The sequence below is a fragment of the Nicotiana tabacum genome, chromosome 6 (genome assembly GCF_000715075.1).
Source record: "Nicotiana tabacum cultivar K326 chromosome 6, ASM71507v2, whole genome shotgun sequence".
NCBI lineage: Eukaryota > Viridiplantae > Streptophyta > Magnoliopsida > Solanales > Solanaceae > Nicotiana > Nicotiana tabacum.
The window spans coordinates 174,242,106-174,314,194 of record NC_134085.1 but is presented as its reverse complement, the minus strand read 5'-3'; the positions used below and the strand labels follow the sequence as shown (position 1 = coordinate 174,314,194).

The window sequence follows — 72,089 nt, the reverse complement described above, 5'->3', positions numbered from 1 at the left end:
GCTTTAGGCGCGTATTTAATAATGTTATCTCCCTAAACTCGGGTGCACATTTATGTGACCCAAATCCAAATCTCAACGAAATCGAAATGTGTCTCTAATCACGGGTATATTGATTGTGGCGTGGTTTGAGATGCATTTCCATGACGTTGCAAATTCCTTTTAAAAATAATGAATGAGACGAGCCTCGACAAACAAAAATGCACAAGCTGCGGGGCCCTCCGAATGTATATATTAAAATACTTAGAATTCGGGACATGCCGTTTAGCGAATTTTGCGGCCTTCCCCAAAATAACACTACGTTAGTTGCTTTAGGCGCGTCTTAATAATTTATTTTTCTTAATTCGGGTGCACATTTATGTGACCCAAATCCAAATCTCAACCGAGTCGAGATATGTCAATAACCACGGGTGCATTGATGTAACGTGGTTCGAGATATATTTTCACGACGTTGCAATTCTCGTAAAAAATAATAATAAAAGCGGCCAAGAGTTAAAATTAGCACATAAGTTCATATTTGTATAAAATCAGATAATCAAGCCGAATATAACAGTTGAGCGACCGTGCTAGAACCACGGAACTCGAGAATGCCTAACACCTTCTCCCGGGTTAACAGAATTCCTTATCCGGATTTCTGGTACGCAGACTGTAATATGGAGTCATCCTTTTCCTCGATTCGGGATTAAAATTGGTGACTTGGGACACCCTAAAATCTCCCAAGTGGCGACTCTGAAATAAATAAACAAATCCCGTTTCGATTGTCCTTTAATTGAAAAAAACTCCCTTGTAGCCTCGCGGGTGCGTAAAAAGGAGGTGTGACACATGTTATTTGTCCCTATATCAAGAGATTAATTAGTTACTGTTTGTATCAAAACTCTTTCTGCATTTATCTTTGGGATAGTAATATACAGATAAATTAATGTTAACCAAAAACGACGCTACAACATACAAAAAAGATGTTCTGATGATGAACAGATACTCCAAGTTTTACATCAAATCACCTATACACAAAAATAGTTATGTAAAACCTTTTAACTTACTGTGGCTATTAAGTCTACCGTTATTATGAACTTGCATCCGTAATCTGTGCAGGATCAATCACAATTCCATGAATTTGTTTTCGTCTTCGTAAAAAGCCTCTACCAGAAGTGGCTGCAGGAGGATCTCTTAGTTGAACATGAGCTGGTATTGGCATGTCTTGTGAATGACCAGAAACGCAGAGTGAACCAGAATCATCTTGTTCCCAGTACACTTCTACCATAGTACCTATAGGATTCTCAGCAGATTCTGTTCCTGGGACTTTCACAAATCTTGCTCCTATAGGTATCTGAATAGTCACATCCACAAATGAAAAACTGGTGTCACTCATTTCACAGTGAGTTGAATTATGGATGCAATTTTATCATGAAAATTATGGAACGAAGAATCTGATAATCAACTTACTTGAAGTGAGAGCCCGGAATTTAAAGTAAGAGTCGCGAAGCTTCCTTCAGCAACATCTTCCAGTTCTGCCTGTCTAGCAATGTTTAGAAAAACTTCTTCAAGAGTTGTAAGACCAAGCTGGATATCTGTAATGCCAAATTCCTTCTCTCTATCTTGAAGCTCAGCAAAGAAGTCCTGGTTGAGAGTAAAAGTCAATGATCAACAAATGAGCTAACATTCCAAAACTAGTCTACTTTTAATTCCACAATAAAGTTGCAAGACTATTAAATGATGTTAAACTAATCTAATCTCATAGTTGCTTTAAAGATATTACCGTCAACAACTTCTCCTTGTCATGGGGAATAATAAAGGTTAAGAAGGACTTGTTTTCCTCTTTAGGTACCACGTCCAAGCGCTGTGTACATAATTTGCAAATCAAAACCAGTTCCTTTAATAGTTTCAGAAAAGAATGGGAAAAAGAAAAGGCATCTTTGACATACACTTTTAAAGAACTGTTTCACAGCTTCAGGTTGAGATGTACTCAAAGTATCTCCTGTTTCAGGAGTCCCGTTTGTCCCACCAGAAAAGCTTACATTAGCAATGAAACCAGTTCCAAACCTTGATTTCAATCTTATTGAAGTTCCAATGCAACGAAGTCTACCCTTTGCCATGATACCAACACGGTCACTTAAGATGTCAGCTTCTTCCATTGAATGAGTGGTCAGTATAATAGCACGCCCTTTTTTTGCATCCTCAATTATATCCCAGACATGTCTTCTAGTTATTGGATCCATACCAGTAGTCTATGAGGGTTTTCATGTTTTAGAGAAGAGAATGTCATGATAAATTTCTATTTGGCATAATTCTGATAAACATCAGGAGAAGACATATTTTCCAAAACCTACCGGTTCATCCAAAATGAGCAATTTCGGTTCACCAATAAGTGCTATAGCAACACTGAGGCGTCGTTTCATTCCTCCACTGTAACTACCAGCTCTCATTCTGGCTGCGTCTGTGAGTTTTACCTCGGCTAGTGACTTCTCTACGACCTGTGATTTGAACGAAATATTGGTTAAGCAGGATTTATAATCGGCTCAATTAGTCGGTGGTTTGGCCTGTTCATCATATCTTTAGATAGGTACAAAAGGCTAGACAAAGATTAGGTTTATATGCTCTCACCTCTTTTACTAAAGCAGTGGGTAGACCTTTAATGCTGGCAAAAAGATGCAGGTGTTCTTGACCGGACAATGCATCCCAAAGAATATCAAACTATAAAATGACAAATATGAATGGATTTTTTTAAAGCAAACACATATTGCTAGGATAGAGTACTAGTTAGATCCATGAAAGATTTGCAAATAGAAACATATAAAGATAATAATAGTCACCTGGGGACAAACCCCTATCATCCTTCGAATGTTTGACATGCCCGTAGAGCTTCTTATAGACTGACCATATACTAGTGCTGTTAAAAGCAACTTCTTGTTAGACACAAGCAATTTGCAAGGAACATAAAATTTCTTTTTGTGAAACTGAAAACAATATTACCATCTCCTGCAGTAACAGGTGTAATCCCAGTCAAACAATTAATAGCAGTAGTTTTTCCAGCTCCGTTCGGCCCAAGAAGACAAAATAGCTGATCCTTTGCAAGATTCACCCATAAGCCCTGCAATATTGACTCCAAAAAATGAGATGCAGATGCAGCTAGGGTAAAGGTGTAGGATCTACGGAGTATTATTAAATAAAGATGCTAGTTTCTTCTAACTTTTTTTTTTCTTTTGAAATGTGGACTTCTCATTTCCCATAGGAAACTCTTACATATGTAAACGCGTACTAATGCAGACTTCACAGGAATGTTGATTTGAATAAATTGCCGAGGAAATCAGAAGAAGTTGCAAGAGAAATAAAACCAAATGTTGAGGTAAGTGTCAATGAGCTAGATCCAGTGCTCGACTCCTATCTAAACACAGAAACTGTCTTCTTCTTCTTTTTTTCTACTGATGACTTACGTTTGCACAGGGAAAGCAGCTACTGTTATTTTCTCCTAGACCAATAGATAAATACCTTGAGGGCATGATAAGGAGATTTCCTTTGGCACTTACAGCAGCCCATCTTTGCTGTTCCTGGAAATATCTTTACAAGGCCATGTAGTTGAACTGCAATATCAGAATCAACTTCACCTTGCGTAGCTTGGCGTTTAACAATGTTCTCTTCTTCAAGAACATCTTCATCATCTGGTATAATACTATCCAGGGACGGCACTGAACCTGTGCAGCTACAAATACCCCCCTCTGAACACAAAAACAACACCCTTAAAGTTTTGTCACAGCATGATCGTTATTAAGGTACTAATGAAATTTTGCTTTACCTTTCACCTTATTTCCACCTTTGCCTGTCCAGTATCCAGGATTCAAGAAGTAGAACATTGATTTTCTCACACCAGAAACATTCGGAATTATGTTGTCCAAGTAAATAGCAAGAACAAACCACAGAAAGAATGTTGACACGAGCCATACGTAAATCTCATTCTGTTAACAGAACAACAAATAATGGGCCCATGTAAGATGCGAGATGACTGTATGCTACTGAAAGCAGTATTGCACTAAGAAAGAATTAACAAAGACCCAGAGTCTCTCCTTCGTCCCTCCATAACTCATTCGCTCCACTCTCATTCAAACTCACGGAGCTGTAGCAGTGATGAGAAGTGAACACGAAGTAGCTACTGAAATCATTTACGAGCAAACAAATACTTCTCTCTAAATACTGCACCTCCTCCCCAACATCAAGAGAACTGCAAACTAAAAGAGAAAGCCCTAGTGTTGTAGTAGGTGTCTTACCATAGTTATTACACACTCGGTATCATTAAAAGCACATTTTGTCCTACCACTCCAGCTGACACCAGGATCTTCAGGAGTGGCAGTTGCATCAGCAAGTAACTGAAGACCTTGAGCAAGAAGATCTGGTGGGAACAATGACCAAATGATCCTATAAGATTTGGAATATTTTTTGCTGTAGGGAAATCCAAATGCTGTGACAAGCTGAAAAACAATGGAAGATGAGAAATACGTTATCCACTGAGTCAGTAATGGATAGTAATCAATTCAAAGAAAAGCACTTGCCTGAGTCATGAAACCGACAATAAATGTGAAGAAACCCACAGTTGTTGTTGAAGATGACTTGCTAATAAAAGCAGACAGCATGAATGCAAAACCAATCTGGCAACAGGTGCAGAAATTCTATATCAGTGGACTTGAATATTGAAGTAGTTTGCCTCATTAGAAGTTGCAAATGAATGCAGATTGTATTTGGTGAAATTGTTAAATTGAACGGTGGAACGCACCATATTAAGCTGGAAAAGGAAAAAAAGGAGAAACACGACGGCAAAACTGTTGTTCAAGAAAAACTCAAATTGAAACATCATCCCAAAGAGAACTATGAGAAGAGAGGAGATAAGTGTGATGAATCCCTCCCATGTGAACCATGACAACCAGTAGGCAGTATCATAGAGACCCATCATAGTCATTGCCTGTAAGACAAAATGCGACATTCAGAAAACGAAACATCTCCCATGAAGTAGAAGAATGATATTATCTCTTACAAAAATGCAAGAGAGCTGATACCTGCCGAAGTTTGAGTTCCTTTTCAATGATCAAAACATTGATTTGGAAGACAAAGCCAAACATAGCAACAGCCAAGAAAAAGGTAGGCCCAACAGCACCCAAGGCTGAGAAAACTTCAAAAGCAGGATGTGCAAATTCTTTGAAACTGACAACCCAACTGAAGTTTGGATCTGAAAATGTACATAATCATAAGACAATGGTGGCCTAGGAAAATGAGAACTTGATTTAAACCATCACAATCCATTTACCGGATCATAGCCAGTAGTAAATGTCATACTTATATACCTCCAATCAGAGATCTTGCAATTTCACGTTCTGCTGCCAGTTGAAGTGGGATTTGGAATTTAAAAGTTGGATCTTCAAAGACTCCTCGTTTGACAACAGGAGTGGAGTTTGTCTGTATGCCATAACTGATTATGCTAGCATTCCTTTCAACAAAGTGCAGAGCTCCAGGACAACGCATAGGGTTTTTGAAAAGCCATTCATCCACTTCATCTCGTGTTCTAAATGACAGAACCTACAGAAAAGAAGGCATAGTATGATAAGTCAATGTTCCAACAAAGACTTTGATTTGACATACTAAACTAAAGAATGAACCAAATTAAAGGAACCATTCATGATATACAGTGGTAAACAGGACACTGCCAAACTCAAAAGAGGACAGCAAGATCTATCTTTATTGAGATAAAATGGTGATTGGCACACTCAAAGGAAGACAGCAAGATGTATCTCCTATGGAGTTAAAAATGGTGCATAAATTCAGGATTTATCAATGCAATTCTTAGACTAGATTTTGTACTTGTTGTTAATATGTTGAAAGGAGTCGCACCACCTCCATGACGATAGAGAAAGCTGATAGTGAACACTAGACAGATTCATGGGCAAGGAAACATAAAAATGGTTCATTTTAGGGAGTCAAATTGTGAGGCGGATGATTTGGCAAAATGGGTGACTGCATTACCAGATTCAACCATGTTTTTCTAGATAAAAGATCTGCCAACAGAAGTTAGCGACTGTTCAAGTTGGACAAGATACAGATGGGTAACTTCAGACTTAGGCCAGACAAAGCAAACAACTTCAAATTTTGATAAGGAAGTTCCAGCTGCATTAACCTTATCAACTTGAAAAGGACAGGAGTCCTCGTCTTCCTTTATTTTAGCGTAGGCAATCTTTTTGTTAAGCATATGTAAAAGACCGGGAATAGCGGACCTTATGTCCACTATTCCCTGGACCCCGCGCACAACGGGAGTTTAGTGCACCGGGCTGCCCTTTATGTAAAAGACCGGGAATGTCCACTCTTTTCAAGGGGAATCCCCTTTGCATACTCTCATGCAGTAAAAGCACATTACCAATATTATTCATGCACACCATGTGGCAGGTAAGGAAATGGAAAAGTCCACTTCTCGTATAGGCGGTAAGATCATGTCTCCCTACTTCATACATTTAGTCAATGCCAAATCATCCGCTACCACATGACGAATTAACATGAAAAAAACATATGTAAAGAACAAGTTGAATTGTTATTTCCATGGTGTACCAGACTTATTACATGGAGAGAACAGCAGCATTTAGGGCAAGCAGGAAATATTTGTAAATTTATTTTCTGAAAGTACGAATAGGGGAAAGCGGATTTATTGCTATCAAGCAAACTGTACTCATATTATCGGAAATTTTAAGTTACAAGATGACAAAAGTAACTTCATTTGGGCTGATGATTATCAGAATTTCTTCCCTCACAAGAATTTTCAAATAAAGTAACAACAACAACAACAACAACAACCCAGTATAATCCCACTTAGTGGGGTCTGGGGAGGGTAGTGTGTACGCAGACCTTACCCCTACCCTAGGGTAGAGAGACTGTTTCCAAATAGACCCCCGGCATCCTTCCCTCCAAGAACTTCCCACCTTGATCTTGGGGAGACTCGAACTCACAACCTCTCGGTTGGAAGTGGGGGTTGCTTACCATCTGAGCAACCCCTCTAATAAAGTAAGAAGCATAGAAATCAGACAAGGGAAAACACAAGGAAGACACAAACCGCAGAAGGTATGTGTTATGCTTAGTAACAAAGAAAATCACATTAGAAAAAGTAGACAACAAGTAGCAACCATACAGGATAATTGTAAAAGTTCTCATTGGCAAGCAAAAAAATTTTAGGCAAGCAAAATTTTTTCTTTTTTAAAATATTTGAAAAGGTTTTCAATGAGGTGGGTAAGAACAATGAGATTTCAGGATCAAATCCCATCAGAGACAAAAAAACACTACTCCCTCCGTTTCAATTTATGTGAACCTATTTCTTTTTTGATCCGTTCCGAAAAAAATGACTCATTTCTAAATTTGAAAACAATTTAGCTTAAAACTTCCAATTCTACCTTTAATAAGAAGCTTTTATAGCCACACAAAGACTCTGGACTCCTTTTTGACTTGTTTAGGACCACAAATTACAAAAGTCTTTATTTTTTCTTAAACTTTGTGCCCAGTCAAACAGGTTCACATAAATTGAAACGGAGGAGTAGGTGATTTGTTCCGATCTGTCCAAGCGTAGATGGACAGAGTTACCTGATACCTGTTGTTGGTGGGAGGTAACAGTATCTGGTGGAATTAGTCGAGGTGCGCGCAAGGTGGCCCGGACACCATGATTATCAAAAAAAATTGAAAAAAGGTAGTTTCTCCATTGCGGTGATTTAAGTGTTTTTTTGAATAAGTTCAACAGCTCTAACAACACATTGTATCCAACTCCAATTTATACACGGTTATTAGTAACAACTAATATAAGATTCACACGATAATAAAAAGAAACATTGAAACAAAAACTCGAACTCAAACTTAAACTCAGTCATTCCCAATGACAACTATTTTGCAAAACATATGTCAGTTCAATATCAAAATGTAAAGGTAAATAGCAAGTCAAGTAGGAGTAATATATACCTTAGAGGTAGGAATAGACCGGCCAGGATTATTAGCCATAATTCTGCTCGCAATCTGCCCGATTTTTGGACTCTGAGAACCACTCCAAACAAAATCATAGCAGGGGAGACGGATGAAGTTCTTTTGTTCACAGGGCGGGATTGGCGGCGACACTAACGGTTGTGGGTCCCGCACGTTCTCGTAAGAGGAGGAAGAAGAAAAGCGAGCTTCTATTGCTTTTTGGATTATAAAAAGAAGGAATATCAAGAAGAGGGATGAGAATAACTGAAGGAATGTGGCTCTCTTGTTCCTCCATGCCACTATAAAATTCTTCTTTAATAAAGCTTTGTACTGCTGTTTTAGCAATGGAAATCCCCTCTCCAATTCCATGGCTTTAACCAAAAGTTTCTGTATTGGAAGAGTAAGGAAGTTAGTTGATTCACTTTATATGTAAGGGGAAAAGAATGAAGGCGCGTCTTTTCCAGGTAATTTTTGTGTTATTACTTTTTGCCCCTTGGTTTTTTGTTAATTGACTAGACATGCCACTGAATCTAAATCCAAAGGTTGCAAAGTCAAATACGGATTAGGGTGTTGAGGACTTTTCCTTGTTGTTTGCGGAGAAAATTTTTAACAATAAGTTTTGGGAAAGCAACTAACAGCTTGTTTGGATGGTTGTCACCAGTTGTATCGTATCGTATTCTTACTTTAAATATAATGTTTGTTTTGATTGTTACTTAAATTTTATTGTATCGTATCGTTAAATCTGTCGTTACGTAACGATGAAATGTGTCACTTTATGTAACGATCGATTTGATGTGGTCGCATCGTTTTCTTGTGTTTTTCTCTCAATCTCACCCTTCATTATCGTTAAATAATTTTATTTTATCATTTACCCTACCTTTTTATGTATCATCTCATAATTTTTCTTTATAATATTGCAAGTTTATTCATCATATTACTGGTGCATGATACCATGAAACGATGACAAAACGACACAATCCATCCAAACATTGTACTCATCAAACGATACAGTACAATACAATACAATACGATACGATACATTATGAAACGATATGTAACAACCATCCAAACAAGCTGTAAGTGCATACTTTTAGTTGTCACAGTATTAGGTACTTGTCCTCTACGATATTCATGGTTCGGTTTGGATCGATTTTTCCCTAAAAACAAACCAAATCAAATAAATCGGTTTTTCAAATATTAGAATCAAATCAAACCAATTAAGTCGGTTTTTTCTCGATTCGGTTTATGTCGGTTTTTCGGTTATTTGTCAGTTTTTTCTTAAATATAAGACATATACTACCAAACACATATTTCGGCGACCACATTTTCAACGTAACACTATCAAATCAATTATCCTTTGAGAAATCTATTATTTACCAAGATATATTGATGATAATTGAATCAAATAGTGATGAATAATTTAAGGACTCAATTAAAAATATATTATTTTTAACATGAAATAGATTCTTACACTTAACAAAAGAAAACTACCAATCAAACTAGAATGTAAAGGTAAAGACCTGTACTAAAAGTGCAAACGATTAACATTTACTATAAAAATTTTGAAACTTTGTATAAAAGTATATATATGTGTGTGTGTGTGTGTGTGTAATTCTAAATTTAAAATAGCTACTCCTATATTCGGTTTGGTTCGATTTTTTTTTATTAAAACCAAAACCAAACCAAATTTGATCGGTTTTTAAATTTCAAAACCAAAACCAAACCAAACCAAAAAGTATCGATTTTTTTGGTCGGTTTGGTTTGGTTTTCGGTTTGGTTCGATTTTTCGGATTTTTATGAACACCCCTTATTGTCCTTTTCAGTTCATTATTTATAGGTTATAATTACAACCTAAGATGTTTTTTATTTATTTCATCAATGTTTACCCTTTCAAACTTTAAGTTGATGATAGTTGAATGAACTAACTCTTAAATTATTATTTTAATATTTTAAAATTTATCATTAATTTTGTAGCCCGTTACAAATTTGTATTTAGTTTTATTACCTTTTTTTTTTTACACAAGAGAGATTTGCTTTTATACATGAGAAATATATCTTTTATACGTAAGAGATTTAAAAAATATATTTTCTTAAATTCAACATTGTAAAAAGTCATGAAGGTCTAAAACTCATTTTAATACTGTCAAATATAATAAAGTGCACGGTGATTTTAGGTTGGTATTTAAAATTTTGGCATGGTTTCATGGAACACTAAATGACTTAAAAGACAAAATAGTCTATTAATTAGTATATTATTCCTCTGCGTTGCTTGTCAAAATCTTGATCACAATTACTATTATTATATTTTTGGACGATAGCAGTTTCTTATTTTCTAATTGGAAGAAAGAACACATTGATCCCGCAATACAATCCCCCATATACAGTGAACCAACCATTCACGTCAAACCAAAATATATCGTGATCTTCACGTCGATCTTAGGATTTTGTGATAATTATGTAGTACAATTACTTTTGTTCGCATGGAGCCAGGGAGGGACAACATAGTCATTTACTATTATGACGTGGAGGGCACTTTGGGGGGTTTTGTACATATCATTTAGGGTCATTAGTCAGATATAAATAATTTCTGGCGCGAGCTAAAAGTAATAATATCCCGAATTACCCCGTGTTAGTAATCATCCTCACATGTACTCCTATCAGTCATTCTAAATTGAATTGAAAGCATAATTTAACTATCTGTCAAACGCTTGTCACTTAAAACGGACAAAAGAAAATGGATTGATCTAGACGGGTCAGGAGATAAAAGAAAAACTCAACGGGTTTCCTAATTGGTAGAGGAAGTTCGTTGAGAATTTTCTGTTACGTGGGTAGCAAGCCAACCTTTTGAAAGCATCTTTGATTTTATTTTTATTTTTTTGCATAAGTAGCATATTCTGTTACGCAGAAAATGTAAAAATCAACTGGCGATATTAGACCACATTTCCGAACTGTAAAATGAACTCGTGATTTTGGTGGGATTGTGGCACATGGAATTAATGTTCTTGAAAAGAAAAACATCAGCCAAATTAGTCGTTTTTGTTCTTTAATTAGCAGTTTAACATTGTTAGTTAATTCATGAGACCATTACTATAAGGAATTATTTGCTTATAAAAATGGAATTAATAAGTTAAAAAAAGATTAATTATTTATTACAATGTTAAATAATTCCATGATTTACATGAGCGTAACTTAATTACTAAGGACCTGACATTAAACTTAATTAAGTAAGTGATTTGTATGTATTAGTTGAATAAATTCTAGCGAAATGTGTTGCTGGTGGTTATTCAACTGAAGAAGCTAAAGTCAGTAGTTTAAGCTGTGCTCCAAAATAAATAAATAAAATTTGTTTTCATCTAACCATTTTAAATTTACACTATAATAAAATTGAATATAGCTTATTATTACAGTAAAAACGCTTAATATTAGAAGTCTTATTTTGGCTAGTACTATATGTTTGCTTATGCTGGTCAAAGTCTACAGTATACCCCGGTACTATTTATTCAACAGAACGTCTTATTCATTTGAATTTATGTACATTAAGGTTTCATGAATTTTCATGTTTTCTTCTCAGTTAAGAAAATGAAACTACGTCGAAGATGAAATATTAAGCATAACGTAAATCAAACTCGTATTAAACAGCAGATGTATTTGTTGAATCCCTGTTAATGAGTTAATTAATCAGTTAATTGTGACTTGCTTTAATCGTTAGACTTTGAATAAAAGATTTTGTTAAATAACTCATGACGACTTCAATTCGCTGTGGCTTCAGCAGGACAATGACTTCTTGATTTTTTTTTTTCGTTGAGACATCTGACTTTTTCTTTTTCAGATTCAAAGAACTTTGGACGCTAAAAATAGAGAAGTTTTATTATGTGTCTCACGTATGGGTATTAATCGGGCCGGGCTGACCTGTTTTCAGCCCGGTTCAATCCGTTACTGTTCATGTTGGGACGGGTTGGACAGTGTACGTTCACGTTTAGACTAACGGTGCCCCGAACCCGTTAAATTCGAATTTCCTTAACGGGCTGAACACGGGCTGCAGCCCGTTAGCAGCCCGGTTTCCGTTTGAATTTTTTTTTTTAAATTAAATTGGACCGTTCCCAACGATCAAATTCAGAAATGACCGTTGGGGAACGGCCAAAAATTGCAGAAATGGCCAATTTCGGCCCCCCATTAATAATATAGCCCTCCCACCCCAAAATCTTTAAATAGCCCCTCTTCTTCTTCATTTTTCTCACAAATTCACTCTCTTACTACTCTAATTCTCTCTCAAGTATCAAACTCTCAATTCTCTCTTGATATTATAGTTCTTAAATTCTCAAATCTCAAATTCTCAATTATTTATTATTTCAAGTTTCATCAATTATTTAGTTTAGCCATTACAAAATTATTATTATCAAATATCAATTATTCAAGTGAAGTGTGGTATCAATTATCAAGTATTCAAGTATTATCAACTATCAAGTTTCGGTTTATCAATTGAAGTTTGAATTTTGATATCAAAAATTCAAAATTAGTGCTGCATAAGGAATTCCGGTACACTCGTTCCATCTCTTTCTCTTATTTGGTGTACACTTATTTTATTAATTAGTTTCTTAATTTAGTTTCTTACTTGAATTTCTTAATTTAATTTCTTACTTTAATTTCTTACTTTAATTTATATAATGAATTTACTTAGAGCGGCCAAAAAAGCGTGCACTAGAGGTGGTAGTAAGAAAACTTCAAAAAGAACAAGAGGTGGTGTTGGTTCTTCTAGTAGCTTTACACATATTTCTGAAAGTTCACCTGAAAATTTAAATGTAGATTATGAGCGAATGCAAGAAAATTATGGTGTAGATGATGATTTAGATGCTTTGTTAGATGATATTCAATCACCCGATAATCTTGACTCACCACCACCTACACCTGGTAATGCTAGTCAAACTCAAAATGTTAGGGGGGCAGGTGCAACAAGTAGGCCTCCTCTCCCTATTAAGCAGAATCGACGATTAAGAAGTAAGTGTTGGATGTTTTTTGAAAGACTAGAAGATCAAAAAAAATATGTAAAATGTAAAATTTATAGTGAACATTATAAACATGAACCCGGTAAAGGAGGGGGAACGGGTCAACTTCGTAGGCATATGGAAGAGAAACACCCTCTTGAATGGGGAGTAGATGAGTTATCTGGGCAACAAAGACTTAACCCGAGTACTGGTGGGTTATTTGGGAAATACGATATTAAGAAAGATCGGGAAGAATTAGCTAAAATGATTGTTTTAGGTTGTTTACCTTTTAGTTTTGCTTCTTCACCGTATCTTGTTACTTATATTCAAAGAATTTATAACCCTATGTTTAAAGGTATTCCTAGAAGTACTTGAGAGCCGATATCTTTAGGCTTTTTGGACAATATCAGACATATATACGTTATTTGTTCGCAAGTCTTCCTTGTAAAGTTTCTCTTACTTCTGATATTGGCCGTGCTGTGAATGGAAATGATTATCTGACTGTTACATGCCATTGGATAGATGATAATTTTTGTATGCAAAAACGTATTATTGCTTTTAAATATGATGAAGATCAAAGTCATACTGGTGCATTGATAAGTAATACTATACATGAAGTTGTTATATTTTATAATCTTGCAGAAAAAGTTTTGTGTATGTCATTGATAATGCTTCTAACAATACTGCTGCTATTACAATATTAAAATTGCATCTACACCCACCAATTCCTGAAATATTTCATGTTAGATGTGCATGTCATATTTATAACTTGATTGTGAAGAGTGGCCTTGAATTATTTAGAGATGAAATTACTTTAATTAGGAGAGTTGTTGGTGTAATTCAAGGAAATAATAGAAGTGCTAGATTAAATGCATTTAAGGAAAAATGTGTACACTATGGACTAAAACCAAGACTCATGCCTGAAGAAATAGTTACTAGGTGGAATTATACTTATTTGTTCTTAAGATGTTGTTATAAATATAGAATGTCTATAACTGAAGTTGCTAATTCTCATTGTACCGATCCTAACCGTTTGTTAACATCTAGAACTTGGGAAGTCATTCATGATGTTATACAATTTTTACAAAAATTTTATGTGGCTACACTTGAGTTTTCTAGAGCTTATTATCCGACCATTTCAAATGGTTTAGTTCATATTGCTGAAATTTCTCTTTTACTACATAATTTGAAGCAGAAAGAAGGATATGCTACTGTTGTTGAATCTATGCTAGATAAGTTTAAAAAGTATTTCTACCCAATTCCCTATATTTACCTAATTGGTGCTATTTTAAACCCTACTGTCAAAATGATAAAGTTCGCCAATTAATTAGAGCTTTATATACTTATATGGATATTGGCCCAACTGAAACTCCTGATATTGACACTTGTATTTCTGAGCTACACACACATTTACAAACTTTATATAATTATTATGCTAACATTGTTGATGCTTCTTCGGTTGTAGATGCAAATATTCCTTCAACTAATCCTTCAACATCTGGAACAACTATGGATGATGATGATTGTGTTCAAGATTATCAGATTTGGTCTACACTAGGAAAGCATCAACAAACCAGTAGCAGGAATATTGATGAACTACAATTCTACTTGCAAAAGTCACCAGAGCCCCTCACAAAGGATTTTCTACCGCTGAGTTGGTGGAGGAGCAACTCAAATCAATTTCCTGTTCTTTTGGCCATGGCTCGAGACGTGCTAAATGTGCCGATTTCAACAATCGCATCAGAGAGCGCATTTAGCCAAGCAAGGCAGCAGCTAGAAGATACCCGTCATTCATTGGGCAATAACGCTTTGGAAATTCTAGTGTGCTTCAGAGATTGGATAAGACCAGAACGGCGAAATCAAAGGAGTGACGAGGTAGATGAAGAGGAGGACCAAGAAATTGGAGTATAATGGTTTATGGTTCCGATTCAACCAATCCCGGAAATCAAGAACCTCATGTTGACATGGAAGAACTTACAAAAATGATGCAAAGCATGTGATGTACTATTTCTTTTTTTTTTTTTTTTATAATTATTGTAAACTTTTAAGTTTTAATTTGCAAGTTCAAAAATAAAATAAAAATAAAAAAAGAACTTGCAAATTAATTTGAATATTAAAAATATAAATGAAAGCCTTCGGAGTTTGTTCCTTACATTTGCCTATTGGTCTTATACTCTTATTAAATAATTTTTTGTAGCCACTTACTTTCCAATTTCAATTTTATAATTATAAAATACAAATTTCAAATTTAAAACTTTAAACTTCAAAATTTAATTCTAACCCTTAAAAGTTTGCAAATACTTAACTATCAATAACATTGAATAAGAAAAATAAAATTTAAATTAAAAAAAAAAAGAAAAAAATTTGAGCCTGGCCCGCCCGAGCCCGTGTGAGCCCTAACCCATACGGGCCCACGAAAACCCGAAAAATCCCAGCCCTATAACAACCCGTTATCCCCAGCCCGCTAACAGCCCGCCCGCTAACCGAACGAGCTGGGGGTTTTCCCGTTCAGCCCGTCCCAGCCCGCTTGATAAACACCCATAGTCTCACACAACTTACATTAGTTGTGTGAGACTCCTTTTTGGCGTAAAAATAGCATGGTATAGCTAGTTTTCGGACTGGTCATTAAAAAATAGCCAGTGTTTACGAAGTCAATGAAAAATAGCCACTGTTTTGCTGCAACAGAGACTGGTCCAACATAATATACTGGAGTTCGGTGCACCTATGTATGAACTCCAACATATTATGTTGTACCAGTATACTTTGCTGACTTCAGTATAATATACTAGAGACTGGAGCATCGGTGCTCCAAACTCCAATACTGGACAATTATACTTGCTGGAACTCCAGTATATTATGCTGGAGTTCCAAGATAAGTATGCTAGAACTCCATCATATTATGCTGGAGCTCCAACAAACTTATCCTGAAACTCCGGTATAATATGCTGGAGTTCAAGCATACTTATGCTGGAACTCCAGTATAATATACTGATGTATTTTCCGGGCTTTGAATAGTATTTTCGCTCAGATTTATCTTTTTATGAAAAGTGGCTAAATTTCGATTACTTTTGAAACTGGGCTATTTTTGAACGACCAGTTGTAAATCTGGCTATTTTTAATTTCTCTGTCTCACAAATTTGTGGACCCTAGTCTTGCACTTCCGGGTCCACAAAACTGTGAGACAAAAAGGTGTCTCATACAACTAGTGTCAATTGTATGAGACACAAAATAAAATTTTCCCTAAAAATAGGAAACAAATAAATTGTCCGATCAAAGAACTAATGAAATATTCTTTCCGGTACATAGTAAATGACTTTTTGGTCTTTTAATTTTGATCCAAAATAAGTGTCATTTTACAAAGAAATTTTTACCTCCTACAGCAAAGGTTGATACCTTATTTATTTTAAATAAATACCTTTTTAAAAAATTATATTCCATAGATACCTTTTGATTTTTATAGCCAAATATCTATTTATGGTTACCTCCTACTCTTAAGCCATAAAATACGCTTTGTATTATTTTTCTCTCTCATTCTTTCAGATTTTTCTCCACCCTTTCTCTCACTCTCTCAACGTCAGTCTTTCTCCATGAATACAACCACAATTCACCACTGATTCATCTCCATTGTCTCGAAATTTTTTATTTGAGTGATCATCGACGGCGGAGAATGACAGAGAGGGGCAAAACCACCCATTGAATTCATTGTTCCTCTTCCTTCCTCAATTCGTCATTGAAGGCTTGAAGGCTTTAAATGATATAAGTTTATGTGATATCCTTAATTCGTCTTTATCAATCAATTCGTCATTTAAGGATATAAGTTTCTATGATTTCTACATCTTCTGAGATATGACATTGAAGGCTTTGACGTTGTTTTTTGCTATTGAAGGCACCATCGCCGGACCAAGGCGGGACGTTTTCACTACCGGCTTCCGGTGAACGGCGGATTCGCAGGAAATTAGGGTTTGTTCTTGAACAAAGACGACGAAGTTTGGGGCTGAGCAATTTGATTTTCTGTTAATATATTTCAATGTATTTTCATGTATTTCATTGTATTCATTGTCTTTTTTTAATTGTAATTCAATGCATTTCGTTGTATTCCATGTATTTCATTGTATTTACTATCTTTTTTTCATTGTATTTCAATGTATCCCGTTGTATTCTATGTATTTCACTGTATTCATTGTCTCAGTATATGCCAATCCATATATTTTTTTTAATTAATATAATTTATATATTCGGATGTATTATATAATTTCTCTGAAGATTGCTATATTTTTTGTGTATTTTTCGATTGAGAATCTTTTTTATAACAGAAAATACAAAATTTGTGTGTTATAATTGAGTTTGTTGAGTTATATTAGGAGTCTATTATGTTAATTGATTCACTTTCCGTTTTAAAAACAGTGTTATCCCCTATTTCACATCGTGAATACAGTCGAATACAATAATCTATTCAGCTGTAATCCCACGTTTCACTCCATGAATACAGTCGAATACACTCGAATACAACAACTGATTAGCTGGACTTCCCTGATTCACGCCTATTTTTGCTACTGTATTCATTAATACAATAGCTTAAATACATCAAATACGTCTTATAACCACAGAAAAGGTACCTATAATCCGTAATATAACAAATGGTATTTGTAGATGTCTAATTACTACTAAAAGATAGTGCTTTATGAAAATTTCCCTTTTACATAATTAAGAAGGAACATGGGCTTTCCTTTCTTTCATTAGTTATAGAGGTAAGGTCCATGTCCCCCTCTATTTTGTACTCTTTTGTTTATATATAGACATGGTAGGGGTCTTGCCTAACCCCTCACACCAAAGGCTCTAGCTTGAAGGTGATGGTTTCAAATAAAAATAAAAAAAGAAATTAATTTTATTTTTCTAAAATTTGCCCTTATTTATATATCCCAAGTGTCAAGCAAACAATTAATTAAGGGTAATTTAGTTAATATATCTTTTTCTCTCTATGAGTTTGTATTTTTCTTAAGGGTGTGTCAAAGGCTAAAAAGTCACTTATTATGGACCAGAGGGAGTATATATCACGAAAATGATGTGAAAACTGTTTGGCAGCAATGGTAGAAGAAATTATATTCAATTTCTAGAGTGTGTTTGGTATGAAGGAAATATTTTCCTAGAAAATGAGTGGTTTTATCACTTATTTCCCTTGTTTGGTTGGCGAGTAGAAAAAAAATTTCGAAAAATATTTTTTAGTGTATGGTTAAATGGTTAGATAGTAGAAAATATTTTTCTATGGTACTCTCTTCCCCCCCCCTCTCCCAAGTCCATATATTTTCTTGCTCCCCCACCCCTCCCCCAAATACCCAACGTTTTAAGGACGCTATTTTCTTCAAGAATTTAATTATTCCTCTAAAAATTCAAACAAACTCAAAGGAATTAGTGTGATACTTTATTTTTATGCAAAAACAACATTGAAATTTGTGTTTCATAGCTAAAAAGAAAATACTCTTTTTTTTATTGAAAAAAAGTACTTTTTCTACAACATGAAAATAAATTACTCATTTTATTGAAATAAAAGAAAATATTTTTTCTACATCATGAAAAGAAAATACTTATTTGTTGAAATGGAAAAAAAATGATGTTGTTTTTGCGGTAGATGGGCCGAAGACCGAGCATACCTAACCGTGGTTGAGGAGAGAACGGAAATGAAAGAGCGAGTAGGCCTAGACGCGGTCGTAGGGGGGATAGACACCGAAGAGGAGGTAGCTTTCCTCTTACGGAATGTATGAGGGGGAGCTTTCGACCTCCTCGAAGATCCTCGGGCTGGAAAAGAAAGAATCAAAAAAGGTTATCACTACCGGCAAAAGCAAACTATAAAAAAATAGGCGAATAAGAAGCCAAAACAAAACAAGCAAAAAAATAGACAAGCTCATCGGTCAAAGAAGGAGCAGGACCAAACTTCTTTAAAAAGTCCGGCCACTCAAAAATTCCAACGACAAGGGGGAAAACCCGGTCAACCCATTCAGAAATGTCCCCGACCAAAGAAGGAGACGTAGTCTTGGCTGCATAAGAAGGGAACAAGAGTTCAAAACCCACGACTAAAACACACAAATCAAATGTTTCAATGAAGTAAGGTTAGACGCTTACGAGTATAATTCCAAGTCTTAGGGAAGCTGTCCGCGTTGGCCACCACATCTTTGGTTATACAAAGAAAAAGTTGTGCCAGAACTAACGGTTCGCTTTGTCGTCCATCTTCACAATCAGACATTTGCCCCCTAGATGGCGAAGGTTAAACATTGTCCCCTGTAGAAACTAGGGGCGAAGAGATGCATCAGATGCCAGAGTGTGATCTCGACTCCGAGTAAGCATCCCAATGAGCTTGTAGATATATGGGGCTAGTTGAGCCGGGCAGACGCCATTGTAACGGCAGAATTACTCTGCCAATTGGAGAAGGGGAAGAGCGTAGCCATCATAGAAGGGGTATGCGTAAAACACGCAATACCCGAGACGGTGGATTTGTACTACATCCCGCAATGCAGGGACCAAATCGATACGGGCGCAAATGTTGGATTTAGACCTAAGCTCTGCTAGATCGACCTCTTTCATCGCCGACCCAGAGACCTCAGGCTCAGCTTCAGGCGCCATTGAGAAGTTAGATCTAACTTTCTCGCCACGAGGAATTATTTCCTCCACCATAGGAAAGTTCTCATCCTCAATAGCAACAGAGATGCCCTCAACATGAGAAGGCAAAATTATTGCCAAAGGGATCGGGTTATTTCCCTCACCAAGACCAGATGACACATTAGCCATAGTTTTGACGAAAGAAAGGATATTCAAGTACAGAAGGGTTAAAAGCAACTAGAATCACTGGAACTAGTAAAGAAAACACACAACAATGGAGTAAGGAGAAAGAGGCACAAGGATTAGATATGAAAAATACGTAAAGCACGAATGAATGCCCCCACATCCCTATTTATAAGAATTTGGGCATCAAAACCAAGAAATTATGCCATCATTACTCAGGATCGGTATCGAAACGACAGACCCAACCGACAGATGCACGGAAAAAGACGCAAAGCATCGGGAAAACGCATCATAATGATGCATGATATCATGATGTCACTTTGGTGACGTTGTCAGCTCGTCTCAAACGTCACTACCCGACCCACTCGTCCAATCTTCTTGACTACAATAAATTGAATCTGCTCATCAAGGTCGTCTGAATCCTGTCTCAATAAGCGGAGGGACTAACTGTATAGGTTGAAATCTACCCCAGAATATTTATAATTAGGGCAATGTAGCATTGAGAAAAGAGTCAGTCGAGGTCGACCGGGAAGAAGCAAGACTCGTGGTCGAGATGCCAACAATGGTCGAGGTCGAGCACTGCAAATGGAGTTGTAACAGCTAGTTTTTAGAATATGATATCTAAAGAGAATATTCTAGTGGATATACTCTGCACTTGTACTATTAGGGTTTATTAAGGATATGTCCCATATAAATAAGAAAAAAAGACAAGGAATGAGGGCATGTGACACTTATTTGATAATAACAAACTTTCGATAAAAGATTCTCTCTCTCTTATAAAGATACAAATACTACCTTTTCTAGGATTTGTTTGTCACCCATCATTGTTAGGAGGTACAATCATCTAGTTCATCCTTTATTGGGTAAACCACTTCTCCTATTTACTTTAAATGCCATTTTTTGGTATTTATTGCTAGTTCTTCCTCTATTATTGCTTATACTTTTTGGAACAATTAATGCATATTGTTATCATTCCACCATCAGATCTGTCTAATGTTAGTCACACTTTCGGAACCCACATCTAGAGATATTAATATTAACTAAGTTTAACCCATTATTATATGAACTCAACCATTCTAGCCAAAAATTATATTTTTTTGGTCAAATAATTTGGCGCCATCTGTGGGGATTTCCTAGTTAAATTTTTAGTTTCCTCTAGATCTATAACTAACACGGATAACTAATGTAAAAAAGATGAAGGAAGAACAAGGTCTCCTTTCTTTATATGTACAGATCCAATATGGCAGGTAACAAAGAAGAAATGACGAAAATAATAAGTGACCTCCGAACCAACCTCATGAACGTCATCAATGAGAGTTGTGAAACAACAGATAAAGACGCAACGCCCAATGGCTCCCCTAGGCGAGATGGGTCACCCCCTCCTCACTGTAGTATCACAAAATCCCTTGGTAAGGGAGCCTCCACATCTGTGGCGGAGGAGACGCCCCCAGCCGTAAAAAAGCTCCTTAAAGCTTGGCTAACTAATACGCTAACCAGCATCCTCCGTAAGCCCGCTCGGGACACGGCTACAGAAAACACAAGAACTTGCATCATACAACCAGTAGACGAACATCATAACCAATTTCCTCCTCATCCAACAACAGGTATTACTCACAATCTCATTAATAGTGCAGGTGACGACACTCTCGCAGCCATTCCCAAAAAGATGGAGGAAATGGAGAATGAGAACAAAGCACTCCGAAACCAAATGAGAGAACACCAAGAAAGAGTCGATAAGATACTAGTCGCTCTTAAGCTCTTTCCAAAAAGAGATGTCGGTCGGTTCTTCGAGCAGTCGTACAGTGATGACGCCGCCCCATATGCCATACCACAAAACTAAAAAAATGCCACCCTACCTCAGGATATATGATGGCACGACCAACCCTGAAATCATGTGAATCATTATGTCACTGCCGTGAAAGGAAATGACCTCGCCAAAGAACAAGTATCTTCCATTTTGTTGAAAAAATTCGATGAAGCCCTCACAAAGGGAGCGTTAACATGGCATTCACAACTACCTGCGTATTCCATTGAAACATTTAAAGAGATGGCCGAAAATTTCGTAACGGCCCATACTGGGGCCAAGAAGGCCGAGGCTAGAGTAAATGACATATTTGCAATTAAACAGTCTCCAAGAGAGGGATTGAGGGACTTCCTCGCCTGTTTTAACCGAGGAAGGATGACATTGCCGAACGTATCGGAAGGGATGGCGGTCGCAGTCTTTCAAAACGAGCTGGGCAGGAATGGTTCGAGGGCGATAAGAAAGTTATTAAGTCGGCTCATGAAGTACACCCGACAACTTGGGATGAAATACACGACGTGTATTGCACCGAGGTTCGAGAAGATGAGGATGACCTCAATGTACCAACTCATCGATTGACCTCAATATAGGCCGAATCCAGAAAAGATCATAGAAATGTTACAAGAAGGACTTTGCAGCTCCGCGACCCAACATGGAATGACATCTATCATATGCCAGAGAGACCATTGTGTCCTCCTCCTGCCACGAAGAAGGCCTACCCAAATAAAGGATATGGACTCACCGGAACGAGAGAGGTATGCCCCCTTTATTATCCGCTCACAATTTTTGTGTGCCACCTACAGAAATAGTCTACGCCTTGGAGAAGCTCGGACCTAAGGTGAAGTGGCCACAAAAGATGAGGTCAAACCCGAGCACTAAAAAATCGGATGCCCTTTGCGAGCTCCACCAAGAATGAGGTCACAAGACCAAAGATTGCATCGCCCTAAGACAGGAGGTTGTAAACATGCTATGAGAGAGGGACTGGGGAAGGACCAACTTTTCCAGAGGACGTAAACAACATCAAGGGCCGCAACCACCCTCACCAACCCGCACCGTCCACATGATCATCGGCGGTGGCGATGATGCTTCCATCAACAGTGTGAAGTTCACCACAACTCACAAGCTCAAACAGTCAATCGCCCACAAACGATATGATGAAATAGAAGAAAGTATCATCTTCGATAAGTCAGATACCAACAGTTTGGTTTTCCCTCACTATGATGCCTTGTTATCACTTTACGAATTTTAAATACCGATGTGAGACGCATTATGGTAGACGATGGGAGCGCCGCATGCATTATCCACCCTCGAGTACTTTCACAAATGAAACTCGAGGATAAGATAGTGCCATGTTGCATCTCGCTAACTATTTTTAAGAATGTAGTTGAGCGAACATCTGCCGAAATCACACTCCCCGTCCTGGCCAATGGCGTCACTCTGGAAACCACGTTCCACATCATGGACCAAGACACAATGTACAACACCATAATAGGGCGACCATGGATACACACCATGAGAGCCATCCCTTCCTGCTTATACCAAGTCATCAAATTCCCAACTCCATGGGGAATATTCAGCATACGAGGGGAACAACACACATCCCGGGAATGCTAATGCATCTCCCAATACTGCACGATCACTTAACAAACATATGACAAAGAAAAATAGGCATAGCAATCAACAGGGTCGAGGTCGATATGTGACAATAGCGAGGATGTCATTAGAGGCCCCGATATGGTCGAAGCTGCGGTATGTATCGACCGTAGAAGACCTCGACCCCGTTCAATTAGACACCAATGACTACATCAAGAAAGCTTAAATCGGCGGCAAACTTCAGGAACTAGGTAAATTCAGTCAATTCTTAACTACTAACACATACCACTTTGCTTTCAGCCATGTAGATATGCCAGGTACCCCGAAGGAAATCACCACGCACAAGCTGAACGTCGACCCATTCCACCCCCAGTGAGGCAGTTCAAGTATAAGTTCAACTCAGCGATCAATGACGCGGTGCACGAAAGGTGGAAAAGCTATTGGAAAACGGTTCCGTCAAGGAGTCAAAATATCCCAGTGGGCCGCCAATGTGGTCATGGTGAAAAAGAAGAATGGGAAATGGTGGATGTGCGTAGATTTCACAGATTTGAACAAGGTATTCCCTAAGGATTCGTTTCTGTTACCTCATATCGACCAACTCATCGATGCAACGACCGGACATGAATTACCGAGGTTCTTGGATGCCTATTCAAGCTATAATCAAATACTCATAGAAGAAGAGGATCAAGAGAAAACCACTTTCATCACCTACCATGGGACGTACTGCTACAGGGTCATGCTGAAAATGCAGATGCAACTTACCAAAGGTTGGTGACAAGGATGTTCAAAGACCAGCTTGGCAAAATGGTGGAAGTCTACATAGACGACATGCTAGTCAAGTCTAAAAGTAAAGAAGATCACATCGACATACTTAGACAATACATAATGAAATTGAACCTCGAAAAGTGTACGTTCGGTGTGGCCTCAAAAATATTTTTAGGTTTCCTGGTATCACAACGGGGAATCAAGGTCAATCCTGATCAAATCAAAGCCGTCGAAGGGATACCGGAATACTTGACCACCAAAAAATAGGTTTAGAGGTTGGTTGGTCGTATTGCCGCCCTTTCAAGGTTCATTTCGCGATCATCAGATAGGTGCCACAGATTTTTCGGCGTACTCAAGAAGGACAATAGCCTCCAATGGACTTCTGAATGCATCCAAGCCGTGAAGGATTTTAAAGCGTATTTGTCGTCGCCACCTCTACTTTCAAAACCAGAGCCAGGGGAATGTCTCTTCGTCTACCTAGCTGTATCCAAAGTAGTTGTGAGCGTAGTCTTGGTTCGAGAAAATAAAGGTATCCAGTCTCCCATTTATTACATTAGCAAAACACTAGTCGACACCGAGACGAGATACCCCACCTCGAAAAATTGGACCTAACCTTAGTTGTAGCTTCACAAAAGCTTATACCGTATTTCCAGTGCCACCCCATCTCGATCGTAACGACTTTCCCCCTCAGAAACATTTTATATAAACCCCAACTATCGGGAAGGTTGGCCAAATGGGCCATCGAACAAAGCGAGCACGATATCGCATATCAGCCGTGGACAACGATAAAGTCAAAAGTTCTTGCTTATTTCGTCACCGACTTTAGTGCAAAAATAATTCCCAATGTTGAAAGAGAAGTCGCACACACTTATCCCCAAACACAGGACCTCTGGGTCATGTACACTGACAACGCGTCAGGGTCCGGACTATGACTCTTACTCGAAATTCTAACCGACAAAGTGATTTGCTAGTCCATAAGGTACCCAGACATGACTAACAATGAGGCCGAGTTTGCACGGTTAAGGATAACACTCAAATGCGGGGTGAAATGATTAAGACTATACTATGATTCTCAACTCGTTGTCCACCAAGTCACAAAGACTTTCCAAATCAAGGAACAAAGGTTACAAAAATACCAGACCGAAATCTGTAAGTTATTTCCTGAATTCAATGAATGTCAACTCGACCAGATCTCGCGAGCATAGAATGCTGAGGAGGATGGCCTCGCTAGCAGCAACCACCAAAAACATTACAACCAGAGACAGAAGTATAGTACACCTTCTCAACTCGTCGATAGACCAAATCGAGGTAAGAGCCATAAACCTGACTTGGGACTAGAGCAATCGTATTGTTACATGCTTGCAGGACGATGTACTCCTAGGTGACAAAAAGAGGCCAAGAAACTGAGAATGCAAGCAGACAGGTACAATATCATTTACAACGACCTTGTACAAGAGAATGTACGACGACCCCCTGGCGAAGTGCTTGGGCCCAAATCAGATGCGGTGTGTCCTTGAAGAGGTCCACAAAAGCTATTGTGGAGCTCATTCTGGCAATTGGGCTTTGGTCATATGCCTCATACAGGTAGGATATTACCGGCCCACCATGAAAAAGATGTCGCGGACTTCGTGAAAAAACACGAGCAATGCCAAAATGTATGCCTTAATGATTCATCAAGCTGGCGAACACCTCCACTTAGTCACCTCCCCTTGGCCATTCATCAAATGGGGGATGGACATCGTGGGCCCTCTCCCGGCAGGTCCAGGTAACATACGATTCCTTTTAGTTTTAATTAACTATTTCTCTAAGTGGGTAGAAGTAATAGCATTCGCCTAGATACATGAGCAAGAAGTAATCACCTTCATATGAAAAAATATTGTATACCGGTTCGGCCTCCCCAAATAGATCAGATGCGATAACGGACCTCAATTTACAGGAAAAAAAGTCGCTGATTTTTTTGAGAAGTGGCATATCAAAAGAATACTCTTAACTCCATACCACCCCGCGGGCAACAGACAAGTGGAGTCTTCCAACAAGTTAATACTGAACATCATGAAGAAAAAACTTGAAGATGCCAAAAGGTTGTGGCGGAAATATTGCCAGAAGTACTCTGGGCCTACCAAACAATGCCGAAGACAAGCACATGAGAGACGCCCTACTCGTTAGTCTATGAGACTGATGTAGTAATACCGGTCGAAGTCGGCGAGCCCAGACTAAGATACTCCCATAAGAGCGGACGAAGGAACGATGAAAGCAGAAGGCAAGAGCTCTACGAAGTCGAAGAACGGAGAGACATGACTTACATAAGGATGATTGCCCAAAAACAACAAGCAGAACGTTATTGTAACAAAAAGGCAAAGGTCAGGTCGCTCAAATTCGGAGACTACGTACTTAAAGCTAAAACACAAGTAAGCAAAAACCCACGGGAAGACAAACTGGGAACAAATTGGGATGGCCCGTACAAAATCACGGCAACAGTGAACAAAGGGTCATTCCAACTAGAAACAATGGAAGGAAAGCTACTACCAAACAACTGGAATATTACCCACCTCAAGTACTTCAACATTCAAGAGATAAATTCCCCAAAGTCTTACTCTTTTTTCCATCACTTGAGTTTTGTCCCAATTGGGTTTTCTCAAGGATATTTTTAATGAGGCGAAGGGGACACTTCAAGTTGAAGTACGCAAAGACGGAGGCATATGATGGCTAGTTCATTGCTCGACCTCTCAAGCCTTCTCCAGGTCGACCAATGAAGGGACTAGATAGACTAGGACTGAAACCTCAGCCAACACCTGGAAAAATATGTAAATTTCTCCAAGTGTATGAACAAAGCAACAATGCATAAAGTTTATTTCTATTTCTCCAAATGTACAACCAAGGCAACAGTGCTTAAAGTTCACGATGTCGACAAATGCCGCACCTAGAGGCATATCTTTCTAAACACAGGTTATGTTCGACCTCGTTCGAATCAACATCTATTGGTCCTCAAGCATAATTAAACATAGGTTGCATACGACCTTGTTAGACCTAACACCTACTATCCCTCGGCCATAATTAAACTGCAGTTATGTTCGACCTTGTTCGAAATAACACCTATCATCCCTCAACCATAATTAAACTTAGGTTATCTTCGACCTTGTTCGAACTAAAACCTATCGACCCGTTGCCATAATTAAACATAGGTTATGTTCGACCTTGTTTAAATTAACACCTATCAACCCTCCACCATAATTAAACATAGGTTATGTTCGACCTCGTTCGAATTAACACCTATCAGCCCTCGACCATAATTAAACTTAGGTTATGTCCGACCTTGTTCGAACCAACACCTACAGGCCCTCGATCATAATTAAACTTAGGTTATATCTGACCTTGTTTGAACCAACACCTACTGGCCCTCAACATAATTAAAACTTAGGTTATGTTCGACCTTGTTCAAACTAATACCCACCTACTAGCCCACCAACCTCTGGTCTCCACTCGCCATTAAGTGATCACTGCTAGAAAATAAAGGCAACCATAAGGCAGAATTAAAAAACATACAAAAACGAACCACATGAAGAAAATTAGAGGCACATAATGAAGTTGGCATTTCATACTTAGAATATTGACAGTATCGCCCCCTTTTACCTTCAACACCTTCGCCACTGCCGCCCTCACCCTCAGGATGCACAACATCATACCAGGCATTCTGCTCAAGCGGGTCCACGTCTTCGTCCCCTTCGTCATCAACGGCCTTCGGTGTAGCAAGGTCATACCCGCAAACGACTCGAGCTTCGCGAGTCTTAACACGAGCATCTTCGCAGACGACCTCTGAAACAGTTCCTAGCCTCTTCAAATCTCTAAACACATCCAACTGGGCCTCGGCGTGAATCCACTCCTCGTACAACTCTCGAGGAATATTGGAAAAATCTGAAGTATGTGAAGAAGACATTTGAGCCAACAATTGGGCCTTCTTGACCTCAAGAGCGGTGACTCAGTCGTAGAGGCTAAAAGCTTCCTTCTCCAGCTCTCCAATCCTCTCATCAAGTCACTTTTCTTTAAGCCGAACCGTCTCCAAGTCACTTTCTAGATCAGAGCAAAGAATACAGATCACTACCTCCAAAGCCTCCGCCTTCCTCAAAGCCTCCAATCGAGCAAACTCCGCCTTCTCAAGGTCCTCTGCCTTCTTAGCGACCTTGCCGCTTGGAACATCCGCTCTGAATTGACACTCCTCAAGTTGGGAGCGCAATGAAGCCACCTGGGCTTGGAGATCGTTGCACTGGGCTTTGACCCCATTGCTGACTTTGAGCTCTTCTTCCTTACCTCTAAACGTCCCTTTAAGAATGTTGCATTTCTCAATGATCTTCACTAGCTCGCCGTCCTTCTTTTTCAAATCATCACGAAGGGCCTGCAAGTTGCTGCCCTCGCCAAAATGTTTGCGAATCTCCCAGTACTTACCGCGGTACTCAAGATACTTGCGCTCCACCTTCTCAAAAATGTGCTTACGCCTCTCCTCCCTCCGAGAGATTTCAATCTCCAAAATCATGGTCTGCAAACATAAGAAAAAGAAGCAAAAAATATGGACACCCTCCAATAAAGACAAAACACAACAAAATGCTAGTCGGAAAATGAATCCCCAAAATACTCACCATGAGGGCAAGGCCGGCTATGCTCCTCGAAAGAGTGACGTCGTCCAGCTCTTTGAGGGTCTTACCTTTCACGTTAGAGCAAAAAAGGGCCGAGGGCGGGGACTACATTGTCCGTATTCTTTAATAGATCACGATCCATGGGGATCACAATAGTCCTCGTAGACCCTTCCAACCTCACTTCGAGTTGGGTAAACCCCTCCTTCATTATCCTCAATTCAGCAGTGTCGACGTCTGAACCCGTCTCATAACCGTCATCGGCAATACCTTTATTTCTCCCATGAGACGACAAAGAAATATCGTCGGCTGGTTGCGAAGTCGATGGCCCCTCTTGCCGCAAGGTATTAGAAACCCTCGTAGACAGCCCTTCAACTTCCGTCGTCGCAGAAGAAAGGGATACGCCCTCTACGGCCTCAGCCGATATTGGAACCTCAGATGCCAACTCGACGTCGTCTTCAAGTATTATGGTCGCCATCTCGTGTCACTTTGGTATAGAAATGACGTAACACCAAAAGTTGAGTCTCACGAAAGGCCACGTTGTCAGCTCGTCTCAAACGTCACTACCCAACCCACTCATGCAATCTTCTCGACCACAACAAACAGAATCCACTCATCAAGGTCGTCTGAGGCCAGTCTCAATAAGTGGAGGGACTAACTGTATAGGTCGAAATCTGCCCCAGAATATTTAGGGCAAGGTAGCATTGAGAAAAAAGTCAGTCGAGGTCAACCAGAAAGCAGCAAGACTCGTGGTCGAGATGCCAACAATGGTCGAGGTCGAGTACTGCAGATGGCGCTGTAACAACTAGTTTTTGGAATAGGATATTAAAGAGAATATTCTAGTAGATATTCTATGCACTTGTACTATTTTGGACTTGTTAAGGATATGTCCCATACAAATAGGAAAAAAGATAAGGAATGAGGGCATGTGACACTTATTTGATAAGAACGGACTTTCGATAAAAGATTCTCTCTCTTACAAAGATACAAATACTACTTTTTCATCAAGGATCTTGTTCATATTATTCCCCACACTTTTCCATCAGATCCGAGAATAATTCGAACATTCTAGGATTTATCTGTCACTCATCATTGTCAGGAGGGACAATCATCTAGTTCATCCTTTATTGAGTAAACCACTTCTCCTATTTACTTAAATGCTATTTATTGTTATTTATTACTAGTTCTTCTTCTATTATTGCTTATACTTTTTGGAACAGTTAATGCATATTGTTATCATTCCACAATTAGATCTGTCTAACGTTAGTCACACTTTCGGAACCTACGTCTAGAAATATTAATATTAATTAAGTTTAACCCATTATTATATAATTTCAAACTGTTCTAGCTGAAAATTATATTTTTTTAGTCAAACAGTACCTAAAGTCTTATGTTTGACTTTACTTGCAGGAAGGTTTCATGAAATTTCGTGTTTTCTTCTCCGTTAAAGAAAATAAAACTACGTCGAATATTATGAAAATTAAAGAATTGACATTACTCAAGCTAAACAACAGATGATGGAGCAAATCGCAAATATATTTGTCGCTTCTCTTGAATCCGTGTTCGAATGACTTAATTACTTTTTAATAGTTAGAATTTGAATTGAAATTTTTTGTTATTTAATGTAAGCTGACGCACTGTGATTTTGAGTGAAATAATGACTTCTCTCTCTCTTTTTAAGAACAAGTGACTTTTTAAATCTGATTCAGAGGCATATATTTGACTCCTTAAACAATTAACTTGTCTGGTCATAGAAGTGAAGAACAAATAATAGAAGTACATTATTTATGTACGCGGACAAATTTAGCAGCAAGGGAAGAAGCAATCGTACACTTTCTAATGTTGAGATCCGCATTTGACGGCTATCTGTATTTACTATTCCCTTGAATATCCCAATCATTGGACAGAACTCTATTTTAGGTAGGCGCTAGATCCCTCCGGTCCAACCACACAGGCATTCTAGTAACCTTAATTAATCATTAAACTAGTACTATTTCTCTAAGTTATAAACTTATCATTATTTATTTATTAAATATTTTAACTAACACTCACTATTTGGAGTAGTATTGGTAAACTTAAAAATACTTCTCCGGTTTCAATTTATGTGAACCTTTTTGACTGGGCACAAAATTTAAGAAAAAATAAGATTTTTGATATTTATGGTCCTAAACAAGTCAAAAAGGGGCCCAAATTATTTGTGTGGTTATAAAAGTTTTTTATTAAGGGTAGAATTGTAAGTTTAAGCTAAATTGTTACCAAATTTAAAAAAGGGTCATTTTTTTGGAACGGACCAAAAAGAAAATAGGTTCACATAAACTGGAACAGAGGAAGTAGGTAATAAATGATTTTTGTCTCGAAGATAAAGATAATATAAAATAAATTTAATTTGACAAAACAACTAAATTCTATCAAAATCACAAACTTCGATAGTGGACGGTGGAAACAAATTAAAATACAATCCTGAAATAAAGGTAAAGTTCTATTTCCAAATAATCTAAAGTAACATTTTTTTTAATAGTGTGAATGTCCATATACACAAGTTTGTAGCATAACGTGGAAAAAAATGAACTGTGAGTAGGTGAATGCATGAAAAATTGTGTGGGCGAGGATGAGGGAGATCAGAAGATTCGCAATATAATAGCTTACCCATTTTTATATTATACTTATTTAACTAATTTCACCTCAGTGAATTCATGCCTCATATGCTCTTACTCGAATGCTACGCATAATCTGTTAATTAATTAACATATCTAGCTTGTTGCATCTTTAAAAAGGTCAAAAAAAAAAAAAGAGAAAGAAATTAGACCGCGTTGATTCAAAGGGCAGTTTAGTCATTAAGGCAGCCTCCTTAACCCAGAATGAATAGGACATGAAAGGGCAATTTCGTCAGCTTAGGTAAGTTCAAAAGAAAAAGAAGAGGGCACTCAAACTGGAGATGCTATATAAACGAGATTCGGTGAATTGAGGGAAACGTCTTTTCATTAAGTTCTCAAAATGGAAATTTCTCAACGAACTTTCTTTCACTAACTTCTAAACAAGTTTAAAAATAAAAAATAGAATAATTGCACTTAAAAAAAGTTGAAACAAAGTTGCGACCATGGCGGATGGTCCAGCGAGCTTCTGGACTCAAGCCAATGCTTTGCTCAGAAAGAATTTGACTTTTCAGGTTTGTTTAATTGTTTCTGAATTTTTGGCGCTGTCTCAATATGGTTAAGTTGAATTTAACTCTGCCTTTTGCAATTCAAGTTCAAGATTTAGTTACCTCTTTGGCCTGTTGTTGGATGTTATTTTTTGTTGGGTTCACTTCTGTCCATGATATGGTAAAATTTGTAATTGACGTTTAAAGGTTGGTCTTATTCCGTTTTTTCAGAATGATAGTTTTTGAATTAAGTGGCTCTATTTTTATCTGAAGCAAAAATTAGATCAATATTTTTTTTTTTGGTTGAGTAGACTTTCATATATTGTTTGGAAGTAAAAAATGTGATAATTACATATTGAGTTGTTTCTGTATGATTTCATGATTCTATTCTGAAATGGTATGTTTACTGTTTCCTTCTCATTTTGTCGCAGAAACGTGATGTTAAGTCAAATATTCGCCTCATTTTGGTCCCTATCGTACTTTGTTTATTGCTAGTTCTCATTCAAAATTTGGTCAATAAAGAGTTGGATAAACCATCAAACAGATGTGGCTGTAAATGTGTTGACACAAATGGTGATGGCAAATGTGAAGAAGTTTGTGGTATCGAATATTCAGATTTGGATCAAGTCGGCAGCTGTCCGATTCCTAGCCCACCGGAATGGCCTCCCTTGTTACAGATACCAGCATCAAAGTATCGTGCTGTTCAAACTGATTCTATTTCATATAGGGACTTGCCCGATGATTCATGTAAAATATCGGGTTCTTGTCCAGCTACTATACTTCTGACTGGAACTAATCAGACTTTTGGAGAAAGTACGAATTGTTTTGCTTTGATCCTACTATACCTGATGTGAGCGGAGTATTTTCTCTGATGCCGTTTCTAATGTACGTCCAATTAATATGGAACTTGATAGGTATGGGTAGAAACTTTTTCAGCAGTGGATCAACTCTAAATTCCTCTGACATTTTCTATAGCTTAGCCTATAATATCTTGGTGAGACGCTTTCCATTTAGTTTATGCTATTTTTTTTCTTTCCCTTGAGATTCGCTGTACATATGCTCAAAATTTAGTCTCTGTTTGATGGTGAATGCCCTTGAAATTTTCAGGGTTCCGAGTCGCAGACTGAGCTTATGAATTTTCTCGAGGCAGCTTTCTTCTCCAACTTGCCAGTCTACAATCTTCGACCTCAATGTCCTCCAAACTCTACATTTTCTTTTCCATTGGAATTTGGTTCTGTAGCTGTTCAGCAAGGTAGTCGATTTATGTTTGTTACTTCTTTCTGACTAGCCTTACCCTTTTCGATGTTAGATATTGCATGTGTATAATTTGTAAATGCATGAAGAAGGCACACGGTTTAGGTTGAAAGAGTAGACATCTTCTGGTAATAAGTGACATACGGTTAGTTTAACCTGTCGCCATTGAAGTTGAATCTAGATTTCATGGTTATGGTCTGACCCAAGTAGTGTAAATTTCTATTATCGAAGGTCTTATCTTTGAGATGTTGTAGTTCAGTGCTGGACATACTTCTCAAACTATCTGATTGTAATCTTAGGTCTTTACGTTTACGCATTCATAAACAATTTGCAGATAAGCACATGAGCTGACACTCTTTCTAGGATTAATGCTGCTATATATATGCATAGTCGAGTATTGTCAAAGAAAATTAGACTCTTCCAAGCAAACAAGCTTATATCTTCTCCATATTGGGTTAATATATGCAGAGATAAGCTGTGTGAAAGGTATACACTTGTGGCGTAATAGTTCTTATGAGATCAATGATGAGCTTTATAAAGGTTACAGGAAAGGAAATCCAGAGGGAAAGATAAACGAGATAATAGCAGGTTCTTCTGGTGCTCTCTGCATAAATGTCCTAATGCATAGCCATGCTATTTCAGGATCATCTTAACAACGTATGATCTCTTTTTTTGCAGCATATGATTTCTTTAATTCAAACAGAAATGGTTTCAATGTGAATATTTGGTATAACTCTACGTATAAGGATGACACAGGCAATCGACCTATGTCATTGACAAGGGTTCCTCGTTCAGTGAATTTGGTAAACCTTCCAATTTCTACTTCCATGTTCTTCTGTATGCAAATTATCCTTGACCCTTGCAAGATTTGTATTGTCTTGATAATCCAAAGTAAAGGGAATCCTTATTAGTATTGAGAGATTCCTGAAAGTTAGTTCCATTTACTTGAGTCGGGCATGATAATGCAAGGGATGAATATTTAGAGAACTCAGTGCATTTAGCTTTAACATATCATTCCTGTGTCCCCTGCTTTATGATGCCCTTAATCTCTCAAATACATTTATATGTCTTGAGACATGAATCTGTATAAATAATTAAATGCATTTACATATCTATATCTACACGCACACGCACACGCAAGGGCGGATGCAGTAAGGGTGAAGCGGTGTCACGTGACACCGCCTCGTCATAAACTTTTGTTAAATGTATATATAAATAATCTGCAAAATACCATATAGCTTACAAAATGGATTAAGTGTGACACCACTTGTCATCAAACTCTTCTTGGCCAATTGGTATAGCGCCTGAATTCCCTAGCCAAGGTCGCGGGATCGAACACACCTTATGGTGTTTTATATCCTCATTTTCGTTTTGAGGAGTTTGGTAAAAAAAAAGGAGACGGTTTTGATCAGCTACTCCAAGAAGAATGCATCTCTTGGGATAGAGAGTGTTTCATTCAGCGGCTTTAAACAATCTGGCTTTCGTTGTAATTTTTTTTTGGGGTCAATTAAGTTATTTTTTTACCTTTTCATTCTTTAAATCTTTTACTTTTTTGTTAGAATTTCTTAAAATAGTTTTATTTTATGAATGTACTCTATAAAATTATTTGGGATTTCTCAAATAAATATTTTAATTTATAATTCAACTTAAATTTCAATAGATTATCCTAAAAAATCTTTCAATCTTTCAAAATCAATTTCAAAATCTCAAAATTCATCTAACTTGGAAGAAAGGGCCAATGGTCGGAGCAACATCGACAAAGTGAAGGAGTTAATTGAAATTCCTTAAAGATTGGCAACTCGAAAATATTATTCAAATAACCATGATGAAATAAGAAGAGCATATCTTTAAAAGAGGTCTTTTCCAACCTTGAAATTATAATTTTTTTCAAAGAAAATTTATGATAAATATGTCGCTTTGATCTTCAATGGTTTGTTAAGTATAATGGGTTGGAGTATAGTGTAACCTAATATGTGACGTTTTGCTTTTATAGTTACTTGATTTAAGACGAATGCATAAATCAAGGGGAAAGAAATGTAATTTCAAATATAAGATATACACCCGAGCGGGTGCACCAAGGTTGAAGCGTGGTCAAAAAGGTCATTTTTTTATTTTTTTTAAATGTGACACCACTTACGAAAAATTCTGCGTATGCCACTGTGCACACGCACACGCACACGCACAGATATATAAATAAGATTTGCTGTATGCTTTTAAAGTCGGAAAGATTTGTCTTAATTTTATACTCTATCAGTGCCTTGTCTAGATTACCCTGATCATATCTGTGCTTCGTATTGATACTATCTGGATCAAATATCTTCATTTTCATTGACAAATGTCATTGTGAGCTCTTAAATTGTGAAATTTTCCAGTTAATTAGCAAGAAGCATATTGTATCAACATTGACCGTTACTAAGAAATATTAAGCTGTCTGTTCGGATTTTCTTCACATTGCACTTCTTCTTGACTGAATGGAATGAATATCTATAGCTACAATTTTTTTTGATTATTTATGAACAACTAAATAAAGTTGTATTGAACATATTTAAGTAACTTATGTGTTAATTTTTGCTAAATGTTATGTACAGGCATCAAATGCCTACCTTCAGTCTTTGCTTGGATCTTCTGCAAGAATGCTCTTTGAGTTTGTCAAAGAAATGCCCAAAGCAGAAACAAAACTCAAGCTGGACTTTGCTTCTCTCCTGGGACCACTATTCTTTACATGGGTGGTTTCACAACTTTTTCCTGTAAGTAAATATGTTCTATTCTATTTTGAAGGACTTTTTCAATTGACAGTCTCAATCATGTAAGACAAATCCGTTTTCTATTAATTCTATCCATTGATGCCACTTGTCAGCTATCCATTTTCTAGACAACTTTCTTGGCATTCATCAACTGCCTTGTTTAGTATTTACCTCTTTTTATGTGTTAAGAGTCACGAGGAGTGAAAGTTAACACCTTATTCAGTCATACTGTATGAGTTTTAAGCCTTTTTTTTTGGCTGAACATGGTTTATTTCATGGTTCATGTACGAGTAGGAAGACTGAGTATTTGATGGGTGAATTATAGTCTTTAAGGCCTCTTAAGCTGTTAATTTAGTTATTCCAAGAAATACTTACTAGAATTCATCGCAGCAAACATACAAAAGGTTTAAACTTCTTTCATAGTGTCTGGCTTCTTTAACTCGGTACTTTGTCGATGGTATGTACTGTAGATTTTGACGATCAGTAATTCTGAAACTCCTCCAGTGTTTATTTTCCTTAAAACAGTATCTTGCCTGGTTAGGTTTATCTTATTATAATTTGGAACACGGTAATTGCATATGCTTATGCTGATGTTATATTTTTTTATTATCATATGGTTCTATTTAATTCTTTATGCTTGTCATATTTATCGCATGATTAATTGTTCGCAGGTTGTTTTGATAGCTCTAGTTTATGAGAAGCAGCAGAAACTAAGAATCATGATGAAAATGCATGGACTTGCGGATGGTCCCTATTGGATGATTTCTTATTCTTATTTTTTGGTCGTATCTTCTATATACATGTTATGTTTTGTGGTTTTCGGCTCATTAGTAGGTAATTCTACTGCTACTCTGTTGACCCTTGTATATTAAATGGATTTGGCTGATACGAATTTCCTTTTTTCCCCTTATTCCCTTTTGCAGGCTTGAAGTTCTTTTTGCTTAATGATTACAGCATCCAGTTCGTGTTTTACTTCATTTACATAAACTTGCAAATGTCCCTTGCTTTTCTGGTTGCTGCGTTTTTCTCGAATGTTAAGACAGCTACAGGTTTGATATCTGCAATAGAAGTTGGTGTTAATATTGCACGGATTTCATATGAAACAGAATGTTTATGAGAAGGATGAAGCAATTTTTCACATTAACCTTCAGCAACTAACATGATATGACTAATTCTGCTTACTTGACATTGTAACAGTCATCGGCTATATGATGGTGTTTGCAAACGGACTCTTGGCAGCATTCCTTTTCCAGTTCTTTCTCCAGGATGAATCATTTCCCAGTAAGTTCAGAAATACTAGTCTGTCTCGCTAACTCTTTGATCATCTAGCTGGGACTATAAATCATGATTTTCATAGTTGCACCACCTAGTCACCTTCCAGATGGATAACTCTATTTTATTGTAGCAGTATATTTGTACTGACCTGAAGTTCATTAGGGACCTTTGAGGGGATTGCATCATTTAATTTCTACTGTGAAAATTTAATAGCATGATGGTTGTCTCTTTTATCTGCTTATCTAGAGTTCTTAGTTAATAGTTAACAAATATCGTTAAAGGGAAGGAGAATACTGTCTGAGAAAGGGTGACAGGAGGGGGCAAAAGATTGGTCAGGGGATGTTTGAGAAGGTTGGATGAAAGGCGGTAAAGGGTCAGGAGAGAAGAAGGATTCATTTGCATCATACATGTAAAAGTCAAAAGAAGAAAAGTTAAATGATTAGAGGCTTCAGCCCAACATCATTCTCTACCACCACGTCCCGACTATAAAATTCGTTCTTTCTCCTGATCGTATTCAATGTAAGTGGCTTCATGTTATAAAAATTTAAGTAATGGGGTGAGAGGTTACTGATTTGAGCCTGATAGGACTCTACTGTAGTACTCCAAAGTAATCTCTCTCTCTCTATACACACACACACACACACACAACTGTGGTTTTTTTGCATTTTTTGTTGGATTTACTGATCGAATGTTGGTATGAATTTTCTGTCTTCATACTGTAGTGTTACCATATCCTATGAGGCTGGATTATAGAAATGTAGAAGGAGAGGAGGAGAAGTAAATGAGGGGATGGGACAATTCAGGGGGTTAGCAAGCCTTCCATGTTAATGCTTTTTAATATCTCCAGGCTTTGGATGATATACAAATATATGTATATACAACTGTGGTCTTTTTGCATTTTTCTGTTGGATTTACAGAAATGTAGAAGAAGAGGTAAATGAGGGGATGGAACAATTCAGGGGGTTAGCAACCCTTCCATGTTAATGCTTTTTATTATCTCCAGGCTTTGTATGATTATAGGGAACAAATTACTGTGTTCATTTTAACTTTCCCTTCTTTACCAAGGAGCACAGAAGCTATATACTTTTATTAGGTGAAGAAAATCAACTTCTTCTCTTTTCCTTCCCTTCTGTTCCTTATGATTAAGATAGTGATCTGATTCTTTTGCCTTCATTTCTCATGATATGTTGGTGGCGTTGATAAAAGAAAGTTCTGTTTGATTTTGCTTTTCACTTTTGTATACTAATCTTCTGGTAACTTCTGTCATGACATTGAAGGAGGCTGGATTATAGTTATGGAGATATATCCTGGATTTTCTCTTTTTCGTGGATTATATGAGTTTTCCCAATATGCTTTCAATGCTAATTATATGGGAACAGATGGTATGAGATGGAAAGATTTGAGTGACGGAAAAAATGGGATGAAGGATGTCCTAATAATAATGATAGTGCAGTGGTTGGTCTTTCTCTTTCTTGCTTATTACATTGATCAGATTGCATCATCAGGGAAAGATCCCCTATTTTTCTTGTGGAACTCCCGAAAGAAGCCTTCACCTTCCTTCAGGAAACATAGTTTACGAAGGCAGGGTTCTAAAGTTTTCGTCCAAATGGAGAAACCTGATGTTGCTCAGGAGGTAAACATTTAATTATCTGGTGAAAAACATTATGTTTGTTCCTATCTACAAAACTAACCATATGGGACCTCTTTTCAACAGAGGGAGAGAGTTGAACAGTTACTCGAATCAAGTACAACTCATGCCATCATTTGTGACAATTTGAAAAAGGTTTATCCAGGGAAAGACGGAAACCCTGAGAAATTTGCAGTGAGAGGATTGTCACTTGCTTTGCCTCAAGGGGAATGTTTTGGTATGCTTGGTCCCAATGGTGCTGGCAAAACTACTTTTATTAATATGGTCAGTCCTGTGGTCTGTCTTGTGTTAGCTATATCTTTGTAATTCTTTTAAGTTTTAGTCACTCAAGGATGTGACCTTAATGTGTACATAACTTTAAAAGCAGGTTCTTAGTGCCCTTCATTTTGTAGACAGATGTGCTGTATACTGATTTTCTGTTTCTTTATTTAGATTGCTAAAACTGAAAACTCTAAACCCTTGTGTGACAATTTTCTGCTAACAGATGATTGGGCTCGTAAAACCAAGCTCCGGTACTGCATATGCTCAGGGTATGGATATACGAAAAGACATGGATATGATATACACCAACATGGGTGTATGTCCGCAGCATGAGTAAGAATCTACTTTTTCTTAAGTTAAGTCGACACTTGATCCCTCCCCCTTCCTGCAAATTTCAGTGTCCTAATACTGATTGTTTTTTCATTTGGAAATTTGTTTCAGCTTACTTTGGGAAAAGTTAACAGGAAGGGAGCACCTACTTTTCTATGGAAGGCTTAAAAATCTTAAAGGAGCAGTCCTGACACAAGTAAGTTAATGGCTCACGTCTTAACTTCTACTTGGGCTTATGAGAAGTGCTTGTAAAATTAGCTTATCGTCCAAATGCTGTTAGAGCAGAAACGTTGATTCAGCTAAGTTACAGACTATTAGTATAACTGATTACCCCCTCCCCCCAAGGTTCTTAAAGTACATCTAATCTTCAAGTTTTGGGGTTGGGAAATATGGGCAATGCATTGTATAGACAACCTGAAAGACAAAATCTTGATAAACTTGACTCCTCATCCAAAGCAGTAACTTCTTTTTTTGGGCTTACTTATACTTTTCTGCCTACAGGCAGTTGAAGAATCTCTTAAGAATGTCAACTTATTTCATGGGGGTGTTGCTGACAAGCAAGCTGGGAAATACAGTGGAGGTATGAAGAGGAGGCTAAGTGTTGCAATTTCACTGATCGGAGATCCTAAGGTATGTTAATTCTACCATTCATCCTCATGGGAAGACATTCGGAGTTATGTGTACTCATATTCTTGTGGTTTATGAAATATTCCAGGTTGTCTACATGGATGAGCCCAGTACTGGACTGGATCCAGCTTCGCGACATAACTTATGGAATGTTGTCAAGCGTGCAAAGCAAGATAGAGCAATTATTCTCACAAGTAATTTAACATTACTTCTCTTGTTTCTTTGTTTCCCACTTTGACCTGAATAAACTTTGTGCAGTTAGGACAGTACCAACCAGTTGTAATTAGAGTTTTCTCCAATTTCTCATGTTCTTGAAACAACATTATAAAGTGATCTTAAAAGTACTTATAATGGGATCATGCATTGTACAACAGTTTCTCGCCATTCCACATTAATTCGTATGTGACTTTCACATCCCAGTCCAGCATCTGTTGGACTTTGCACACTTGAATTCCTTGTTCCTTTCTTACCACTGGTTAATGAAATTATTAGTATGACTACTCATAAGGATAACCATTTCAGCCCATTCCATGGAAGAAGCAGAGCATCTATGTGATCGACTAGGAATATTCGTTGATGGCAGCTTGCAGTGCATAGGAAATCCCAAAGAGGTATTTTCAAACTTTTCGATATTTTCAAAATCCTGTATATTTCCGTTTTTGGTGCACTGGATTGTTACCGTGCCTTCTCTAGCTGTTGTGAGATTATGGTGTCAGATATTCTACTGATACGCGTAATAATGTGTGCCTAAGTAAGAAAGAAGGGAAATGGAGACTTATAGCATGTTTGCCCAAGCTTCTAAAATATGCTTATTTTAAGAAGTGCTATTTTAAAAAGTATTTTTGGTGAGAAACAATTTGTGTTTGGTTAATTAAATTGAAAAGCACTTTTGAGCAGTAATTTGACCAAACTTTTAAAAAGTGCTTCTAAGTGTATTTTCTCAAAAGTGTTTTTCAAAAAAGTGCTTTTAGGAGGAAGCTACTCTTTTCTGCTTCTCAAAAACTGCTTTTGCTTCTATTTAAAAACACTTATTTTATTTTTAAAAGCTTGGTCAAACAACTTAACTTTGGGAAGAAAGCACTTTCAGTCAAAAAAACACTTTTGGCTCAAAAGAAGCTTGGCCAAACAGGCTATTAGTAGTCTAATAAGCTGTAAAAAGTAATGATTGCCAAGGCTGAGTAAGTATATTTCTCTTTTGACCTCCCATCTGCTTCTTTTTTATTCTCAAACTGGTCTGACTATTTCTTCTCCTGTTGGATAACAGTTGAAGGCAAGATATGGGGGGTCTTATGTGTTTACAATGACAACATCATCAGATAATGAGGAAGAAGTGGAGCACATGGTGCGACGTCTATCCCCAAATGCCAACAGGATATACCATATATCTGGGACACAGAAGTTTGAGTTGCCAAAGCAAGAGGTTAGAATTGCAGATGTATTTCAAGCAGTGGAGAAAGCAAAGAGTAAATTCACGGTTTATGCTTGGGGTTTGGCTGATACAACTTTAGAGGACGTGTTTATCAAGGTTGCTCGCACTGCTCAGGCTTTCAATGTTCTCTCTTAACATCCATATTAGCACCAATGTCTATATTTAATTCCGGCTCAAGTTTTTCATTTTTTGATGATTTTTGGAATCACTGTCATACATTTGTGGTACTACACATATATAATTTTGATACATTAGAAAAGAATGTAAATATCATTTGTAATAATACAGTTCGCTTCTCAACATTTGTTTCATATACAAGTGTCGACGACTCAAAAAATTTCCATATGTCTATATATTTTTTGTTTCTTATTTAAATGACTACTCGGAGAGATACGTAGCATATGAACTCTGCAGAAAGTTATTTTTGGTGAGAGTTTGAAAGCCATGAAAGAAAACTACGAGAAGAGATGAGAGAAGTGTGATGATTAATTTCTTCCCAAGTGAACCATAACAACTGATATTCAGAATGCAACAGAGGTCATTTTGTCAAGTTTATAGTTCCTTTTTACTGATCAGAGCGTTGGATTTGGAGAAAAAGCCAAATAATAGCAAAAGCCCGAAAAAGGGTACGTCCCACTGCAGCCAAGGCAGAGAAGAGTTCAAAAGCAGGATGTGCAAATTCTTTTGAAACTAACAACCCAACTGAAACTTGGACCTGAAAATGTACATAATCATAGGACCAAGGTGACCTGAGGAAGAGGAGAACATAAGGAAGCTCTATTTGAAAATCGTGCTGAGGGAAAGAGAGAAGCCATGGATTTTCAAATAGAGCTTCTTTATCATAGGACAAAGGTGACCTGAGGAAGAGCAGCTCTCTCTCTCTCTCTCACACACACACACTCTCTGTCTCTCACGACCAGTGTTTCAGTTTTCGCTGAGTAAGGAAGTTAGTTGATGCACTTCATATGCAAGAGCAAATGAAGTCACGTCTTTTCCAGGATAATTTGTTTTTATATATTTGCCCCTTACGTTTTTTGTTAAAATGAATTTACATGCCACAGAGGTAAAGAGTCTTGTCCAGTAGAGTAGAAAGTTCCAAAGTCAATATGGATTAATTAGGGTGTCGAAATCTATCCTTGTTTTTTTTCTTTTTCCGGAGAGACTTTTTACAAGTGTCATATGACATGAACTTAATTAAGGTTTGTCTCTACAAGTTGTTTCGCATCTTTTCTGTGGTATTTAGCTTGATTGTCATCATAACTACTCGGCATGACGCACATGGAAACCAGGAATTGAAGATATCATAGATTAATGTTTTTTTATACGTTATTCCTATCCTTTTTTTTCTTCCTATTGATAGGTTTGCGAATAAAATTATCAAATTACTAGCTAAAAAGTAAAAAAAATAAGTTAAATAATAAGGTGTAGGGATACAAACACTTAGACATGTGAGATCGTTTGTGGAAAATCGTAAAAATTTGATCCAAAACTTACTTTCTTAACGTATGTCTCAGCTTGTTATAAAAAAAGTTGAGTGGATATTTGTACAAGCAATTTGTGAGCTTGTTTACTACATGAAGTTAATTGAATATATACTTGAACAAGCAATTTCTCACCTTCTAATCTGAGGGGAATCACATGGTTGGCCTCGATAAGATCCTATATAAGACAACTAACAAATCACGTCCATCGATCGGAAGTTTATTGTGATCTTCACTTTGATCTTAGTATTTTGTGATAACTAATTGTTTATGTTCTTAACCCCCAAAAAGAAAATGTATATATTGACAAGGATGAACAACATGGTCATTTTGCTTTTATGTCATGGAAGGCACTTTGGGTTTGCAAATATCCCATATCCAATTCGTAAGTAGTAGAAACTACACAGCGCACAATCATACTCCGAAATTAGTAACGAAAATTGATCAAGTGTTTATACTAGGATCGTTTGGCAGGAGGGGGTGAAGTGCACGGTTAGCCACCAATAACATATGTATTTACTTTTAAGTCACTGTTTAAAATATTTTTAGTCTTTAGCCACTGCTTTAATAAACTTTACCTGCCCAAACGAAAATACCCTTCTGCTCATGCCGTTAACTTTTGAACTTAACTTCAGGACTTCAGGACTACATGTCCTTAACTTTAGAACTTGGAACTCTAAGTTCAGGACTTCAGGACTACGTGTCCTTAACTTTTGAACTTAAGTTCAGGACTTCAGGACTACATGTCCTTAACTTTTGAATTTGTAACTCTAAGTTCAGGACTTCAGGACTACACGCCCTTAACTTTTGAACTTGGAACTCGAAGTTCAGGACCACCTGTCCTTAATCTCTGTGCTTGTAACTCTAAGTTAAGGACTACTTGTTCTTAACTTTTGAACTTGTAAGTCTAAGTTCAGGACCTATTGTCCTTATCAAGTGTCTTTAACTTTTGAACTTGCAACTGTAAGTTCGGGACCAAGTGTCTTAACTTTTGAGCTTGTTAGTCTAAGTTCAGGACTTATTGTCCTTAACTTTTGAGCTTGTTAGTCTAAGTTCAGGACCTATTGTCCTTAACTTTTGGGCTTCTTAGCCTAAGTTCAGGACCTATTGTCCTTAACTTTTGAGCTTGTAACTGTAAATTCAGGATCCATAATGTAGCAGAAAACCAAAAATACATCATAGAAATCACAAACCGAAATACATCTACCACCATAATTGCATACGATCACGCATGCAAACCAAAGCAGCTAGACTGCAGTTTAAAGCGTAGCACCAATTTATACAAGTATCCAATTTGTGTGACCAGCAACAATCAATTTACAATCTCCACAGTTTCGAAACCTTTGTCGATCGAAGCCTTGACACCATCCAAAACCAGAGTCGTCTTCCTACTAAAAGTTGGCCACTTCTAATCTCAGGTTTTGAGCCTTCATTTTTAATACTTGCAACCAGTCTAGAGAATTCACCATGAGAGCTTCATGTGGAATGTCTGTCATGACCGTGTGCTCGCTAGGTTTCTCCCTAACACATAAAAGAGATAGAAGAAAGGGTAACACGGTCTTTTTATATTAATATTAATAGACTAGTGGCTACTATTACTAAGCATTAAAAATACTGGATAAAAAGTAAATATCACTTTAGAAAGTGGCTACCCCACACAATTTTTACCCATTCTCTCCCCTCCAACTTGAGGGGGAATGTTGAAGATAAAAGCCCATCAATTTACAAAAGAAGGACGAGGAAGAAGAAAAGGGCGAAGAGGTCGAAGTGTGGAAGCCTGGGTTCGAGTTAGAGACTTCGGACATTACTATGTAATGTCCTCACCCTTATGTCTCTAAATGTGTAGCTAAATTTCTACACGTGTCAGCATCACACATCACAAGACTAATTGATGAAGAATAAATCTCAACCATTCGATTTAGCTGAGTTGGCAAATAATAGAAGCTTTCTACACATGATGAGCACATGTAGGAGAATAAAATTATGTTAGGAGGTTATATATGTAAGCAATAAAAATAGTACAAGTGTATAAGAATTTTCTTTTATTTTTTATTTTCATTTTATCTTAGATGCAAAAATACTTGTATAAATAAGGTTGTGTATAGTGAATACAATTGGACAAAATTTCACAAATTATTCTTTCTTTCATGGTATCAGAGCATCAGTAGCTCGATCCATTCATAATTTTCTCTCAAAATTGAATCACTACTCTTCTCTTCACATCTGTTCTTCAGCGATGATAGGAACAGAAGTAGCACCTACTCTCTCTGTCACTAGATCTATCAACAGTGGGAGCAACCTTGATTCCAATCACCCTTATTATCGACATTCTTCTGATGCTCCAGGGATGACTCTAGTTAGCACACCATTTGACGGAAGAGGTTTTCCAGGCTGGAGGAGATTTGTACTAATTGCAATTTCAGTCAAGAACACGCTAGTTTTATCAATGGAGCTTGTAGTGAACCAACTTTATATGCTACAGAATACTCACAATGGAGCAAGTGCAACGACATGGTGACCTCTTGGTTGCTGAATTCACTCACCAAGGAGATAGGAGACAATATAATTTATTCTAGAACTGCAAAGGATCTCTGCAACAGCCTTGAGCACATGTTTGGCCAATCGAGTGGAGCAAAGCTCTATCATCTACAGAAGGAGATCTCAGAGTTAGCTCAAGGAAGTAGTAGCATAGCATGGTATTTCACAACTCTAAAAAGACTTCGGGATGAATTGGATTCTCTCAACTCACATTTGGGGTGCACTTGTGATTGTACATGTGATAGAAAAAAGAAAATTGCAAAGTTCATGGAAGATCAAAGAGTTATTCAATTCCTTATGGGATTAAATGATGTTTATGCTCAAGCAAGAGAGAACATACTCATGATGAGTCCACTCCTTGATATTGATAAATCCTATTCTCTACTGTTGCAGGATGAGAGCCAAAAGGAAATATACATGAATCCATCATACCCCACTGATGTTGCATCATTTATGGTGGGAACATAGAACAAAACCCCCCAAAGAAACAATCAGATCCAAATAAATTGGAATCCATAGCAGAAGCAAGGGAACACACAGCAAAAATACAAGGTAAAAAAGACTAGGTACAACCCAAATGTTACCTGTTCTCACCGCATAAGGCCATGCCATGCCAGGGCATACTGCTACAGGCTCAATAAGTTTCTTGATGACTTCCAATTTACCAAATCACTCATTTCTCAAGGAGCAGTGAAGGCCAATGCATTGGTTTCTGCAACAAAAACTGATGGACAAACAAATGGATACACTGAAGGAAATTCAAGCAATCAAAATCATTTCTTCAGCAAGGAACACGTCTCTGAGCTAGTGAACATAATCAAGCAAGTACAGATTGGAAATGGAGGAAATGCAGGAACAGAGATCAATGCTAATGCAGTAGCTGGTACCATTCTTAAATACTCTGGAACATGCCTAGCTATTTTTAACACTAACACCTGAATACTTGACTTAGGTGCCTCTGAGCACATGTGTTTTGACTCAAAATCATTCTTAGAAGTCCGTCCATTGCATATACCTTTGCACATAAGTTTGCCTAACTCATTTCAATTGTTTGTTACACATATAGGAAGGGTAAGTATTCAACCAAATATGATTCTAAAAAGGGTTATATCCCTTCTTTCAAATATAACTTATTATCAGTTCATAAGTTATGTAGCCAATTCAGTTGATCTATCAATCTGACTTCTAACAAATGTCTATTGTAGGTCCCTTTAATGAGGAGAGGACAAGCTTTTGGTGAAGTGGGGGATGGTCTATACCTGCCCAGCCTAGTAGTTTAAAGTCTAGGATCTTGCTCAAACAAAATGTAGTTTCAATTCCAAAAGGAAGTAATTCCAGTCTGTTTTCTACTAGTGTTCCTTTTTGTCACGAACCAAATCTACGTGACCGGCACCCGGCACACTACCCGACCCGAGTGAACCAACCCATATAATTCACCCAAATCATATGCATGAAAACCAATTTAACCGCGGAAGCTCCTCGAAAACCATATACATTTTCAAGTTAAATGATAAAATATTTTCCAATTCAAAATCACACATGCCGCCCTTTCATGATAATAACAATGAGAGTAAATAAAATAAATATACTTTCATGAATGTCATGTACAACCCCGTTACTACAACCTTTCACAACCATCTATGGAGCCTCTATAACAAAGAATAGAACCAACGGTTGGAGAAATTCCAACAAAATAAAATAAGGAAGAACATGATAGCTACCACGAAATAAAGGTGGTGATTCATAATACCTTGGAAAGAGAGTCATCCTGGACTGACTGCATGTCATGCATCATACATCATCCCGAAACATGTAAAGTAAGCAGGGCCCTGGAGAGGGGCCCCTAAGGGCTGAGTACACCACAGCGGTACTCAAGAAGTGTCATAGACTCTCTCTCTTAAGTTCTTGGGATAAATTTTATAAAAATTAATGCACCAATATTTGATATAAAACGATAAGAAATTTTATCAATTCATGACCCTTGTTATTTTAAATAACAATCAAGTGAAATATAACTCGTAATATAAACTTTTAAATCATTTATATCAATCCAAGATTTTGGATAAATCGTACAAAATCATTTCATATACTTGAAGTCATCGAAATCGCTTTCGGCTCCTTAGGCCTAATCATAAGAAATTCATCCTTACCTTTCATTGGAAGTACCATACCATCACCGACATAAGAAGGTCAACTAGGTTATGTACCTAGCGACAAGTATCATCTACCCTACTTGATCAGGTTGTCTCATCGTAATGTCGTACGAATCGACTCAGCCATGCTAATAATAGCACAAAATAGGACTCTCTCGATGGAGAGCACTCTGCCGTAGTCTATACCACAAAGTGGCCATCTACGCCTACACCGGCATGTATAGTTTCATGACGACGAACACAATATATCCGAAGTCAATCTCGGTGAACACAAGTAACTCCCAAACATTTGATATTTCAAAAATAGATTCATAGCATAGTAGCTTCAAAGGATGTATTTTTTTTATCAAATCATAGCATTTATAGAAACTCCAAATCATTTGAACAGAACTTTAATAAATAACCTTTTCTATGCTAAACCCTTTAGCAATTTAACATCAAACTCCAAAAGAAATACTTTCCATGAAAACTTATCTCTAGCACTCAAATATGTATATTCTTGTTACTACGTAAGTTTTGATAAAAACTTATAACATTTATATTGAGTGTCATTTTGCCAACAAGATTTAAAATAAAATTTTACAAAATGGCATGATACTACATATGCAACATAGTATTAGTATATGGAGACATATGTACTTGTTTGTCCCCACAAGCACGAAAGCACATTTGCAAATAACTTAAGTATTAACTTGAAACATGATTTTAGAGAAAGTCCCTCAAGAAGAGTAAGTTTTAATCAACTTACCTCGCTTTCGTTTTATTAATATTCACTAGCTTTCAATCCTTTTCCATCAGTTGATTAAAATGCTCAACATCACCAACATGTCGATATCTACAATGGTCCACAACAATAAGAACCTTCAATCTACAATAGTAACATCCAATGGAACCAATATTAGTAACAAATTCCATAACTTAAGCCATTTAGACATATTATCAAATACCTTATAGGCATTAACCTCTACATCTATTCACCATATGATTAGCTTATCCAACTACCACCATTCATCAATAATTTATCCTACCATCATAATTAACCATTTTATAACTTCCAACATCACATATATGACCATTCATCCACCCAACCAATAAAGTTCCATTAAATAATCATCTTTCAATCTCTACAATAGTTATGTAATTAAATGGGGAACCAATATTTGTTCATACTTATATTCCCTTAATAAATCCATACATCTAAGTCTAAGGGTGTAGGATTACCTTTTTGGATGAAATCTTGAAAACCCTTCTTTGAGTTCTTGAAGAAATCTCTTGAAGATCTAAGTATTTTATGTGTAGATTTCATCAATACTAGTGTAGAAATGATGAAATTTTACACCAAGATAATGGGTATTTCTTACCTTAAAGATGGGAGGATTTGGAGGTCTTGAGAGAGTAAAGAAGAACCCCAAGATTCGTCTAAATGAAATGGGGAAAATGGACCTCGAAATTGTGTTTATAGGCCATATTTCGGATGCGGCCTTGGATGCTTTGCATCCCCAGTTCACTCCTCTCAAGAGCTCGGATGCTGACCCAGATGCTATGGCAGCACTTCACTGCTAGCCCCTCTTTACTGACGCGCCCTCGGATGCTTCGCATCCGTAGGCTCCTCTGCCAGCCTTTGATAATTTGGTCATAACTTCTTGTAGGAATATCCAAATGACAAACGATTTAAAGAGTTAGAAACTAGACTCAAAGACCTTTCATTTTATAGGTTGTACATCACATAACTCCTTATACATATGTCTATATTCTCGTCTAAAGTTAGGTCTTGTGCGTCCTCATTTGGAACTTTAGTCTACCATATAGTTTCCATCTTAATTTGCCCCAATGGCCCTCCTTATGACCTATATCACTTCAAATACACATCGTACACTTATTATCATATTCAATTAGTATCCATCATATTAATAGTCCTCGTCTGCACATAAAATAGTACAATTAGCACACGTCAACTTTCTTAATAGCGCTTAAGTACTTCGATATTTTCTGGAGTGCTACATTCTCCCCCACTTAAGAACATTCATCCTCAAATATTTTACAAGTCGCTTCTAATAATAGAGTTACCATCCATTTACCTCCAACCATTATGCATAGGCACTTATGACTACGTGGGTCTTATACTTTCTTTCCAAAATCTCAACTTACTCATGGCCCTCAAAATTTGGCTATCTTTGCAAATTCTTTAAATTTTCGGCAGAGTTTTCCCTATAACTAGGACTATCCAAAAACATTAACCTGTCCAAAATAATCCCCCACACGGGCACCAATAATAATATCGCTCAACAACCAACAATACACAATATAATGTATCATCTTGACCCCACTTGGCCGTACATATACCATAAGTGCATCAAGTGTTAATCTTTAAAACTTTTAACTATTGGCATATATGAATACCATTCAATATCAATAATAGCTACTACACATAGCTCACATATCATTATTATACCTGCATGCATTTTCTTTAGTCATGCATACGTCAAGTTGTACCTGAAAAATATCTTCAAATAAACCAAAAATCTCTCTGTGATTGGACGTTCTTAATATTATTATTTTTTTGAATAACGTAAAATGGCACATTTTCATGCTGCCTAAATTCTCAGCTTCCTCAAAGTTATGGCTCATGCTTGGTGAGAGAAAAATTATATTGCCCACTTGGTATCTGTAAACTTATCCATTCCGACTCATAGTCTCGAAATTTTCTTATAATCAATACTTTCAAATTTGTTTGTTGCTCCTTTGAGCCCTGTTTCCAGGAAAAGTTTTCCCACTTAAGACTTTTAATATTCTCTAATCATCAAAACTATTTTGGAATATCCTTTTATTCCTTCCAAAGATTAATAAGATATTTGTCTCAGATTTATCTACCATATGATAATTTAATACCCATACTTTCGCTCATACCTTCAGAGCTCATGCTATATTCATAACTTGATAACTATTATTACCAACAAGTTTATTCTAAAAGCAATTCAACTCACTTCATTTGATTTCATGACACTAGTTTTCCACCTAATCGCGGACATCCGTGTTCCAATTTTATTTCTTAACTTTTAACAATTCATTGACCCAATTGAGTGTCTTGTGATATTTTTCTACCAAAACTTGGGATTGCATTTATCTCCATGTTCACCATCGATATGCTACCATAGCCCATAACTTTTCAACAGTCGAGAGTTATTGTTATCACGATGGTACTTGCACCCTTTTAATATTAGTGCTCTTCTTTGAACCCATGCCCTTTACTGGCATACTTTAATTTTTTTGTATAGAAGAGTCTTTTCTCATTCAGAAATGCGCATTACATTACCCTTTTCTATTTTATCTCGTGCTAAAGTGTGCACACATCAAAATATCCTCTTATTCCACTTAATCCCACGTACAATTTAACGTACTTCCTTGTTCTCCGTCAATACTTGAATTTAATTCAAATCGCACATGCCCCCAAAGTTGTAGGAATACATTCGAGTTGCCCATTAAATCTTTGACTGTCAGACATAACTTTTAATATCCCTGATGCAGAACATCATAACTACTACTTGTAATGAGTCTTTGAATCCCAACAAAAACTTTATGGTAATTGTACTCATTCCGTCATGAAGTTACCGAATGTTTTCTCTTCATCTTGACTCTAGTAAATAAAATATCTTATTTCTCAAATCATTATCTTTAAGGTGAATCTTTTTTGTTCCGATGCTCCCCCAATTAGGAGTAAACCCAATTCAAACTCTTACTTGCCACACAAAGTCAATATTAAAATTATATCTCACACATAGAACTTTTCTTTGTTCATTTTTGTATCCAAGTATCACGTCGCTACTAGCTGCAACATATATTGCTAAGGGCCATTATTTTCTGCCTTTACGACATCATTATAGTTATCACTTCACTCTACCGTTAAAATCTCTTCTAACATTTCAACCTTCAATCCGTGCTCTAATACAGTTCTAGCAAGTATGACTGTCTTACGCCTCTTATCTCGTGCTTAAATATGCTGAACACGTGTGACTCCCTTAGGAGAAATCCACAAATCATTATAAATTTTTTTTCCACAACATACACCATCTTCACAATGCTAAATGCAGCATACACCATCTTCACAATGCTTAATGCTAGAATTACGCATTCTATCTTTAGGCCACCATCATGTTCTCAAGCCGCATATATATATATATATGATATTCCATAGAATATTCTCTGAAATTATATTTCTTGCTACTAAGTACTTTCATAAAATATTATTTTGACGTATCCCACCGAGTAGGCCGATACTTATAATAAAGATGTCATGCCTGTAGGGTCTTATTACCTCATGACTTCGTTATAATGCGAACTCTTTTGCCCATAGCTAATACCACATATTTACATCAACATGATTCATATAAAAAAATATATACTTGCATATCTTCCCATTCTTCATGGTATCACTGACCTCATCCATACATATCATATTAGGAATTTGCGACACATTATCATGTGGACTTAGAATTTTTGTGACTTCTTGATCGCAGCCAACTCGACGCTACACTAAGGTAGGAAAAGCAGGTCGCAATAGCTTTTACCCGATATGATGGTCGGGATCAATTTTCTCAGGGAGCTAGAAGTGGAGTTGGATTGTCTGTCTATCCTAGAGATGTGTTTGTACTCCTAATGTCACTTCAAACATTTTTGAGTTTTTGAATTATAACTAATTTTATAAAACTATTGAGTAACTCTAAATTATGCTATGAGAATAGTGCTAAGTTGTATCTAATGGGAAGAAGGGCACTAGGGTCGTGACACTACCTAGGCGGCTAATTGACGGGTAGATGTTACTAAGGTTTGATTTACATAATTGGGGCTTATACTATAACCATTGCACAATTTTACCCACTCTCACACCTCTCGGTAGAGAGAGATTTTGCTCAATTGACTCTCTCGAGACCAAATGGGTAGGCAAATTAGACCAAGCAACTAGGGTTCTAGTAGGGTAATTACTCTCTCGAGGTTTAACCCGTTAATTGGGACTATAATTTCTCATGAGTCCATCCCAATTCCTTGTTGGGTTAATTTTAGGGTCATAGATTCCCTTTCTCAAGAAGAATTAAGCCAACAAAGCTTGAATCAGTGTTTACAACCACCAATTCTATATTAAAACATAAAACCAATTCAAATAGCAAACACCCATAGTCAATCTCACACTAGATGGCAACACTCATCAATTACCCACACTAGGGTTGAGCCACAACCCTAGCTAATGAGTTTAGCTACTCATGCTAGATAAAGAAATTGAAGAAATAGATGAAGAACTAAGCATATTAATTAATTGCTAAAATTAATCTACAAGAATCTGTTGTAAATGTAAAGCAAAAGTGCCAAAAATGGCTACAAAAGTCGGTCTCACGAACGCAGCTATCAACTGATCTATCTTAATACCTAAAAAATGGTAAAATATTCTATTTATACTAGGCTGGAAAAACTGGACAAAAATACCCCTGCGGGGTCAGTGCGGGCTGCATTAAATGGACCGCGGCCGCACTGGGTTCACTTTGCTTCTCTGAATTTGGACTTCGCGGATCGCTTAGAATGGACCGTGGCCACGGAGGGAGCTAGTGCGGTCCGCGCACTCACGATCGCGGACCGCATGGCTTTGGCTTTGAAAACTTCATCTCTCTGAATCTCATGACCTCGGACCGCATAAAAGTGTAGTACGGCCGCAGAGCCTTCACCGCGGTCCGCGAGATGTGTACTGCGGCCGCGCTTCTTCTAGCCTGAATCACCAACTCTCTGAACCACCTAGTGCGGCCGCATTCTATTTTGCGCGGTCCGCACTAAGCCTTCTTTTCTTAGATTCCTTGGTCCTTTATACTTGAGCAGGTTTCACTCCTTTTTGAGCCAATCTTTGACATTTTGTCACTTTGTCGATAAAACCTGCAATCAAGCACAACTTGTAAGCCTTTTAGGACTATTTTGTAACAATATATGATCAAAACATAGGCAAGTAGGGGCATAAAACATGTTAAAATCCTAAATTATCAACTCCCCCAAACTTAAACCTTTTCTTGTCCTCAAGCAAACAAAATAAGACCCACCCCTTAAAGGAAAATCTAAGTAATTCCAATTATCCTAAGGTAACCTCAACAAGCATCAATTGGGACTAATAATTTCCCTCAATACGAATGGATCATTAACAAAACTTAAACTTTGAAAAACTATGGATCAAGTGTGACACATGAGCATCAAGAATTGACTCAGTACATCAAAGAACTCTCTCAATTACTTTGGTCGTTGTGGAACCCAAACTTACACGTCCTCAACTATCCCTAGGCAAACCTTACCTTTTAGAGTACAAGCACGCAAACCAAGGTTAATGGGAATTCACTCGTCTCTCTCAAGGAAAGGTCACAAGTTCGGCTTTAAGTACCATATGCTTGACCCTCATGTAAGTATCCACTAATGCGAGCATCATCCAACTCAAGATCATATAGGACTTTTGTGGAGTCAATGTGAAGGCTTTTGGTTCAGGGTAGGAAAAGTTGTTGGTTTATATGGGTTTTATCTTTCCTTAAGCACTTCTTTAATTTATTGGCACAATTCTCTTTGACCCTTTGAGTATTTCACTTCTTTTCAAGGGGTTAAAGAGACACACTGTCACTCTTTCTTATGCAATTCAAAACATTTCACCTTTTTCTACTTTTTCCACACCTTTTTCACTTTTGTTTTTCTTGAATCCTATTTTATTCTTTGCCCATTGGGCTTTCTTCTTGTCTTTTTCTTTTCTTTCTTTTTCATCGCCTTCCTTTTCTTTTGCTTTTGTTCCTTTTACTACTTCGTTTCCTTTCTTGTCTCTCCCCCCAAACTTAGACTTTTGCCATTACTTAAGGGACGATTTGGGTGCCAAGAGAGGGTATAATTTAGAACGGGTATAGGTTTGTAGCGTTGGTTCTTGAAAGAAAAAGGTTTAAGGTTCAAAAGGGTTAGCTAAGGATTATATCATTGGTAGGCTATGGAATTGTTCGTCTATTGTTTGGATCAAGGAGAGCCTATAATCACTTCTCAAGTCGAATTTCACTCAAAATTTCGCCTCAACAAACATTCAGGGCAAGTTCTAGACCATTGACTCGGGACTTGGACTCACAATTTGATTTCTCACCACACACACTCAAGGATTGTTGAAGACATAGAGTCGGGGGCCCACACCAACCTTAGACACGATTGAGCACACAATAGTCCCGAAAGACCACATGATGTTTGTTTGGTCAAAACAAGAGTCTCAAGGTCACTACTTTCACCATCCTAAACACAACCACTTGTCTTTGACCATGGGATCAAAGGCAAATGTGTTAGGCCCAAGTGAAGCTTTGCTTGAGGTACCCTTAACTATAAACTACTAAAAACAAAAGAAAAATAAAAAACGGACTCAAACCCTTAAGAAGGTTGTCACGCCATCCATCATCGGGAAGAGCCACCCGGTTCGCACAATACTCCACCTTTGGAAAGAACTGTGGCACTTAAGAAAACCAAGGGCTTATTGAAAGTGCCAAAACCGAACAAAAAGGCTGCGAGCCTATCTACTAACTGAGAATGAAAAATTTGTACGAAAATAGAAAATAAAATAAATATTTACAATCGGGGATTAGAATATACAACGGGAGATGAATATATATACAAGAATGTAACTTTATATACGGACCAAAGAGAAGATAAAAAGTGCGATAAAAGTAACTAAATGTAAAGTTATATACAGACAAAATAAAAAAAATATCAACAGAAACATAAACTAAGTCAACTAATATATACAATCATCCGGATAAAAAGTAGGGAGCACCCCCACAAATAAAAGCTAGCATTGTTCCTAATGCCAACTAAACAAATAAGCATCATAAAACAAGAGGAAAGGATATAGGATCTCCCTAAGCCTCGTCTGTATGCATGGGCACATGAGTGGTCCCCAGGTCCTTTGTATGTACAGGAACCTCAGACTGGTTCCCGATCTCCTGCTGCTCAACTGCTGGGACTGGGGACTGGACCTGTACGGGCTAAATATGTAGAGCAACCTGTGGCTGACTGGAGGAAACCTCCTGTGGGTCTACCAACCGGATGACCACCTCGTCTGCACTAGGGAGCTTCCTCTTCTTTCTAGGAAGCCTCTGAGTCTGCTCCTACTGTGGCTCTGCTACTGGTGCTGCTGCTGGGGTTGGGTCCTCAAATAGCAAGTCTAAAGGCAGCTGGTCTGCCTTTAGCTTGTCAACATCCTCTCTCAGCGCCTTCACAGACTCCCTAGAAGCCCGTGTTTTGCGCAGATTCTTGCGCTCCCTGGCAAGCTCCCCAAGGGCCTTGCCATTTGAATCTACTACCTTAGCCAAGATAGCCTGTGAATCGAGGATCTTTTGCTGGTTGGCAAGAATCTCCTTAAGTGCATCCTCGATAGGCTGGGGCACCTGCACTGGCTGTGGTGTCGATTGAGCCGCAATGGTAGAAGTCAAGGTGGACAACTTGGATGAAGCAGTCGCCATCCAGTTGTTCAAGCTATAAAATGTCTAGCTCAGCTGGTGGGCAGTGATAGGATGGGCCCGGGAAGATAGAATCCCTAGGCCAGCTAAAGTAGAGGGACCAGCAGTAGTGGAAGGTCCGAGAGGCATGTCAGCAACTGTGGAAGTAGGCTTAGTGGAGGGCTCTACCGCAACCGACTCTTCAGACTGGCTGGTTGGGGCAGAAGTAGGCGGCTTGTAATTTGTCCTTGGGGTTGTCTGAACCCTTCAAACTGTACTAGGAGAACGGAGCCACAGGTTTGACCTTGACGTCAAATGGGCTCTTCTCCACCTCCAAGTCCCAAAAATACATAGTGAGGGTGCTGGGAAAAGGGTAGTTCCGGTCATGCTCAACCTCCACTGTAGAAATGACGCGGGACATCACATTGCCCACGTTGATAGGATATCCCGCCATAATAGAAGCAATAAGAACTGCCCGGGCAAATGGAATAGTCTGATCATGGGTAGTGGGGTCGAGCCGACTACACACAAAAGTCAACCACCCTTTAGCCTCGAAGTTGAAAGTTCTTCGAAGTATTTTGTCCCCTGCTTGTAACCACTCTGGAACCGTACCCGGGATTGCCAGGTATGAAGCTAACCACGGACGAACCTCCTCACCCATTGTTAAATTTTCATTGTAAAGGGACTCATCTTCATCATTGAACCCCAAGTATTCATTCAGTGCCTTCCCAGTAAATACCACACTTTTGTTTCTCACTTTGGTCACCTTAGTGCCCTTCAAGATATGGGCCACATTGCTATAGAACTCCCTGACCATATGCTCATTCGCCTTCACACAATTGTCTTTAAAGAACTCCCAACCCACTCGAGCCTGAAACTGTCTATGCACATTGGGGTGTAGGGGTAGAAGGTCTTTGTCAATGAAGCTCCTCTCAAGAATCAACTTTCATGACGGCCACCATTCCCTAAACTTGTGGAATGCCACCTGCCTGACGAATATGTCTTCCCAAACAGCGGGATTCCTAGTCCGGTCAACCCCCCAACCTGAGGCACACCACCTCAGGCAATTCCCTATCTCCCTCATCACCCTTTGCACCTTCTCCAGATAGTGACGCTGTGGGAGATGTAGAGTATTCATCCCCGCTACCTGCCGCTGAGCCCTCAGACGACCCGGAAGAAATATTTATGGAGGCTCGAGCATCAGGGGAAGATGGAGAAGTATCTTTATGTATGGTGTTCTCCGGATACAGGATGTAAAGAGGGACTGAATCTGAAGAGATCTCCCGGAATGGCTCATACTCATTCCCCGAGTTGTCAATGGCTCTGTCAGCCGCTTTTATTGCTTTCCTCATTTCTTTTATGTTTTTTCTAGCATGGGGAGTAAGTTTAACCATCCTTTGTTTCCCTCTCCGGGAGGAATTACCTCGCCCGGGTTGTTTGGCACCTCCGCCTCATTGTTTGACCATTATCTGCAAGCATACACATCTAACATGGTTAGTATCAGCACAGGCAGCGAAACAGGTGTTGAAGTTGAACTGCAAACATCAGATTACATGTTGCAGAAACAGTTATAGAGAAGAGCACCGCGACCCGCACAAACAGGAGTGCGGCCGCACTAGGAGCACCGCGGACCGTGCAAAGGCAACCGCGGTCCGCCTTTGGAATAAGACCCCTGAAAACATCTCTCTGAATCTCCTTACCGCGGCCCGCACAAAGAGTACTATGGCCGCATTGAGGGCACCGCAGACCGCACAAAAGTGACCGAGGTTCACACTGAGGTAAGGTCTGTAACACCACTTCTCTGAATCCAACCACCGCGGCCCACACAAAGTAGCACTGCGGTCGCGGTGAGCCAGCACGGACCGCGTAAAATGCAATACGGCCGCGCTGGGCATAGGTTTATTTCAGTCACTCGGGTACCGCGGTCTGCACAAAATGGCAATGCGGACCGTGTCAAGGCATCTTGGACCGCACAAATGCGACCGCGGGCCACGGCGAGTGTTTTTCAGAGGCACTAAGTTAGGGCTTAAGTTTTTTGCTATTTTTGTTCAAGTTTTCCACCTAACTTGTCCCTACTCAATTTACCCAGTTCACAAAGGTTCCTAAATACATAATATCCAACCATTACACATTCCTTGGCTAACAAATGAAATAAAAAATGGGAAAAAAAAGAGACTCTAGCTACTGGGCATGAAAAACAAGACGAAATTATAATATAAAACAAGGAAAGATGATGAAATGTTACCAGATTGTGATGATGAGATGCAATTAATCAGGTTAAGCAAGAATTATTATCAGAAGAGAGAGTGAACAGTAACTTTTAGGGGTCTAAGTGTAAAAAGTTCGAAAAGGGTAAATAGTGACCCATGGGTTCTATTTATAGAAAAACAATGGGACTCATACCTACCTATCAGCGCGGCCGCACAAAACCGACCGCGGACCGCGCTGGGTTTGTTCAAATGAAGCTTGAGTAGGCAACCTCCATGGATCGCACAAAATAGACCGCGGCCGCGGAGGTCCACCGCGGACCGCACTAAATGGAATGCGGCCACGGTGGAAAACTTTAGAGAGCACCGTTTTTCACCATCACCAGTGCGGACCGTACAAAAGCAACCGCAGTCGTGTTGGCAATCTTCAGAGACTGTTCACTTTTTTCAAACTATTTTGCATTGCATCAACTCAATCCATGCACATCTCACAATCAGTTAGCTCAAAAACCAAACCTACACTATCAAGATAACACAGAAAACAACAATAAGAAAAAGACATGGGTTGCCTTCCAAGCAGCGCCTAATTTAATGTCGCGGCACGACGCATGTTACCAGCACATCATTTTAGATGGAGAAGTGCCACCACGTGGACATCATCAAATTTCCTAAGATAACACTTGACCCGATGTCCATTGACTCTGAATACTTGACACGGCTCATAGACAACCCCTAGGACAGACTTGCTCTGATACCAAGTTTGTCACGACCCAAACTGAAGGGCCATGACTAGCACCCGACCACACTTGCCGAGCACCAACGTACATTTCATCTAACCTTCATTATTATCTTTTAAGGCTGACGAAATCAATATAAATGGTAGACCTAGATCATGGACAACCAGCAATAAAATATGACGGCATGAACATACATAGCAGGGGATGACCAGACAATCAAGAAACTACATATAAGGTATGAGCTACCACGCTACTATGAAAGACTATACAACAAAAACTAGCCGACAAGGCATACCAAACTATACATGAGCCGACACCTGTCTATGAGCCTCTAAAAGAACATAAGTGTTGCAACATAGCCGGAACAGGGCCCCGACATACCCATAATGTCTATAACAAAAATTGCATACCAAGACCAAGGCAAGTTCGGAGAAGGGATCTCGCCAATCACCGCTGAACTGGACAGTCTACTGTGGTGGGGGAGCTGCACCTGCCTGTCTATTAGGACCTGCAGCACGACATGCAGCATCCACAAATAAAAGGACGTCAGTACGAATAGAGTACTGAGTATGTAAGGCAAGGAACCATAAATACGATCAGTAATGTAAGCAAGGATAGAGAATATACAACCTGTAACATCTTAGTACCTCTGAGGGCTACTTACATGAAATGCATGATACATATGTATAAATACATAAACCTTTAAAGCATTCGCCTCTGTGGGCATCATCATCATCATATCGTACCCGGCCATAATAGGCTCGGTAGAATCGTACCCGGCCACGTGGAGCTCGGTAAAACCCAACTGATCAGTGGTTGCACAATAGGTGCCGTACCCGGCCAACTATAGCGTGGCTCGGTAGAGTAAAATAGATACATATATATAATGCATGCTCGACTCATGGAATCACATTCTAAACCTTTCGGAGTGATGTAAGGTCGGTATCCTCTGTACACGTTATTAGGACTAACTCTTCACTATGAACCTTATAAGAATCAGGAAGTACAAACAACATTGATAACATAAGACTAAGAGAAGCAACATTAACATCAATCGTTCCATAAGAGGGAAAACAATGTAAGTACTGCTAGCTTCTAAGAGTAGAGTATCTTGGAAGATCGTTCATTACATTATGTGCAATCGGAGTCGTGCAAAACAAGGAAAGGGATAGCCTCACATACCTTGTATATACTGCCCCAATCTCAAGCTATGCAATTGTCAAAACTCCTTAGTCTACAATAAGAGAAACGATACTATCGTTATCATTTAAGCGTCATAACTATTATGTATCGACCACAACCTATTTTACGATGAAACGGACAACACCTCCCCTATATATATGACCTCACACCATTCAAAACAGTCACCAAATAGCCCAAACAACATCAATAATAAACATATTGAGCCTCCCAAAATAGTCCACACATAGCCTAATCACTCCATACATACGACGACCACCGTAGTCGTGTCAAACAACCTGGAAATGTTACGAATAACTATCAGCCCATAACCCTACATATATATGGTGTTTCTCCACACCATTCCTCCTCCAAAACTCCACAATATAGTAGTAAAATACGCAGCCCAACAATAACGCAAAACAGTCCACAAAACAATAACATTACTTCCAAGCCTTTCGATATATATTTCACAAGTTCTAGCTTCAATGGCTTAGCTGCAACTTGGATAAGCTTAAATACATATAGAGTAAGAGGTTCCTTAACTTTATACAGAAATAACAACTCCAATTTGACCTTAAATTTCCATGAAATATCCCTCCAATGCTGCCACAACAACAAAAAAGTGAAACTAGCGATCAATTAGTGTTTTTCGGCACTAGAATCACTTTAGAAGGCTTGAAATCACCTAGGATTGATATTAAGAACATGAGTGAGTATTTACAGAACATAAACCCTTTAAAACAACCTCCCACACGAGCTGGAACGACACAAAAATGAGCAACAACAAGAAGAACAAGAGACTTACTAGCGCCACGAAATTCCCGACACTTGATTTGTGTTGTTTGCCCTTTTTTGGGTCTTGAATCTTGAGAGAACCTTGAGAGGATGTTCCTAGGGTTCTAAGGTCTGAAAATAGTGAAAAGAAATGACTTAAAACGGGTTGGAGTCATCCTATATAGGTCCAAATATCTTAAACCGACTTAGTGGGCCCCATAGAGAGGTGCTTGGCGCAGTCTCGCGAAAACGCGAATATCTCTCTACTCCGAGATCGTATCGATGAACGGTTTAATGCGTTGGAAACTAGACTCCTAGATATTTAATTTGGTTGGTAGATCACCCCGTAATTCCTTGTAAATTATGAGAAAAGATTAGAAACATTTGACCCAATGTTTAAGTAAAATTATGAACCTAAGTTGCGACAACTTTTGTCGACTTTTGTTTCATAACTCGTTTGACTTCAAGACTTATGATACAGGATATTATATGATTAAAATACCTTAATAAATGACCTCTTGAGTGTATTAAGCACCGCTAGATTACCTGAAAATACGAGTTACAACATCCTTGATTCGTTTAACTTCTAATACTGGTTAATCACCCTTATACACTCTTGTATCACTTAAGACCAATAGGATTGACTTCTTATCATCTAAAAGATAATTCCTTATTGGATTTATGTTAACTAATATATGGCATGAACTAACACATGTGGATATGGGTTGTAACACCCTCCCCCCTTAGGAACATTCGTCCTCGAATGTAAGGGTTTATGGGGAGTTTAAATCATCGTGGATTCCAATGGAAATTTCCGATCAATTTTCCCCTATAAAATGGTCACTAGCAAAAATTGCATGTAATTAAGCCCAACATATGGCTTCACAAGGCTACACAAAGCATTATGCGTATTTACATTATCTACATATTACCATTTTGTATTAAGGAGGAGTATTCTCAAATTATTGCTTACCTCATAGAGCCGTTTCACCTTCCAATGTATCCTGTCTTCCACCAGCATCCTTGTTATCTTCATTCTGGAATAAGTAAGGGTATTTAGACTTCATCTCCTCTTCTGCTTCCCATGTCATTTCTTCCATATTTTTGTTCCTCCATAATACTTTGACGGAAGCTACATCTTTTGTTCTCAGCTTGCGGACTTGCCGATCTAATATCGCCACTGGCACTTCTTCATATGATAGGTCCTCTGTAACTTGTACATCTTTGATAGGGATGACTCGAGAAGGGTCTCCAATACATTTTCTCAACATAGATACATGGAATACCGGGTGGACAAATTCCAATTCGGATGGCAATTCTAACTCATAAGCAACCTGTCCAATCCGTCGAAGAATTTTATACGGCCCGATATACCTTGGACTCAGCTTACCTTTCTTCCCAAAACGCATAATACCCTTCATTGGTGAGATCCTCAGGAAAACCCAATCACCAACCTCAAACTCTAGATCACGACGTCGGACATCAGAATAAGATTTTTGCCTGCTTTGTGCCGTCCTCAATCGCTCCTGTATCACTTTCACCTTCTCAATAGCTTGGTGAATCAAATCTGGCCCATATAATTCTGTTTCACCGACTTCGAACCATCCAACTGGTGATCTACATCTCCTCCCGTATAGTGCCTCATATGGGGCCATTTTAATACTGGAATGGTAGCTATTGTTATAGGCGAATTCTATGAGTGGAAGATGATCATCCCAATTCCCCTTAAAATCTAGAACACATGCTCGTAGCATATCTTCCAGTGTCTGAATGGTACATTCAGCCTGTCCGTCAGTCTGCGGATGAAATGCAGTGCTGAGATTTACCTGTGTGCCTAAACCCTTCTGGAAAGACCTCCAAAAGTTAGCCGTAAATTGAGCTCCTTGGTCTGATATAATAGATATGGGCACACCATGAAGCCTAACAATCTCCTTGATATACAACTTTGCATAATCTTCAGCCGTGTAAGTTGTCTTCACTGGCAGAAAATGGGCACATTTTGTAAGTCGATCAATTATCACCCAGATGGAGTCAAACTTATGATAAGAGCGAGGTAATCCAATAATGAAGTCCATATTAATCACCTCCCACTTCCAGGTCGGAATCTATATATTTTGAAGCAATCCACCGGGTTTCTGATGTTCTATCTTTACTTGTTGACAATTGGGACACTGGGCTACAAATTCTGCAATAGACTTCTTCATATTATCCCACCAATATTGCTCCTTGACATCATGATACATCTTTGTCGAGCCGGGATGGATGGAATATCGGGATTGATGAATCTCATTCATAATCTTCTCTCGCAACCCTGCCACATTAGGCACACACAATCGGCTCTGGTATCTCAGTGCCCCATCTTTTCCGATCCCAAAAGCCATACTTTTACACTGTTGAATGCTTTCTCTTAATCGTACTAAGATAGGATCTTCATATTGTCGTGCTTTTACCTCTGCTACCAAAGATGATTCTGATGTATTCTGTACAGTAACACCTCCGTCATCAGAGTCTAACAATCTGATTCTCATATTGGCTAGCTGATGAAGCTCTTTAATCAACCCCCATCTACCTACCTCAATATGTACTAAGCTTCCCATTGATTTACGGCTGAGAGCATCTGCCACAACATTGGCTTTACCGGGATGATACAATATCTCGACGTCGTAGTCTTTCAATAATTCAAGCCACCTACGCTGCCTCAAATTCAACTCTTTCTGCTTGAAGATGTATTGTAAACTCTTGTGATCTGTGTAGATGTCAACATGGACGCCGTATAAGTAGTGCCGCCATATCTTCAAAGCATATATTACTGCAGCCAATTCCAAATCATGGGTTGGATAATTCTTTTCATGCTTATTCAATTGTCTTGATGCATAAGCAATCACATTCCCACGCTGCATCAATACGCACCCCAAACCTATACCTGAGGCATCACAATATACCACATAACCTTCTGTTCCTTCAGGAAGAGTGAGCACTGGTGCAGATGCCAATCGATTCTTCAGCTCCTGAAAACTACGTTCACAAGTGTCAGACCACTGGAATTTGGTAGCTTTTTGTGTTAACTTAGTCAATGGTGATGATATAGAGGAAAATCCTTCTACAAACCGCCTATAATATCCTGCTAGCCCTAGGAAGCTGCGGACTTCTGATGGTGTTGTAGGTCTCGGCCAATTCTTTACTGCATCGATCTTCTGAGTGTCGACACTAATACCCTCATCAGATATCACATGGACAAGGAATGCTACTGAGTTCAGCCAGAATTCACATTTGGAGAGCTTAGCATATAACTTACGATCCTGAAGCGTCTGTAATACTATCCGCAAGTGGCCCGCATGTTCCGCCTCCGAACGAGAATACACTAGAATGTCATCAATGAATACAATCACGAACACATCAAGATAGGGCCTGAATATAGTATTCATGAGATCCATAAAAGCTGCTGGGGCATTTGTTAGCCCGAACGACATCACCAAGAACTCAAAGTGCCCATATCTTGTCCGGAAGGCCGTCTTTGGAATATCTTTCTCCCTAACCCTCACCTGATGATACCCTGAACGTAAATCAATCTTAGAGAAATACTTGGCACCCTGGAGTTGGTCAAACAGGTCATCAATTCTTGGAAGTGGATACTTGTTCTTTATAGTAGACTTATTCAACTGTCGATAGTCGATACACATCCGTAACGACCCGTCTTTCTTCCGCACGAATAGGACTGGTGCACCCCAAGGTGAAGTGCTAGGCCTAATAAAGCCCTTATCCAGCAAGTCCTTCAACTGCACCTTCAACTCTCGCAACTCTGCCGGGGCCATTCTGTATGGAGGAATAGAGATCGGTTGAGTGTCAGGCAACACATCAATGCTAAACTCAATCTCCCTTTCAGGAGGAAGGCCTGGGAGTTCATCTGGGAAAACATCTGGGAATTCGTTGACCATAGGGATTGATTGTAAAGTAGGCGGTTTCGCCTCCGTATCCCTAACGCGAACGAGATGATAAATGTAACCTTTTGAGATCATTTTCCTTGCCTTAAGATAGGAAATAAACCTACCTTTCGGTGTAGCAATGTTCCCTTTCCATTCAATGACGGGTTCACCTGGAAATTGGAACCTAACCATCTTCGTACGACAGTCAACATTTGCATAGCATGAGGCTAACCAGTCCATTCCCATTATCACATCAAAATCAACCATTTCTAACTCAAATAAATTTGCCGAGGTTTGACGACTACAAATCATCACAGTGCAACCTCTATATACCCTTCTAGCAATCACAGAATCTCCTATCGGAGTAGATACCGCGAGGGGTTTACTTATCAATTCAGGTTCAATGCCAAACTTATTAGCCACAAAGGGTGTAACATATGATAATGTAGATCCCGGATCAATCAACGCATATACATCATAAGAAAACACAGATATAATACCTGTAACAACATCTGGAGACGACTCGAGATCCTGTCGACCTACTAGAGCATAGGTTCGATTTTGAGCACCACTCGAACTCGGCACTGCACCTCTACCCCTACCACGACTTGTCGACTGCTGAAAACCCCGTGCTGGAGGTCGAACTGATGAGGAAGAACCAGACACAGATCCAGTCGGCTGAGCCATACCATCACCTCCTCTATTAGGACAATCCCGCATCATATGGCCAGGCTGCCCGCACGAATAGCATGCATCAGAACCTCGACGACACAGTCCAAAGTGGGCCTTGCCGCACTGATCACAATGTGGTGTTGGGGGTCTCATCTGACTAGTATCCCTGTGATGTTGCGAGCCAGATGCCCGCGAACTCTGACCTGGACCAGAATAGGATCGATCATATCGAGGCCTCTGAAACTGTGGAGGAGAACTAGCTACAGGTGGCGCCGAACTCCTCGAAAACTGTGGCCTGATGCGGCCTCTGAAGTCATCAGAATACCCTGCAAATCTCGCCCTCTTATGCTGGCCTCTATCCTGCTCCCTAACTGCCCTCTGCTGGCGCTTACGATCCTCTAGGGTCTGGGCATAAGCTTGAATACGGGAAATATCCATGCCCTCCACCAAGGAGGCTGTCGTACACTCATTTATCAGATGTGGTCCCAACCCATTCACGAACATATGCACCCTATCACTCATCTCGGCCACCATATGTCACACCTCCTTTTTCCGCGCCCGAGAGGGCGCAGGGGGAGTTTTTTCCAATTAAAGGACAATCGAGACGGGATTTGTTCATTTATTTCAGAGTCGCCACTTGGGAGATTTAGGGTGTCCCAAGTCACCAATTTTAATCCCGAATCGAGGAAAAGAATGACTCCATATTACAGTCTGCGTACCAAAAATCCGGATAAGGAATTCTGTTAACCCGGGAGAAGGTGTTAGGCATTCCCGAGTTCCGTGGTTCTAGCACGGTCGCTCAATTGTTATATTCGGCTTGATTATCTGATTTTATACAAGTATGAACTTATGTGCAAATTTTAACTTTTAACCGCTTTATTATTATTGTTTTTGCAAGAATGTGAACATCGCTTAAAACACGTCCTTGGACTGCGTCACATGAAATGCACCCACAATCCGGAACGCATTTTGTTTGATGTTTTGAGATTTGAATTTGGGTCACATGAAATGCACACCCGAGTTTAAGAAAGTAGATTATTAAACACGCGCCTAAAGAGACTATCGTGTTATTATTTTGGGAAGGCCACGAAATTCGCTAAGCGGCCCTCCTGAATTCTAAATATTTTTAATATATATATATTTAGAGGGCCCCGCAGCTTCTACATTTTTGTTTGTCGAGGCTCGTCTCATTCATTATTTTTAAAAGAATTTGCAACGTCATGGAAATGTATCTCGGGCCACGCCACAATCAATGCGCCCGTGACTAGAGACATATTTCGACTCCGTTGAGATTTGGATTTGGGTCACATAAATGTGCACCCGAGTTTAGGGAGATAACATTATTAAAGGCGCGCCTAAAGCAACTAGCGCATTATTATTTTAGGTGGGGCCGTGAAATTTTCTAAACGGCCCGTCCCGGAATCTAAGTGTTTAATACATACATTTAGAGGGCCCCGCGGCTTGTGCATTTTTTCTTTTCTTTTTTTTTTTTTATTTGTTTTCTTTTTTTTTGCGAGGCTCGTCTCATTTTTACTATTTAAGGGCAAACTTAAAACAACTACGATTTCCTACTAGTGAAGCCATCCGAAAAAAACGATTCTAACAGGTAATAAGATCCATGGTAAAAATGAAAAATAGAATAACCTCGTTCATATGCTCATATTTACTTTAAGCATGCAGTAACCAAACATAAAATACCATTTTTAACACAACAACAAAAATTGCATCGTTGACATTCATAAATATAGAATATTTTCATTTATTGCCTTAAATCATAACATGTGAAACGAACAAAATGAAACAAGGGACGAAGAACACCAACCTTCGAACCTCGACAATCCTAGAACGACAAACAGTGCCTCCTACGGAACTTGAACCGGACTTCACCGAACAAGGAACAACAACGAAAACTCGGAACGACCTCGACGTTCCAGACCTCGACGAACAAAACAACCTCACCGGACTGAAGCAACGACTGAGCTACTCAGCAACGCAGCGACGCAGCAACAGCTGCTGTATTTTTCGGCGCAGCACTGTTGCGTGGAGCTGCAACAAAGAAGTCGTTGGACAGTTGACGACGGGGGGTGGTTGCGGGCAGTGGTTGACGGGGATGGTACGTGGTCGACGACCGGACTGGGATGACGAATAGCTGAGGTCGTCGGGGTGCAGCGATGGAGGGAGTTTTTAGCGGTCGTCCATGGTAGTTTTGAGGCAGCAGGTTGACGGGGATGGTACGTGGGGGTGCCGGAAGGTGGTGACTGGTTGGTCGCGATGGCTGGAGCTTGGACGTGAGGGCGACTGGTTTGGTGGTCGACGTGAGGAGATGGTTATGTTCCGGTTAGGGCGTCGTTTACAGTAGGGTTTTTGTGCTTCTTCTTCTCAAAGAAGAAGAAGATGAACAGTAGTATCTTCCCCACTTTTCCAAAAGTCCGTTCTTTCTTCCATTCAAAAAAATCCAAAGTGTTTCTTTGTTTTCGTTTCTTCTGCTTTGTTCTGTTCCTTTCTTTCTTCTTTATGAAGAAGAAAAGGGAACAGTACCCCTTTTCCCATTTTTTTAAAAGTTCCCCGTCCCTTTTCGTTGGTCCGTGTTTTGTAATGCAATGCCCATGAAAATGAGCCCCACGCGTGGTGGGGTTCGAGGCATATGTCCCCCACGCGTGGTGGGGTTCCCCACGTGTCCTGGACACGGTTAATTATGGGCTAGATCCGAAAATTAGGCCTAAAACCGGGTAGTTTGAACCCGAATATTATTCTTTTGCCCGGACCCGAGAAATAGAAACACGTTGCTTAACTAGTCCTATGTAAGCAAAATAACTACCAAAAATAAGACTAGTATTTAAACAAAACTATATCTTTTTAAATATTTTTTCAAGGTTTAAAATAGCTACAAAATATTAATAAAACTATTTTTTTTTTGTAATTTTCGTTTTAAAATATTAAGATAAAATATGAGGTAATATTTTTGTATTTTTTCAAAGTTAAAAATGCCTATAAAACTTTAATAGAATTATTATTTTTGTATTTTTTCGAAATTATATAAGGTACAAAAATAAAGTGCAATTTTTGTATTTTTCAAGTTTATGGGAAATACATAAACTAAAATTTATATATATATTTTTTGAAATTTTCTTTTTGCAACGAAATAAAGTAAAAATAGTTAAAATAGCTCTATTAGTCCTAAATTAGATATTTTAAGCTAAGAGCGTAAAAATTCCCGGGGAGGGTCAAAAGTCACGTGCTTACAGCTTCCCCTCTTTGACTGGAAACACGAAGAGTTTTCCGACAAAGAACGACTAGACGTGTTTTTGACCCGACCATTACTTGGACGGACTACACTTAAGGAAAGGGAGGGAGTGTGACCGAGCCCTGGTAACTGAGCTGCCTACATATCCTTGGTTATACAGGAATCAGGCCACGTGTAGTTCTGGAATGAGAGAGATAGTGAAGTGTACCGAGGTGAAGAGCCGATCGAGGTGCCGTTCCGTTGAGGTTCCGGTCCGCGGTCCTGTCATTACAACAAAAATGAAAACTGAAAAAGACTAACTAAGCCTATCAGCTACTAGTTACAAGGATTCCTATCTCTTAAGTCTTCTGAAACTTGGTCTTGAGTCTTGAATGGTGCTTCATACAGACTTTTGGACTTGAACCTTGATACTTGCTAGTTGTAGGCGCTAGTTCTTGAGCAGATCACATTTGTTCTCCACATCCGTGCTTCGGATTCATTCATTTTTCTCTTTTTCTTTTTCTTCTTTTTTTTTCTTTTTGTTTTTTGTGACTAGCTTTTGTTGACCCTCTCAGACTGTTGACTCGCATTCTTGGGGCGAGATTCTTGTTGCTTCTATCTTGGATTGAGTGCTGGGGATTTTTGTTGTAATCCTTCTGCTCTCCAGTGGGTCACTGCTTGATTTTGAAAAATGTGTTCTCCGTTCTACAGGCGGGTCCCTGACAATCAAAACAAACAAAACAAACAAAATTTCCTAACCCAGTTTGTGCTGGGAAGGTTTGTGAGTCGTTAGCAAAATTGTAACTCACTTACACTACTGATGCAATGATGAGAGTGAACTAAAGACTAGGCTAGGATGTGCATCTCCTATGAGTAAAACCAAAACTCTTGCTAGCAAATGTGTCTGCTAAAAATAAAAACCTCAACGACTTAAACTAGAAAGTGTGTCTTCTATGGTTGAATCGGAATGAGCTAAACTAGGAAGTGCGTCTCCTAAGGGTGAAACTATTCTTAGGAAGTGCGTCTCCTATTGTGAAACTTGCTTAGGAAGTGCGTCTCCTATTGATGAAACTTGCTTTAGGAAGTACGTCTCCTATGGTGAAACTTGCTTTAGGAAGTGCGTCTCCTATGGTGAAACTTGCTTTAGGAAGTGCGTCTCCTATGGTGAAACTTGCTTTAGGAAGTGCGTCTCCTATGGTGAAACTGACTTAGGAAGTGCGTCTCCTATGGGTGAAATGAACTTAGGAAGTGCGTCTCCTATGGTGAAACTGAACTTTAGGAAGTGCGTCTCCTATGGTGAAACTGACTTAGGAAGTGCGTCTCCTATGGGTGAAATGAACTTAGGAAGTGCGTCTCCTATGGTGAAACTGAACTTTAGGAAGTGCGTCTCCTATGGTGAAACTGACTTAGGAAGTGCGTCTCCTATTGATGAAACTGACTTAGGAAGTGCGTCTCCTATGGGTGAAATGAACTTAGGAAGTGCGTCTCCTATGGTGAAACTGAACTTTAGGAAGTGCGTCTCCTATGGTGAAACTGACTTAGGAAGTGCGTCTCCTATTGATGAAACTTGCTTAGGAAGTGCGTCTCCTATTGGTGAAACTTGCTTTAGGAAGTGCGTCTCCTACTGGTAGAACTAAACTTAGGAAGTGCGTCTCCTGTGGGTGAAATGAATCTAGGAAGTGCGTCTCCTATTGATGAAACTTGTTCTTAGGAAGTGCGTCTCCTACTGGTGAAACTTATCTTAGGAAGTGCGTCTCCTATTGGTAGAACTGAACTTAGGAAGTGCGTCTCCTATGGTAAAACTGAACTTAGGAAGTGTGTCTCCTATGATAAACTGAACTTAGGAAGTGCGTCTCCTATGGTGAAACTGACTTAGGAAGTGCGTCTCCTATTGGTGAAACTGAAACTTAGGAAGTGCGTCTCCTATTGGTGAAATAAACTTAGGAAGTGCGTCTCCTATCGGTGAAATTAACTTAGGAAGTGCGTCTCCTACTGGTAGAACTAAACTTAGGAAGTGCGTCTCCTGTGGGTGAAATGAATCTAGGAAGTGCGTCTCCTATTGATGAAACTTGTTCTTAGGAAGTGCGTCTCCTACTGGTGAAACTTATCTTAGGAAGTGCGTCTCCTATTGGTAGAACTGAACTTAGGAAGTGTGTCTCCTATGGTAAAACTGAACTTAGGAAGTGCGTCTCCTATGATAAACTGAACTTAGGAAGTGCGTCTCCTATGGTGAAACTGACTTAGGAAGTGCGTCTCCTATTGGTGAAACTGAAACTTAGGAAGTGCGTCTCCTATTGGTGAAATAAACTTAGGAAGTGCGTCTCATATCGGTGAAACTATTCTTAGGAAGTGCGTCTTCTATTGGTGAAACTTGCTTAGGAAGTGCGTCTCCTATTGGTGAAACTTGCTTAGGAAGTGCGTCTCCTATTGGTGAAACTGCTTAGGAAGTGCGTCTCCTATTGGGTGAAATAAACTTAGGAAGTGCGTCTCCTACTGGTGAAACTTTTTAGGAAGTGCGTCTCCTACTGGTACAATGGATTTAGGAAGTGCGTCTCCTACTGGTGAAACTTGCTTAGGAAGTGCGTCTCCTACTGGTGAAACTTATCTTAGGAAGTGCGTCTCCTACTGATAAAACTTGCTTAGGAAGTGCGTCTCCTACTGGTGAAACTTGCTTAGGAAGTGCGTCTCCTACTGGTGAAACTTGCTTAGGAAGTGCGTCTCCTACTGGTGAAACTTTCTTAGGAAGTGCGTCTCCTATGGGTAAAGGCGTGGAATGTATGCCTCTGTAATCTGGGCGGGCTCCCAATTTCAACACTTAAAATAAAAGACTGAATGTATGCCTCTGTTATCTGGGCGGGCTCCCAATTTCAACACTTAAAAGTAAAAACTGAATGTATGCCTCTGTTATCTGGGCGGGCTCCCAATTTCAACACTGAAAAATAAAAAAGACTGAATTTATGCCTCTGTTATCTGGGCGGGCTCCCAATTTCAACACTTGAAAGTAAAAAAAGACTGAAATGTATTCCTCTCGTTATACAGGTGGGCGCCTGGTTTCAACACTTAAAAGTAAAGACTGACTGTATTCCTCTCATTATACAGGTGGGCGCCTGGCTTCAACACTTAAAAGTAAAGACTGAATGTATTCCTCTCATTATTCAGGTGGGCGCCTGTTGGTAAAGATATGAAAAATGATATGCCCGCGTTATACTGGTAGGTGACCTAGAACAAAAATGAAAAGACAGAAAAGTATTCCCGCATTATACTGGTGGGTGACCTAGAACAAAAAATAAAAAGACAGAAATGTATTCCTCTCGTTATTCAGGTGGACGCCTGTCTTCAAAACTTAAAATAAAAAGACTGAAACCAACATATCCTATTTGAGGGAGGATGAACCCGACATATCCTATTTGAGGGAGGATGAACCCGACAGATCCTATTTGAGGGCGGATGAACCCGACATATCCTATTTGAGGGCGGATGAACCCGACATATCCTATTTGAGGGCGGATGAAC

At 38.7% G+C, this 72,089-nt stretch overlaps 3 protein-coding genes across 4 annotated transcripts; 2 read left to right on the top strand and 1 right to left on the bottom strand.

Annotated features, from left to right (window-relative positions):
* Positions 1-859: 859 nt before the first annotated feature.
* Positions 860-8,391, bottom strand: LOC107817474 (ABC transporter A family member 2). Its single transcript, XM_016643309.2, has 16 exons — positions 7,966-8,391; positions 5,325-5,556; positions 5,040-5,209; positions 4,760-4,945; positions 4,539-4,634; positions 4,257-4,457; positions 3,788-3,947; positions 3,484-3,710; positions 2,968-3,085; positions 2,808-2,884; positions 2,599-2,688; positions 2,325-2,468; positions 1,920-2,222; positions 1,754-1,834; positions 1,441-1,614; positions 860-1,324 (listed from the first exon to the last, which is right to left on the bottom strand). Exons 1-16 carry the CDS (start codon positions 8,332-8,334, stop codon positions 1,061-1,063), a joined length of 2,892 nt encoding a protein of 963 aa, XP_016498795.1. The 5' UTR covers positions 8,335-8,391; the 3' UTR covers positions 860-1,060.
* Positions 8,392-31,449: 23,058 nt separating this feature from the next.
* LOC107828984 (ABC transporter A family member 7-like) lies at positions 31,450-41,523 on the top strand. Of its 2 annotated transcripts, XM_075255966.1 has the most exons (18): positions 31,450-31,671; positions 32,076-32,457; positions 32,559-32,638; positions 32,752-32,896; positions 33,367-33,486; positions 33,577-33,701; positions 35,487-35,645; positions 36,314-36,476; positions 36,566-36,691; positions 36,840-36,923; positions 38,195-38,550; positions 38,632-38,829; positions 39,050-39,159; positions 39,268-39,352; positions 39,658-39,786; positions 39,872-39,977; positions 40,306-40,394; positions 41,048-41,523. In XM_075255966.1, exons 1-18 carry the CDS (start codon positions 31,603-31,605, stop codon positions 41,345-41,347), a joined length of 2,826 nt encoding a protein of 941 aa, XP_075112067.1. In that variant the 5' UTR covers positions 31,450-31,602; the 3' UTR covers positions 41,348-41,523. The 2 variants fall into 2 exon arrangements, with proteins under 2 accessions (XP_075112067.1, XP_075112068.1); XM_075255967.1 differs by lacking the exons at positions 31,450-31,671; positions 32,559-32,638 and having other exon boundaries at positions 32,437-32,558.
* A 3,406-nt stretch (positions 41,524-44,929) lies between these two features.
* On the top strand, positions 44,930-45,699 carry LOC142182191 (uncharacterized). The gene is made up of 2 exons (XM_075256236.1): positions 44,930-45,074; positions 45,176-45,699. The coding sequence occupies exons 1-2, from the start codon at positions 44,930-44,932 to the stop codon at positions 45,697-45,699; spliced, it is 669 nt and encodes a 222-aa protein (XP_075112337.1).
* Positions 45,700-72,089: the final 26,390 nt, after the last annotated feature.

What these genes read in the sequence shown, in the direction of transcription:
- LOC107817474 (XM_016643309.2), bottom strand. Translation starts at nt 8,334, where the DNA reads ATGGAATTGGAGAGGGGATTTCCATTGCTAAAACAGCAGTACAAAGCT. An exon ending in AGGAACTCAAACTTCGGCAG is followed by an intron (nt 4,946 to 5,039) that starts GTATCAGCTCTC and finishes TTTGTCTTACAG; the next exon opens with GCAATGACTATGATGGGTCT. An exon ending in ACAAGGAGAAGTTGTTGACG is followed by an intron (nt 1,615 to 1,753) that starts GTAATATCTTTA and finishes ACTCTCAACCAG; the next exon opens with GACTTCTTTGCTGAGCTTCA.
- LOC107828984 (XM_075255966.1), top strand. Translation starts at nt 31,603, where the DNA reads ATGGCGGATGGTCCAGCGAGCTTCTGGACTCAAGCCAATGCTTTGCTC. An exon ending in GAAAGAATTTGACTTTTCAG is followed by an intron (nt 31,672 to 32,075) that starts GTTTGTTTAATT and finishes ATTTTGTCGCAG; the next exon opens with AAACGTGATGTTAAGTCAAA. An exon ending in TTCTGTAGCTGTTCAGCAAG is followed by an intron (nt 32,897 to 33,366) that starts GTAGTCGATTTA and finishes TAATATATGCAG; the next exon opens with AGATAAGCTGTGTGAAAGGT.
- LOC142182191 (XM_075256236.1), top strand. Translation starts at nt 44,930, where the DNA reads ATGATAGGAACAGAAGTAGCACCTACTCTCTCTGTCACTAGATCTATC. An exon ending in CACACCATTTGACGGAAGAG is followed by an intron (nt 45,075 to 45,175) that starts GTTTTCCAGGCT and finishes TATATGCTACAG; the next exon opens with AATACTCACAATGGAGCAAG.